Consider the following 60948-nt stretch of genomic DNA (forward strand, 5'->3'; position numbering starts at 1 on the left):
CACAGTAGAAAACCTCTAAAGATGTGAAATTATACAATGAGACTAATTTTGAGCGAATTATTATTATTTTTTTCTAGCAGGTATACTAGAGTATTTTTAGGGACTGCCCTTTCTTGAACTTCGAAAAAAAAATTCAGCTTCATTCAATACTAAAATTTTTTTTCAATGATGTAAGTTTAATTAAATCTGAATATCTATAACTTTAGCACACAACTAGATAGCTAATTTTTTATTTACAACAATTACATAGATAGATATGACAAACCAGTACACATGCCTGGAGGCATACATTCGCACTGAAATGTTACACTACAAAATAAAAACTAGCACTTACAATATTACAATGTTGCACTAAAAAAAAAAAAAAAAAAAAAAAAAAAAAAAAAAAAAAAAAAAAAAAAGTTCTGGGTAGCGAAGTCCTAGCTCAAAGTTCTCCTCTCTTTCCGGCCATGATCTTTCTCAAAGGCCTATTTTGACCTGCCTTGGGCCGTAACGAGTTAATTGAAATAGGAATATATAGGAATAAATATGATAAATAGCAATATGATTATTAAATGAAACAAAAATACCGATTAAAAATAGTGAAGTGCAAAACGAGCTAGATAAAAGGAAAAGTGAACAAATGAGCCACGTACAAGCTGCGCTTAGTTTTCTCTGTCAAGGGAAGATATTAGAAAAAATCTTAAGGAGAGGGGCTCAATATGACATGGGCATCAATAAGCAAAATCTTGGTAGAGGAAGGGGGTAATATAATAAAGGCGTTAATAATTGGCGCTTGTTCGATAATTGAACAAGAGCTTAGATGGCACTTGTGACAAGGTCGGAAGGGCCAAGAGCTCATATGATATGAGCTCTAGCAAAATTCTAAGAATCAATAGATTGCTTTAAAAGGAAAATCAGAGGCTTAATCCCGGTCGGGATTTAAAATAAGAGCTCTGAGTCACGAGGTCCTTCTAAATATCAAAATTAATGCAGATCCGATCACCCACTCGTAAGTTAAAAATACCTCAATTTTCTAACTTTTCTTCTCCCTTCAGCCCCCCAGATGGTTGAATAAGGGAAAACAACTCTTTCAAGTCAATTTGTACAGATCCCTTACACGCTTACCAACTTTCATCGTCCAAGCACGTCCAGAAGCACCAATGTCAATAGATCTGGTTTGGATTTGAAATAAGAGCTCTGAGAAATGAGTTCCTTCTAAATATCAAATTTCATTAAGATCCGGTCACCTGTTCTTAAGTTAAAAATACCTCAATTTTTCCAAATTAACAACCCACAGCTCCCCCAAAGAGAACGGATCCATACCAATTATGTCGTTCTCGTATCTATAACTTGTGCTTATTCTTCCCATCAAGTTTCGTCCACATCTCTCCACTCTAAACGTTTTCCAAGATTTCTGTTTTCCCCCTCCAACCCTCTATGTCCCCGGATCCGATTCGAATTGAAAATGGAGCATCTGACAGATAATATTCTTCTATATATTAAGTTTCACTAAGATCCGATCACCCATTCGTAAGATACCTCGATTTTCACGTTTTCCAAGAGTTCCGGCTTCCCCTCCAACTCCCTTCAATGTCACCAGATCTGGTCGGGATTTGAAACAAGAGTTCTAAAGCACAAAATCCTTTTAGATATCAAACTTCATTAAGATCTAATCACCCGTTCGAAAGTTACATATACCTCATTTTTTCTAATTTTTTCGTTTTACTCCTCCCCCCCCCCAACTCCACCAAAGAGAGCGGATTCGGTCGGGCTATGTCAGTCATCTATCTTGGACTTGTGCTTATTCTTTCCACCAAGTTTAATCCTGATCTCTCCACTTTTAGCGTTTTCCAACCCCCCCCCCCCCTAATGACACTGGATCCGATCGGGATCTAAAATAAGAGATCTGAGTTTCGAGATCCTTCTAAATATGAAATTTCATTAAAACACGATCCCTCTTTCGTAAGTTTAAAATACCTCATTTTTTCTAATTTTTTAGAATAAATCCTGTCCCCCCTCCAACTCCCCTAAAAAGAGCAGATCCGTTCCAGTTATGTGAATCCCGTATCTAAGACTTGTGCTTATTTTTCCCACCAAGTTTTATCCCGATCCCTCCACTCTAAGCATTTTCTGAGATTTTAGGTTCCGCCCCTCCCCCAAACTTATCCAAATCCATTTGGGATTTAATATAAGAGGTCTGAGGCACGATATCCTTCTGAACTTCAAATTTCATTAAGATCCCATAACCTGTTCGTTAAGTTAAAAATACTTCATTTTTTTCTATTTTCCCGAATTAGCCTGATCCCAACTCCCCCCCCCCCCCAGATGGTCAAATCGGTAGAACGACTATTTATAATTTAATTTGCTCCGGTCCCTGATACGCCCGCCAAATTTCATCGTCCTAGCTTACCTGGAAGTGCCTAAAGTAGCAAAACCGGGACATCGCTATATGTCACTTGGTTAATACCAAGTGCCATAAAAAAGGATGGCATATTTAGATACTCCAGCTTTCGATTATACTGTATTTCTGTGAGACCCCTCGTGAAGTCACAAAATCAATTTGTGATTATAATTCGTAACACGTTTATTAGTGCGGGCCCCCAGTGGGGTTTTTGGAGCAATGGCGTCAATGGGGTATTATGAGCAGGCCTAGTGGGGTTATACCACTTGCCACCCTTAAAGGCTGGCTCTGCTTAATACTTTCTTATGAAAACAAGATATTCTCAGCAATTACACATATGACTCAAATCTTAGAATTTATTTTATCAAGCGCCTAAAATTTCACCAATGGCCTTGCGATATAGATGTCTTCAAATCGTCATTGAGGCATGCGGACTTAAAAACAATTTTTCCTTTCAACTGAAATCAAGGAGTAAGATTACAACTTAAAACGAACAGAATTTGCTACGTTTACGAGGGGTTGCCCCACCTCACTCCCTCGCTATTTATGCTAAAGTTTTTGAATTTTTAAAAAGCTAATTGTTCTAATTAAACGGATCATGTGTTTCAGGAGTCATTCTCAAGTAATTGGGAGCAAAAAGTCAAACTTCGGCGTAAAGAGCAGGGTATTGAGGAGGGGTAGCCCCCTCTAAATCATTCTTTACAAAACTTTCCACCATAATAATTAGCTCCCTATAAAAAATCTTCAAGATAAATGGGAGGCATGATGCACCCTTTCCCCCCCAAAAAGCAATTCCGTAAATTCTCCAAACTTTTATAATTACTCATAAAATACTCTAAGTCTCTCCCATATTCCCAACAAAGGGCGCAAGCAGACCAGCCTCCCGGACCATTTTCATCACAAGAATCCAAGTCTGCCCTAGGCTATGGCATAAAATTTGCAAACACCTACAACCAACACCTTAGCACGCTCCACGGTAGGTTCAGTATTAACTAAAACTCCTCTCAAAACATTACTTTAATCTGGTTATAAAATCATAAGCTACTTTATTCTCCTGGTGGTAAAGAACCAAATCCAACCTGCCAAGGAAATCATTAGGTTTGCAATGGGGACCCTGGTCATTATTCCATGCCCATGAGAAGCCAGCTTCTTCCAGCGTGGCTTTAATCTGTTTTGGCCACCTCGCCTTTTTAGAAGATTTCAACAAGTTATTGTGAGCCGCCTTCACTAGACGATTATCAGGCAAATGTAATATCTGTAACAAAAATTTGATCATCTTGATAATGCTCTTAAGACACAATTTTGGTAAACCCAGGTTACCTTTGAGAGCCAAACTGCTTTCAAGCCGACTACTTTTTATTACGACAGACTCAAGCCGATTTCAAGCCGACAGACTCCCAAAAACCTAATAGGGTGAAGATAGACTGAAACAGAAAATTGTCAACAAATTGCTTTAAGCCTTAAATATTCTAAAGAAATTTGGCTCCTCGTTACAAGGAGCATCATTAAATTAAGCTTTTTAATACTTTCATTACAGCTATGGCCAGGCCTCCCTCGTTAACCAGGTATGGGTTGAATGTTTAGTTTTATCGTTGGACGACACTAAAGGTTCCAATTTGATCTGGTGTTGGTCTTTATCCCACAAGACCAAGATGTAAGCTGGTACGCGTACACATTCCAAAGGAGAAGGTTGGGCGGTGCTTTCGGTAGCAATGGCACACCCTATGTGATAGTAAGACTTTATTTGTAGTTTTTCTATTGAACGGCTCTAGTTTAGAAGAGAAGATTCCCACAATGCATTATATTTAATTTTATTCATGATAAAAAACAAAAAAGGTACTGATACTGAGTGCTTGTGAAGCGAACATTAAGCCGAATCTTCCTTTAGTAATGGAGCATTCTGAATAAACTGGAGCATTGCGAATAGAGCATCTGCCTGTGATTGTATATGAATCCAAAATAGTCTATACTGTTGTCCTGTGATTGTGTTTAAGCACCATCTATAACTCAAATCACTCGATAACAGTTAATAGACCTGAAAGAAAACAGAACAAAAAATGAAAATCTTGAAGCGAAGAGTTCAAAAAAAAGAATAACTAGCGTCTAATAAAGAATAGACAAATAAAAAGAATAAATGATGAAGAATAAAAGAATAACGAATATCTAAAATTAACCCGACTACCAAGGAGGCCGATGAAGCAAAAGTATTCAAAGGCAACAAATCTTGGGCCAAAATTGACCTTATTGAACCTACTTCCACTCTTGTGGTTTTGAACTGCTTTGCTTAATTACTTGCGTTTCGATCCTGTTTAACTTAGCTTAGTTTTACTTGCAAAAAAAAAAAATAACAAATTTGAGCACTTTATATATTTGGCATGCTTGCTGTAATAGAGCTGCATTTACATTTAAATGAAACTACTATAATTTTTTCATCTATGTCTTTACTTTTAATTAATGTAAAAATTTTTTCCACAAGACGTCTTTTCAAAAAAAGTATAGAGTTACATTAAGCCAAAAATAAGCAAAAATAAAGTTAATCCTCTCCCAAGAGTAAAACTACCACTAGTTTTACTTATATTCATAAATAAATGAAACTCAAAACAAACAGAAATTACGATCGAACAGTTCGCGGCAAGGAGCTGTAATAAGCAGCGACCCGCCTCAATGGTAACCGAAACTCTAAAAAATGGAATTTAAAATTTTTTTAAAAAATGGAACCTCAAAAGAATTATATTTTTATGCTGATTTAAAATATATAAGTTTCATCATGGGCGACGGAGTACAAAAGAACAATTTAAGGCTGGTATTTTTAACTTGGGGGGGTGGGGCTTCTGTCTGAATCCCTTTCTTCTGTGAAAAGGAACACCCTGCCTCAAAGTTAAAGTGACACCCTCCTGTGGTAAAGAAAGGCTGGGGAAAAGCCCAGAATTTGTGGGTGTACCTCAAACGAATCAAATTGTTCATTTTATTTTTTTGACTTAGGCGTTCGAAAAAAAAACAACAGGAAAATATCTAAGGGTAGAAGGAATAAAACAAAGTAGATTTTTAGGTCGCTTCCAATCATTTTCCAGGGAGAGGGCTTTTATTTTATTCCCCTCCCACAGCGCAAACGGTATAGCCACTTCCAAAATCAATCCCAACGCACAAGCTTGAGTCACACAGAGACTGGGAGGGAAAGCTGTATTTGGAAGTGTGCTGTAACTAGATCAAATTGTGCATAATTGTTTTCCTTCGATGTTTTAAAAAGCCATAAAAAAACAAGGGCAGCTATAGAAGACTTTTAAGACAACTCTAAAACATCAATTTTACCCTATATTTCCTGACAAGCACCATATTGTATCCAATATCAATCACCACGTTTGGCCCTTTGGGGCTTGTGATAGTATTTTTTTTTTAAATAAACATCTTATCTTGCCACATTTTTTTTACAGCAATTTTACAACACTTGCCATACCCAATTTTTTCTATCTTAACACTACCATAGCCTAGATAGTTGAAGACATCTGAATTAAAAAAAAGTTTGATTATTTGAAAAAGCCTTAGTTAAGTAATGACAGTCTGTAAACATACTAATTAATATGCAACATGGACTTTAATATGTTTACAATAAAAGCTAAAGGAAGAAGAAACGAGAGCTAAGAGCTCATATGGCACTTGTGACGAGGCGAGAAGAGCTAAGAGCCAAGAGATCATACGGTATGAGCTCTAAAAAAATTCTATGAATCAATAGATTGATTTAAATAGGAAAATAAGAGGCTTAATACAGATCAAGATTTAAAATAAGAGCTCTGAGTCACAAAGTCCTTCTAAATATCAAAATTCATTAAGATCCGATCACCCACTCGTAAGTTATAAATACCTAATTTTTTCTAATTTTTCCTCTCCCTTTTGCCCCGCAGATGGTCGAATCTGGGAAAACGACTTTATCAAGTCAAATTGTGCAGCTCCCTGACACGCCTACCAATTATCATCGCCCTAGCACGTCCAGAAGCACCGAACTCGCCAAATCACTGAGCCCCTCCCCCCAACTCCCGCAAAGAGAGCGAATCCAGCACGATTCTGTCAATCACGTATCAAGGACATTTGTTTATTCTATCCACCTAGCTTCATCCCGATTCCTCCACTCCAAGTGTTTTCCCAAGATTTCCCCTCCAACTCCCCCCAATGTCAAAAGATCTGGTCGGGATTTGAAATAAGAGCTCTGAGACATGAATTCCTTCTAAAAATCAAATTTCATTACGATCCCATCATCTATTCGTAAGATAAAAATACCCCAATTTTCATGTTTTCCAAGAATTCCGGTTTCCCCCTCCAACTCCCCCGAATGTCACAGGATCTGGTCGGAATTTGAAATTAGAACTTTAAAGCACAAGATCCTTCTAAATATCAAATTTTATTAAGATCTGGTCACCCTTTCGAAAGTCACAAATACCTCAATTTTCAAAATTACCCCCCTCCCAATTCCACCAAAGAGAGCAGATCCGGTCCAGTTATGTCAGTCACGTATCTTAGACAGGTTTCTATTCTTCCCATCCAGTTTCATCCTGATATCACCGCTTTAAGTATTTTCTAAGATTTCCGGTCCCCCCAACTGCCCCCCGCCCAAATTACGCTTGATCCGGTTGAGATTTAAAATAAGATATCTGAGTTACGAGGTCCTTCTAAATATGAAGTTTCATGAAGATCCGATCACTCCTTCGTAAGTTAAAATACGTCATTTTTTCTTATTTTTCAGAATTACCCCCCCCCCCCCCCAATTGAGCGGATCCGTTCCAATTATGTAAATCACGTATGCAAGACTTCTGCTTATTTTTCCAACCAAGTTTCATCCCAATCCCTCCAATCTAAGCGTTTTCCATCATTTTAGGTTTCCCCACCCCAAACTTCCCCCAATGTCACCAGATCAGGCCAAGATTTAAAATAAGAGCTTTGAGACACGATGTCCTTCTAAATATCCATTTTCATGGAGATCCAATCACCCGTTCGTAAGTTAAAAATACCTCATTTTTTCTAATTTTTCAGAATTAACCCCCCCCCCCCCAACTACCCCAAAGGGAGTGGATCTGTTCTGGCTATGTCAATCATGTATCTAGGACTCGTGTTTTTTTTTCCACCAAGTTTCATCCCGATCCCTCCACTCTAAGTGTTTTCCAAGTTTTAGGTTTCCCCCTCCCAACTCCCCGCCCCCGTCACCAGATCCGATCGGGATTTAAAATAAGAGCTCTAAGACACGATATCCTTCTAAATACCAAATTTCATTGAGATCCGATAACCCGTTCGTAAGTTAAAAATACCTCATTTTTTTAAGTTTTCAGAAATACCCCCCCCCCCAACTACCCCAAAGAGAGCGGATCCGTTCCGTTTGTCAATCTTCTATCTAGGACTTGTGTTTATTTTTCCCACCATGTTTCATCCTGATCCCTCCACTCTAAGTGTTTTCCAAGTTTTAGGTTTCCCCCCTCCAACTCCTCCCAATGTCATCAGATCCGGTCGGGATTTAAAATAAGAGCTCTGAGACACAATATCATTCCAAACTTCAAATTTCATTAAGATCCAATCACCCGCTCATAAGTTAAAAATACTTCATTTTTTCCGAATTAACCGGCCCCCCCACTCCCCCCCCCCCAGATGGTCAAATCGGGAAAACGACTATTTCTAATTTAATCTGGTCCGGTCCCTGATAAGCCTGCCAAATTTCATTGTCCTAGCTTACCTGGAAGTGCCTAAAGTAGCAAAACCGGGACCGACAGACAGACAGACCGACAGAATTGGCGATTGCTATATGTCACTTGGTTAATACCAAGTGCCATAACAAGTAAATTCGATAAGGATTATTGAAAATGCCCTAATGCCAATTTCCATCAAAACGAACCTGAGCTGAATTGGACTTTAGCAACAAAATATTTTGAATACAAAGCATGAGCTATATTTTGATTAATCCTATAGTTTCTAATAAGGTTCGAGTAGCATTTTGGGTTAGATCTTTAAAGTAACATACTAGAGTGTTTTCTTAAATAAGTTCGGAGACCAAGCAGGCAAAGCAAGACAATGCAAGGCAACAGGACAACAAAAAAAAAAAAAAAATTAGAATTCCAAGTACTGACCTTTCTTTATTATAGCTTTCTTAGGCAAAATTGGTTGAGTGGAAACAATTTTCAAATGCGCTTAGTTGTTAAAAAAAAAAAAAAAAAAAAAAAAAAAAAATCAGAAGCGCGAAGTCTTTTCCTGAAAAAACCTCATTGAAATCGTGGCTCAAATAAGATTTTTTTTGCAAAATTATTATTTTCTTTTTTGCTGTGGATAGCTTCGTTTTTTCCCGTATCTTTATTCTCCCGTAATGTCAAATACAGACGGTTCAAAAACTTACATATCTGTACGATATTTTTACATATTATTTCTCCTTATTTGAGTTCCAGCAATTTCAATTTAAGAAACTCATTTATCGACAGCATGAGAAAATATAAGAAAACGTGGTAGTTTGCAGCCAGTTGAAAAGCAGAATAAATTTCAAAAGCAAAGGCAATTTTCACATTCAGCCGTGTCTTCAATAAAGTTTTTCAGGCAAAGCTGGTGTACTTTTTTAATTTTTCAGGGCAACTACAATGAAAAGGCCTTAACTAATTATGGTGTTTGAAATTGAAAAATTATGAACTTGTATAAAGCTAATAGATTGGTATTATGTGAATTTTTTTTTAGGTAATTGGGGGACCACTGTTAGTTGATGGGTTGAAAATTGGATTGAATCAAATTTTGAATGAGGATATATTTGTTTCACATCTACTGGACTGCCCTTCTAAAGAGCCTTTTGTCAGGCACTTGACAAGATCAGAAGAGTATTATATTGTAATGTATACTGTAAATACTTAGTTCAGTAAAAAAAAAAAAAAAAAGCAAGCAAGTTCTATGGACCTATCAAGATAGAGCGGTAGTAGGCCTTAAAAATTTTTGTCAAAGATTGAGCAAAGCACTAGGTATCAGTCAAGGGTCCTGTTGCTATATCAAGCATTGTTAACATTAAAGAGCTACAAAAAGAAAGTGGAACAAAACTTGAATTGGCTCTCACTACGTTTGTTACTAAAGAGAACCCGTCCATCAGCAATATGGACACCCCGCCAGAGATATTGAAACAACATGCACGATTCGTAAGGTGTTGAACTTATCGCGTGCTGACACCTTCCCTCCCCACGGCAAAATAAAGTTTAACATTCTATTTTTCACTGATTTTATTTTCTTTGGCCAAATTGAATGAAAATTTGGCCAAAAATGGCCAAACTGAATGGAACTACAATTAGTGTTACAAGGATTGTAGACAGGCAGATACAGAAATGTCTCAGCCGAAAGCACAGAATAATTTTAAAGAATTAACTTATTCATCTTCTGGATCGAAAGTATAAAACTTTATAGAAGAACGTCTCTTAAAGCACAAGAATATTTTAAAAGGGTTTCACTGTTTGCTTCACACTTATCCACAGAATAGTGAAGAAAGTAAAGAGATGAAAGAGCCATTTTTGAAGTTGATCGAAATTTATGAAGAAGATTTGAAAAAAAAAAAAACCTTAAACGTTTGATGGCGGAAAGAAAAATTTGGCAAAAATTTCTCTAACGGAACAAGGCACACCATGTCAATGCAACTGATTTTCTAAATATTTGTGGCAAAGCAATCTCTCCGAACATCCATATCTTACTTAATATTTTAATCACTATACCTGTATCGACCAGCACAACAGAGCGCTCCTTTTACACTTCGGAGAATCAAGACATACCTAAGAAACGTGACGCCTGAAAGTAGGCTAAATGGCTTTGCCAATCTCAATGTCCACATGGAAATTCTAGTTGACACAGACAATGTATATATCCATACTGACGAAGACTCAATTTTGTTTTGTAAGACAGCTAATATAGGAAGATTGTGTCGGAATAAAACGTAAAATCGTATTTAATCCGCTGGGTTTTATCAATCATTCTTCGGTTTTTCTGAGGATTTTTTTGTTGATTAGGCCGCACTGGACATCACCACCCTTACTTACGGCAACTTACGTTCATTCTAAGCTTGCTTTCATTCACTCTTTTCATTTTTCTTCATTTTAAGTTTCCTTCTCTTGTGGATTTCTGCTTGATTTATCAAAATTATTTTGCTCCAACTAAGAGTTTATGCAAAATCTTTTGGATTTTACTTTTTGGTTCTCGTTTGGTTTGAACTTTTTGCTTTTTATGCAAAACTTCCTGTTTTCAATAATATTATCCAAAGGGGCCATTAACCATTTTTATTTAAAGGGCAGGTAATAATCTTGTCAACAGAAAAAAAAATCGGCTTATGTAATTTAAAATGCATTATGGTGCAAATATTAAATATTAGTGGAGAACACTTTCTTTTTGATTTTTTCAACTTTTATCATGACCACATTTATGGACAAGCAGGGCTTTACCGTATGCAAGGTGCAATACATTAAAACAGATTGGACTAATTGACAGTGTTTTCAGATCGACGCTGTTTTGAGGTAAAGAATTCTCTATACTTTTTTACTGATACTGACAAATGTCCTTAGAAATGGAGACACAACCTAGGTTTCCCGGTATCCACAGGTATATCTTGTGGAGACAGAAAAATTATCTATTGCCAAGAGGGTCAGTTTCCAAAAATCAAAGACAGAGAGAACACACAAAAGATCAGTTAGTCAGTCAAAGATCGTGCAACACCCTGGTTTCATCTTTGGAGGTAAAGCTATAAAGAATATTGATTAATCCCATCTCCTCAAAAATATATTTTCACCATCCATTCACGTGGTAGATATTCTCGAATGGGTTTGTTCCTTCTGGGCAAGAAAGCATGGTGAAATTATACCTTCTATGGACACAATGCCATCCATCTCAATTATACTTCTCTGCAAATTTTACACAAAGCTTGTTCCCAAAAATGAATGCCCGTGTTCTGCAGAGCTCATAGAAAGCTGTTTATACTCCTCCAAAGGATTAATAATACGGCTTCTAGAGATATAACAGGGTGTCAATGGATATTCTTCTGAGTACCCACAATTCTTACTAGCTATATACTAGTATCACCGTTACGGTAGGTAAAGAAACACCTCACAAGGGATAGTCAATTCCTATGTTTCCTATATTTAAAAAAATACTACTGTTGCCAACAATCTATGAAAAGGGGTTGAGCCTTATATCTCGAATCGGCAAAAAAATTGTTATAAAGGGTATTTTCAATTACAACAGCAGAAAGAACTTGTTTCCCAAAGAGCAAGCTTATGAAAAATGTTGTTGCACTTATGCTATAAATAATTAACGCTTAATGCTATAACCTCTTTTGTGCTAGTTACTTTCGATTTACAATCAACTCAAAATCTATTATAACCAAATTTTCATGAGTTTTAGAGACCGAAAGCGTTAAGTACAGGTCTCCCCCACAGTCAAAAGTATAACGTCTTTTCAACAATTGACGGTTGAAAAGGCGTTTGATATATTTTTTTGCTAATCTTCAACATTTTGTAAAATGTCATAAAATATATGCCATATTTCCACGACCTTACTGCAAAGTTCTTTTGAAGGACGATAAAAATTCTTCTTCAATAATTTTATTAGGTTCTTAAAAGTTTCCTCTAGGCTTCTCATACAAGCCTAGATACTCATGAAAACGCCCAAAGGTTGTTTGGGGTTAGGATGCTCATCCATAGACCGTCGTACTGTATACACTGTTAATTGATTTAAAAATTCAATACATGAAAACGATGCATTTTCGCGAAAGAAAAGACAATTTTAGAGATCAGAGCGGGCATAAGTCGAATCCTCTAAGTTAACAATCTTAAACCAAACAGACTAAATTGAATGAAGAAATCCAGCACAAAAAGAAACAGAAAAGGCCATTAATATGAGTTGGGCAACCCTCATTTAACTCCCCAAAACAATTAGTAGCATTGCCTCTTCAATGAATACGCAATATATTTTCAATTGAAATTATTCTTTACCCGATGGTCAATATATTCGAAAGAATGAATCATTTTAGTCATTTTATGATTATTATTACTTCGCCATTAGTAAGCATATAGATACAGTAAACCCTGGCATTGGGGTTTTTGGACAAACAAGATCCCCTTTCCTACTTTTATCAGGTTCACTCTATATATAAAAAAGTCCTAGCTACATTTTTTAAGTTTACCATTAATCCGCAAATATAAAATGGCGGGCCCAAAATAGGTCTGTCGAAACTGTTTTTGAAACATAGCCACGATATCACTTTTCCTTCATGGCATCCCCTTCTTAAAAGGGGATGCTTAAAGGTAAAAGTATACAATAGTTGTTCGTGTATAGTAAGTGCTCTTCATAAATTGTTTTGATAAACATAGTTATGTCTTTATTTTAATTTTTTCTATCTTGTACTCCGTCCCTATGAACTATCCCTAGCTCTAAGAACAACAAGAAGTTTGCAAGAATACAAAGAAACAATATTTTATTGATTAAATTTATGTTAAAATATAAAATAAAAAATGTTGTTGTATGTTGAGTCAGGAAGAGGTTCTTTGTCAGGAGCAGAGGCCACATAATTGCACAGCTTGAATGAGCAGTAAATTCGTTAGGTGAAGGATGAGCAAAAAATTGAAGCAAAATTGATTAAAATTTTTTTGAGGGTTCAATTTTTTTAGTAAAATATAAAAAGGGGAGCAAAAAAAAAATACGCGAATTTTACTGAGATTCTATTTAACTTGAGGTTTAGAACCCTTTTTTTTTATTTAACTTTAAAATTACAAGAAACCAGTTCTGCTGCACTGTCTTTTTATGTAAAAATAAGCGTCTATACACAAAAAGACGAATGCAACAGAGAACAGGCTTATACAGAGAGTACTTTCCGAAATTTACTGCCCAGCTACTTCATTATCTAGAAAAGAAAAGAAAAGTCAATCATTTGCAGACAATAGACAATATGTTTTTCCGAACTAAAAAATTTATAAAAGGATAAATTTTGAAGACTGGCTAAATACATTACAAGAGCGAAAACCTCAAGATGGTTGTGATGTCTGGTCAAGACCTTTTTTCTTCACATGTAATTATGCTTGCTATTAACAAATCCTTTTAGACTCTCCTGGAACATTTTGTGATATAGGAAAAGCACAGATACAATTGTGTTCCTTAAAACTGAATTAGTCAATACAAGATAAAATGAGCACTAAGGGGCGGGGGTAGCATGGATTAGTTTTTGGCGGAAAAGAAATTTTCTGGGCAAAAACTTTCATGGGTAGATAAGGTGTGATTTAAAAAATTTACATTTTCTAAGAGCCCCACGGAGATAAAACCATCGAAAAAGTGATGAAGAACTAATAAATTATACAATATATATATATATATATATATATATATATATATATATATATATATATATATATATATATATATATGTAGCTAAGCATATTTTACTTATTATCAATTCTGGTACCCCTTTTATTGAAATCCTTTGAAATCAAATTTAGTCAGGTCTTCGGGGATGGTGAGAAGGGAGCTGAACTGAGACCCGCTACCCGCTTTGTTATGCTACCCGCTTTGATTTAAAACCTTGCCGACACAGGGGGCATATTATTTACACTATAAGTACCTTGAATAGACAGCGCTTTACTTAATAATTAGTTGAATATTATATTTTTCTTTATTTTAAACTAGCCTCTCGTTAACTTTTCGAACTGTTGACATATTTAATAGCCCCTATTTATTTTTACCAAATTGGCTTCGGGAGCTCCTTGTGGTTAGTCAAGTTTGCTTCTGGGCCCTGTATCTTTGAGACGGCCAGCCGAAGTTGAGACTCGCAAAATGGATTTTAAAATGTCGAATGACCTTAATATGTCTTGTGCCATATGTTTTCAGCTCAATATATATATATATATATATATATATATATATATATATATATATATATATATATATATATATAGTTAAGGTAGGAATTGAAGTTAGTTAATTAGGGGCGTGCCTGGCTGTCCTATGATTGCGGAATAAATACTTTACACATTTCATTATGGTATTGTTGTTGTTTTCAAATAATTCGTTTTTATAAAAAATAAACTGATAAATAAAAATAAATTTAGAATTACAACATAATATTGAAAATCACCTCACGTCTCCACGCAATGCATCACGCCATTTTACAGGAAGGAATTCAAATCTGTTAACATCACCAGAAATGATTGAATGGCCAAAGTAATTAGACAGCAAATCTTCAGATATTTTACGAATATAGTTAACTAGAATGTAAATACAGAAATATATAATGATTCCATTCCGATTTCAGGTTTGTACCAATGTACAGGAAACCGGTGATACTGAATGTGATTATCAAAACCGGAGCGAAAAACAGGAGAAAAATAGATACAGAGAAACCAAGAACGGCTTACAAAAAAGAAATATATATAGTGTTATTAAAAAATATATTTTTTTCAACTCAATTTGAAATTATGCTATAGGCAATTCTAGAAATCTCTTCATCCTCATGATATTCATAAATAGAAAATTCAGAACTGCCTTGAGGAAGTGAGGTCCAACCCACGAGGCAATCCAGGTGTTACTGGTTTCCAATCAGTCTAAAACTGGTTCCGAATGAGACCCCAGTCATGGTCACAGTTGCGTTGCAGTGCTGTCCCATACATTTTCGGGAGCTACCGCGTTGATATTGTCCAATTATTTTGGCTCTCAACATATCAGACCAGGAATTAAACATGAAAGTAGACTAAAAGTAGACTAATATCATGATTGTCAAAATGGCTAGTATACAATAACTGAGCAGCTAGGGGTTTTAAGTTTAAACTTTAAGGAGAAGGTTGAGAAGAAAATCGAACTGAATCATAAGAATATATGTGCATCCAGGTAGTCAAAAGAGCACATCTCCAATATCTTAGTAATTTCTAAGGGTATTAAGTTGAAACCTTCAATCATCGGTGAGGAGGGTGTCGAACAAAATCAAAGTATACTATATACACCTAAGTAGTCGAAAAGGCGCGTCTGCAAAATATCAAGAGCGGCTAAGAGTATTTAGTAGACGCTTTCAGAGGATGCTGGAGGAGGATTCTAAACTAAATCGAAAGACACTATGTGCATCCATTTCGTAAAAATAATGAACCTATAATATAACAAGAATCGCTCAAAGTTGATATAATATAACAAGAATTCCTTAAATTATAAAGCTGAAACCTTCGGTGCATGTTGAGATAGATCCCGAACAAAATGTCAAAAGACAGTATCCGCAACATGTCACGAACAGCTTTTGATATCAAGTTTAACTTTCAAGGAATGATCAGAGAGCAAATTGAATTCAACGATAAGATACTTCCTGTATTCAGGTTGAAAAAGGGGCATATCAAAAGCATCTCAGCAACTTCTTAGGGTATTAAGGCGACTTTCAGATAATTGTACAGATGGTACTGATCAAAATCAAAACGCACTATGTGCATCAAGGTGGCCAAAAAGACATATTGAGAGTATCTCAGGAAGTTCCATGGACCACAGTAGAAACTTTCAGGGAATAAACAAACATTGTACAACAAAGTCAAAAGCAACTGTGAACATAAAGGTAAAAAAAGGGCGCATTTATAATATTTCAGGAACACCTAACAGTATTAAGTAAAAATTTCGAGTGAATATCGAGAGGTATATTGAACTAATTCAGGAGACATTAAGTGCATTATGATTGTCAATATGGCATATATGCAATAACTCGGGAACATTTAAGAGTATTAAGTGGGAACTTTCACCGAAAGTTGAGAGAAATGTTAAACTAAATCAAAAAACTTTGTCTTGAGGGAATGCCGATGGGGATATTGAACTAAATCGGTGAACTGTATGCATCCAGGGTGTCTAAATGGTTCATCTGCAATACGGCAGGAACGGCTAAGATATTTGAAATTTTCTGTAAATATTGAAGGTGATGTTGAGCTAAATCAAATAACACTATCTCCATCCAGGATATCAGAATGAGAGGTCTTCAATAGTTCATATACGGTTAATGGTATAGATTAACGCCTTAGCGACCTAGCTGAAACTGTGAGGGAATATTGGACGGAAAGGACAAGTAGATACTAAATTTTGATTTGTTGACCGAAGGAAGCTCATCAGCGACAAAGAATGTTTGAAAAAAAATGGTTGTATTGATTCTTAGTTTGAAAGTGTGTGTTATAGTGTGTGTTATATTCTTAGTGATCTCTTTTTTTGATCTCATTAAAATTTCAGGCCGTGAAGACACCTCAATAAAAGTTTCAGAACCAAGGGAATCGCAACTGGAAACAAATCTTGTCAGGGATTCTTCATCTCCTTTTTTTTTTTTTTTTTTTTTTACAAGTTGCAACTATATTAGCTAATATACTAGCTCAAAATGCATAAATGCAAACAAACAAGCTATTAAATCAAAATATAACACACACAAAAAAATTCCTACAACGAAGTGTTTGATCATTTATTCGTCTATATCAAAGGTTGTAACAGTAGATACGACGGAACAGCTTCACCCCCCAAAAATTCCCAAAAATTGTTCACATTTTTTAAAACACTAGTACCTGTACCCAGCCATTTGTAGTTCTATAATATAGCTATTTTTAGAATTCCTAGCAAAATTTTGTCCAGAATATGAAGAGCAACCCAAAATCTTTTTGCTTTTATGCATCAATAAAAAAAAATATCAACAAGACTTACAGAAATTAATTTTTTTAACTTAACAAACAGAAGATGTTTCAACAAAACAAGTTTTTTAAAATAAGTACAGAACTAATTTAAACCAAATGGGAGCAGAAGTACTGAAAAAAAGTCATGCTTAAAACGTAAATAAATCATTATAAATAAACTAATGAAACCCTCTGACAGACCGTATTTCAAACAGCAGGTGGTGCAAATATCGTAGGTAAATACCGCTTTGTAGGGCTGTAATGAGAGAAAGGTAGATATAGCTAGGGCACAATCTGCGGATAAAGGATGACAGATTACCAAAAATTGTCCTTTTCAGCCAACTGTCTAGGGCTAAACAAAAAGCAGGTTGTCCGCAGTTGAGGAGGGAGGATGTCATAAAGAAAGATTTAAAGGGAATAGAAACTTCCTGGGAGGGTATAAAGAGGAAGGCTCTGAATAAATTGGGATAGAGGAGCGTGCGTAGCTGTGTTGGACTGCAGTGGCTTGGTGCTGCGGTGAGTTCTTCATAGTACTAGTAGTAAAGAGAGTGGAGGGGTTTCCCCCCTCCAACTCCCCCCAATGTCATCAGATCCGGTCGGGATTTAAAATAAGAGCTCTGAGACACAATATCATTCCAAACATCAAATTTCATAAAGATCCAATCACCCGCTCATAAGTTAAAAATACTTCGTTTTTTCTATTTTTTCGAATTAACCGGCCCCCCACTCCCCCTCAGATGGTCAAATCGGGAAAACAAGAAGACTTTCAAGAAACTCTAAAACATCAGTTTTACCCTATATTTCCTGACAAGAACCATATTGTATCCAATATCAATCACCACATTTGGCCCTTTGGGGCTTGCGAGAGTATTTTTTTTAAAAATAAACATCTTATCTTGCCACATTTTTTTTTACGGCAATTTTACAACACTTGCCATACCCAATTTTTACTATCTTAACACTACCATAGCCTAGATAGTTGAAGACATCTGAATAAAAAAAAAGTTTGATTATTTGAAAAAGCCTTAGTTAAGTAATGACAGTCTGTAAACATACTAATTAATATGCAACATGGACTTTAATATGTTTACAATAAAAGCTGAAGGAAGAAGAAAAAAGGACAACCAATGTCATGTGGAACACATTCTTCAAATAATTTAGCTAAAATAAAAGCTCACCAAAGTCCGGATTGAAAAGTTGATCAATGACTAGTTGAAAGACTTCTTTTGAGATAACCCCCCCCCCCCCTACTCCTTGTTCTACTTCAAATTTTACGACAAGCTGTTTTTCAAATCATCTGGTCTTCAATACAGTGACAGGTATTTCCAGCAAAATACTGGACAAGGAAACTTTAATCATGCCCAAAACGCAAATATTGTATGTTCACGTGACTCAGGTTTTAAGGTCACACGACCACGTGAATCAGAACTAATTACCTAAGTAAGTTAACACATAATTAGAATCGTGTCACATAAGCAGTATAATGATATGGTGCTTTTTAATGGCTAACAAAAACTAAGCAACAGCGCAAAAATGCAAAAGATGAAGAAAACAACAGTACCTTAGATTGCATTTGATGGGAGTTTCTTTTGCTATTACTAAAATGTAACCCCAGTATTATACATTAGTTAGGTACTGTAAGAAATATCCAATTTGCAAGGTGGGTCCTCAATCCATATCGTTCAGGAAATTTGATTTTCTTACGATTCTCTTCTATGACTTATTTCATTTTTCGTTTAAACAGCCGTTTTTGGCATTTTTAAAATGCGTGCTCTCAATTGACACTATCCACCACAAAATAAAATTGCTGCATCCCTACCCATATGAAATATCACATTCCTAATCCTTAGATATATCACTGCTATGATGGTCATTAATTAAGCAACAAGGATAGAATATAATGGGTATTTCAACTTTTGTGATCTAAGCCGCATTTGTTATTTTGTTTTTTGACCTCTGTTGGGGACCAATATTTAGACTTTGTCTTTGTGAGATTCCTTACTCACATTTTTTGGCTGTGTGAAGACAGACAGTGATAGTTAATGAACCTATCAGAACAATTGGTTATGCTGCTTCATTTGAGATAGCACAAAATGTTATATCATCAAATTTTGTTTAACCGTAGAAGACTCGAACTACTTAATAAACGACTTAAATAGTATAGAAATAGAATAATATTAAAATTATTGGAGACCCCCATATATTTAGAAAAATCATTAAGGAACTGCTTTTTGTAGAATATGAGTTGTGATTGATTCATTTATTTACTGTGTTCCCGGGATATGATGTTCCCGGAGGCAAAGTAAATTAATGATTTTTTTATATTTATTGTTTAGTGTGATTGTATTAGTTATGTCGGTGGCCAAGTATTCTTTTTGATTTAAGGATTTTGTTTTCTCTACCTCCCCCGCGGAAAAACTTTCCTTTTTATAGGAGGTAGCAATATTTTTTTTTTTGCGTATTATGAGTTATATGAATAAATCCTTCTCTTTTCAATAGTATACGAGAGATTGCAAGATTAACCAAGTGAAATAACTGTCTGAAATAACATAACTCATTTTTAGGGTCATTGTCTTAAAATTTTCATATGGGAAAGGGCGAAATAAGGTAAAACCTATTTCTGAGCAATACCCCCATCCATTCACCCTATGTACAGGTAACTTCGTGAATTTAACTTTTAAATTCCATTTTCAAATTATTTCTACAGTAAGATAAGAGCCATCCTCTCCAAGGACATACTTTTGGGGATGGAGGTCTTGAGGTCCAGCTCTCTGGATCCCACGGTTTTCTTATTATTGAGCCCCCCTTCCCAAAAAAAACGCCCTTCAAAAAGGAAAAAAATCCAGCACAAATTCTCGACTCTCCCTTCAGGATAAAACTATGAAGCTAACATAAGGAACCAAATACGAATTTGAGAAAAGCTGTTTTAGAAAAAAAATAACTTATATTGTTCTTGAGCCTTAAATACTAGAAAAATGTCGGGCTTGTAGCCGTGCCGTCAGATAGAAGTCCTAAGCTTAATAGGAAGTTGTCATTGTTTTCGCAAGTAATGGTGGCGATCAAAGTAAATAGCAACGGTTATTTTCTTTCATGGGTATATCACAAGCTCTTTAAAATGGGCATGTTTGTGTTTCAGGGGAACTAGAATTTTCTTATTGTCACTTACTACTTGTCACAAATACAGAATGTAACTATAAGCTGTAACTTGGTACCTTCTGTGTACAGTAAATCGCTCTTCACTCGGCAGGTCTTGGTATCCCAAATGTTAAAACCCACAGCCTACGAAGAGATACCACGCTCTTACTGTACCGGGTACCTGAAGATACATTCCAAAAGCAAACATCCGAATAGAGTATTAGTAAATAGCAGACTCCTTACAAGCATCCTTATCGTACGTTCAATTCAACATATCCCAAAAAATTAACGAAGATTAAAGAGTAAGTCACTCCTCCTCCATATTAATCTGAAGCACCTTTCCCGAAAAGCTGCATATTCCGGTAATAAAAATATGCCTTTTTAGGTTTGAAGTTTTCCCTCCCCCAATAAAGATTCACTGAACTTCCCTGTAATATTTCCAACTCAACTAAATGATGATGTATAATCGTTAGTAATTTTGTATAAGTAGTAATAACCATTGATTTTGCAATGACTACATACATATTTAGCGATAAATATGCCACCCCATTTCCAATAGTACTAGACCGATTAACTATTTCAAGATTTTCAATTAGTAGCATATTGGATCTCGTGAGTTATTTTCCCATGTTACTTCATTTCTGTTACTTTGTTCTAATATTTTATGTGTCAAAACTTCAAAAAAAGTCTATTTAAGAATTTTGAATGAAGGTCTGACTTTAGTGTAAAGAGTGGGGTGTTGAGGAGGAGGCAGCCCACATATAAACTTCTCAGGTTTTAGCGCTTCTCCTCACTTTCAGCTGAGAAAATAGTTTTTCTTAAAATTTAACTTCTGATTTTTTCAGAAATCACCTCCTTTTTCATGGTAATTACCCTAAGGAAGTTCCCGCACGTAAAATTCCCCCTCCATGACTTTGCCCCGTAAAAGTGTGTCATCGCTACAAATGCCCCCCCCCCCCAAAAAAAAAACAACAACAACATATTGTGCACTATTCCGGATGAAAAAATTTTCTTAGCTTATTGTAGAGGATGGCCCTTGGACATAGGGTTGAAATATTCATTCTAATTTGTCTCCCACTGTCTTGAGAAATTTCCTATTGTTCTTCTTGTTTTAGGTGTTAGTGATGGAAAGACAGTGTGGTCTTTGTTGCCATTTACTTAGGTCTAGATCAGTGAGTCCCAAACTTATTTGAGCAACTGCCTCCTTTCTGGAAAAAATTTTACTTGGTGCCACCTGGATTTTATATTTATTTTAATAGCAATTAATGAAGGATATAAATATTATTGTATCTGTGAGAAGAGGAATTAACAAGTAAAAGAGTAATTGTTATAATGATTATAATTTTACAACATAAATCATCAAATGTTTTGGGAAAAAATCTTTCTATTAAATATAAGTCAATTTGTAAATTTGTTAAGTTAGAATAAGTTAAAATAAATTAAGTGAAGAAAAAATAACACCGAAACCATGTTAACAAATGATCAAATTTATAAATCTTAACTTAATTTTTTTTTTATCTGTAAACCTCTTATAAGTGTTACCAATTTCCTAATGAGGCCTATTTTCTTTTAAACTTCAACTGCTCTCTAAAGATAATTATTCCACCCCAAATGTACTTGTGCCCATTGCCACACTTCAGGTTTTCCTCCAGCAACCTCACTGGGCAGTAGTACCTAATTTGAGAATCATTGATATCAATAAATTTTGATATATTCTTTAATTTTTTTGTACCCCCCCCCCCCCATAAAAAAATCAATTTGCACCCCAATACCAAGTACTGCAAATACAGGTAAATTTATTTTAGAAGCCAGAACTTCCTTATTATAATAAAATTACAAAACCTCCCTTTTTTCAATGTGGGTGGTCAACTGGGTAGATAGCTTTATCATAAATAATTAAGCTAACGATAAAAAAGACAATAATTGTTAAGAAGAGAGAAATGAGGATAAAAGCAACCAGTGAAAAAACCTAAGAGAGAAGACTATGAAAATATTTTGCTAAAGATCAGTCAAGAAATCAAATTTGTAGACTTATAAATAAGAAGAGGATTAACAAGGAAGCATAACAATACCTTTCTCGAGTATGTTCTTGGCCCTGGATTGATAACTGAAAATTTCATTTTCTAAACCTAACCCCTTTCCAAGATAGCAAAAAGAATCTAAACTAGAATTTTACCGTTAAAAAAAGCATATAAAACAAAAATTGTAATGGTAAGCTTCCTACTCTTGCTCTAGTTTACAGTTGGGCCTACTCAGAGAAAAACACTAACATTCAGACAACTTATTAGCCTATTCATTTCTTAAACTACTGGACATCAAGGAGTGAATTAATAAATAGTTTCACAATAATAAAGGTGTTTTCAATCTATATATATAAAAATAAGTTGTCTGTGTGTGGATCTGTGGATGGATCAGGTGACGTCACCTGAAAAAACTGGATCAGGTGACAAAACTGAAAACTGAAAAAACTACAAAAAGGCAAAAACTACAAAAAAAACTAAAAACTAATAAAAAAAATAAAAAAGCTAAAAAACTAAAAAAACTAAAAAAAAGGCAAAAACTACAAAAAAAAACTAAAAACTAATAAAAAAGCTAAAAAACTAAAAAAACTAAAATAAGGCAAAAACTACAAAAAAAAACTAAAAACTAATAAAAAAAATAAAAAAGCTAAAAAACTAAAAAAAAGGAAAAAACTGAAAAATAAGCTAAAATAAAGGTAAAAACCAATAAAAAACTAAAAAAAAAACTGAAAAAACTAAAAAAAGGCAAAAACTACAAAAAAAAACTAAAAACTAATAAAAAAAAGTAAAAAAGCTAAAAAACTAAAAAAAAACTAAAAAAAGGTAAAAAACTAAAAAAAATAAAAAATAAAAAAAACTAAAAAAAAGGAAAAAACTGAAAAATAAGCTAAAATAAAGGTAAAAACCAATAAAAAACTAAAAAGAAAAAAAGAAAAAACTAAAAAAAATTTTCATCTAAAAAACTAAAAAAAACTAAAAAAGGTAAAAACTAAAAGAACTAAAAAAGAAAAAAATAAATGACGACACTCAAAGAGAAAGCGACCAGGACTAAAAAAACTGAAAAATAAGCTAAAATAAAGGTAAAAACCAATAAAAAACTAAAAAAAAAAACTGAAAAAACTAAAAAAAGGCAAAAACTACAAAAAAAAACTAAAAACTAATAAAAAAAGTAAAAAAGCTAAAAAACTAAAAAAACTAAAAAAAGGTAAAAAACTAAAAAAAATAAAAAATAAAAAAAACTAAAAAAAGGAAAAAACTGAAAAATAAGCTAAAATAAAGGTAAAAACCAATAAAAAACTAAAAAGAAAAAAAGGAAAAAACTAAAAAAAATTTTCATCTAAAAAACTAAAAAAAACTAAAAAAGGTAAAAACTAAAAGAACTAAAAAAGAAAAAAATAAATGACGAAACTCAAAGAGAAAGCGACCAGGACAAAAGGAATGTTCGATTAGCAATCAACAAAGCACCGGGACACAGGGAGTATAAATGACGACCAGGACATAAGTAAAAAAAAAACTATCTATATATATAAAAATAAGTTGTCTGTGGATCTGTGGATCGTGGATCAGGTGACGTCACCTGAAAAAACTGGATCAGGTGACGTCAAAACTGAAAAAACTAAAAAAAGGCAAAAACTACAAAAAAAACTAAAAACTAATAAAAAAATTTTGAGCAGGAGTTCTTATATACCAACATCCAACTAAGTTTTAACATCATTTTTAAATAACAATAGGCTATACTGACACCACAGTTGTCTATTTACAACCAATTAAATTATCCACCTAATGATTTACCCATTATTCCCTTAGAAGAAATACTAAACTCTAAATTACAAGAGGATACAAACGTTCAACTTACAAAATGAGATTAAAAAAGATCAGTCCTCCCCCCACCCACTATAGATTATTCTAAATTATATGTTGCTGTTTTTCATTGATTGAAATGAAACAGAACATTAAAGGATGGCCCAGACGGCATTCGTAAGATTTGTAAAGTTGTCCCCAGAGTTTGTAAAGCTGCTTCGTTAACCATCCGTAAACCTTTACGTGAGCAAGCATTAAAATTAAACTTTACTTAACCTTTTTCGTAAAGTTCTTAAAGTAGACCAATAGGGAAAGAGTTCCAGAGCAAAACTTTTAAACAGATTTGGAAATGTGGAATCAGGAAACTGAATATATGCTGATTTCTCTATTCCAAAACAATTCAAACCTTTTTTATTTGGCCACTCAAATATAAACCGTTTTTCTATCATTTCAATCGAGTGTGAGTTTGTTAATGTTTTTAACTAAAAATAGCAATTAATTTTTTGGTTTGAAATTTTGTTTTTTATAGTTCAAGATAGTCTACATTCCAGTCCAGAGTATGTATTTGCACATTAAGGGGAGGGGGGGATAAAGTTCATGGCAAATTTGCAGTGGGCCATATAATTTAGCTAGGATGAGGGTGAAAATGTCATCTGATGTTTTTTATGCTCTTGCATAATTCATATAAAATACCTTTGGAGCCCCTATGAAGACTGAAGATGCAAATAGTCCCTAAGGCAACCATTGAACTAACGTTCAACTTACGAAATGAGATTTAAAAAGATCATTCTTCTAAATTATATGTTGCTGTATTTATTGATTAAAATGAAACAGAACATTAAAGGATGGCTCAGACGGCGTTCGTAAAATTTGTAAAGTTGTCCGCAAAGTTTGTAAAGTTGCTTCGTTAACCTTCCGTAAATCTTTACGTGAGCAAGCATTAAAATTAAACTTTAGTTAACTTTTTTCGCAAAGTTCATAAAGTAGACCAATAGGGAAAGACTTCCAGAGCAAAGCTTTTAAACAGATTTGGAAATGTGGAATCAGGAAACTGAATATATGCTGATTTCTCTAGTCCAAAACAATTCAAACCTTTTTTTATTAGGCCACTCAAATATAAACTGTTTTCCTGCCATTTCAATTAAGTGTGAATTTGTTAATGTTGTTAACCAAAAATAGCAATTTTTTGTTTGTTTGAAATTTTGCTTTTTACAGTTCAAGATAGTCTACATTCCAGTCCAGAGTATATATTTGCACATTAAGGGGGGGGGGATAAAGTTCATGGCAAATTTGCAGTGGGCCAGATAATTTAGCTAGAATGAGAGTGAAAATGTCATTTGATGTTTTTTTATGCTCTTGCATAATTCATATACAATACCTTTGTGGCCCCTATGAAGACTGAAGATGCAAATAGTCCCTAAGGCAATTATTGAATTATGAAAGAGCACAAAAAGGCATCAAATGACATTTTTCACTTTCATCCTGCTTAAATGTTAAATATGAAATACTTCTGAAATTTGAATAGTTTGCTGCTCAAAACGCATATAAAGTACAAGGCTCATATAAGCAGTAAAAAGTTCACGGAGACACACCTTGCGAACGATTTTACGAACTTTACGAACGCCGTCCTTAAAAAAAAAATTATCCTGGTGTTAAGCAAGGCTAATATGTGTGTCTAGCTAGAATCCCAGGTTTCATTTTACTTTCTTTAGCTTGGCTAATATTATTATTCAGTTTTGCGACCGCATCTTTTATGCCGATTTAATTTCTCTCTTGGGTCTTAATCATACTTTAGAAATACTTTGATGTGCATAACCAACTTCATAGCCATGACAAAGCACACACGCTGAATTCTGTCAAAGAGTTGGCAGATATTTAAAAGGGGGAATTTTAAGAACTTACAAATTATACGAAAAAAAATGAGGCATTATAAGCAAGGGTTGCCTATTCCCTGGTGGCCGGGATTTACCTCCCCCCCCTGGAACACACCCCATTGTCAATATGTCCGCGTAAAATATCACCTCCCCCCAGAAAATACACCCCCCCTCTCAGGAAAACAGTTTTCAAATTTGAGAATTTTATTTCAGCTTGGTTTTTTATTTTGCGTAGGAGGAAAAGATATTGGTATTCGTGTATTATACGTCACTCACTCAAGTTTAAGCTACGTAAACCTCGAGAACTAACCGGTTTTTTCCATTAGTTTCTTTCAGCATAGCGTATGACAAGACAAAGACAAGTGACAGAACAGATGGGAAGTTTATAATTGAGGTTATATAATTTTTTATTTTATATAATAATAAAATTATGAATACATAACACGCAACAATTACCAGGAACAGCAAGCAACAAGTTCCATAAGTTGACTCAGTTTCAAGAGGAGAAAAAACCCAGCTACAAGATTCATGAAGAGGAAAATCAATATACAAGAAATTTCACGAACAAAAATCAGCTAACAAGTTTACCAACAAAAATCAGCACGCAACAAGCTCCACAAACAGTAAGCGGAAAGCTCCATGAATAAACTCAATTTCATGAGGAGAAAAAAAAAAACAAGTAAAAGTTTCAAAAAGAGAAAAATCAATATGAAATAAGTTTCATGAACAAAAATCGTCAAGCAACAAGTTCCATAAACAAAATAAGATTTGTGAGGAGAAAAATCAAAGTACAAGTTTCACAAAGAAAAACATCAACACGGTAAAAATTTCACGAAGAAAAATAAGCTCGCAACAAGTTTCAAAAACAAAAACCAACATGCAAGAACATGAATAAAATCAGTTTCATGATGAAAAAAAAATCCGTGTACAAGTTTCTCAAAGAGAAAAATCAACAGACAACACGTTTCAAGAACAAAGACAATTTCACGAGGAGAAAACAAATGTAGAAGTCTCATGAAGATAAATGAACATGCGACAATGAAGTATAAATGAAGTTTCACGAACAAAAATCAGCATGAAACAGGTCCCAAGAATAGTAAGCAACAATTTCCAGAAACAGCACGCAACAAGGTTCATGATTTAACTCAGTTTCACGAGGTGAAAAAACCAGTGTACAAGTTTCACGAAGAGAAAAATCAATATGCAACAAGTTTCACGAACAAAAATTAGCACGAGACAGAATCTACCAACACAAAATCAGCATGAGGAAGCAACAAGTTCCATGAGCAAAATCGGTTTCATGGGGAATTTAATTACTGTACAAGTTTCATGAAGAGAATAATCAACATACAACATGTTTCAACAACAAAAATCAGCGTGCAAAAGGTTCCACAAAAAAAAATCAACGTGCAACAAGTTCAATAAACAAAATCAGTTTCACAATGAAAGAAACATATCGTAGAAGTTTCACTAGGAGAAAAGTAAACATGCAAGAAATTTCACGAACAAAAATCAGCACAAGACAAATTGCAAGAACAAAATCAGAACACGACAAGCCACATAAATAAATTCTTTTTTATGAGGAGAAAATTTCATGTACATGTCTCATGAAAGGAAACATCAATATTCAACAAGTTTCCCGAAGAGAAATTAGCACGCATCAAGTTCCATGAACAAAATCAACAAACAACAAGTTCCATAAATAAAAATATTTTCATGAGGAGAAAAATCAATTTACAAGTTTCACGATGAGAAAAATTAATAGGCAACAAGTTTCAAGAACAAAAATCAGCACGTAACAAGTTACATGACAAAAAATCACCATGCAAAAGGTTCCATAAATAAACTTAATTTCATGAGGAGAGAAAAAAACAACATGCAAGTTTCACGAAGAGAAAAATCAGCATAAAGAAAGTTTCACAAACAAAATCAGCATGCAACAAGTTCCATGAGAAAAAAAGAACATGCAAAAAGTTTCATGAACGAAATCTGTTTTACGAGGAGAAAAATCACTGTACAAGCTTCACAAAGAGAAAACTCAACGTGCAACATGTGTCACGAACAAAAATCAGCACGTAAAAGGTTTCACGAACAACGATCAACACGCAGCAAGTTCCATAAAAAAATTCACGAGGACAAAAATCAATATACAAGTTTCACGGAGAGAAAAATCAATAGGTAACAAGTTCCGTGACGAAAAATCAGCATACAATAAGTTCCCGAATAACAAAATCCGAGCAGTTCCATGAACAAAATCAGTTTCATGAGAAAATCAATCCATAAGTTTCACGAAGAGCAAAATCAACAAGCAACAAGGTTCATCAACAAAATCAGCAGGCAATAAGTTCCGCAAACAAAATCAAAGCGCAACAATCTGGACACAAACAGTATTGTCTTGATTTATTTTCATACCTCCTCAAGCTAACCCAGAAAATAAACTTATATCGTCCCATAAACATTCTATCGATGATCTTTAACTACCTGGATACAATGTCGTTCAATTTTCTGAAAACTCACTAAGAATTTTACGACAAACAGTTCTTAAGAGACGTTTGATATTTTCTTGGACATGCCAATTCCACCAGTTATTAGAAGAAAAACGAAGATTCTACATCAAACATCGAAGACATTTTTATGGCCCAAAAAAAGAGTATAAAAGAGAAAAAATTCAAGATAATATTTTTCCTTACCAAGAAGAAAAGAGTTTAGACACTTCAGGACGCAATATTACTATGAATAACTAAATATTATTTTGAAACCTAATATATGATCTGTGCTAAAACTATTAGGCTGTCCCTTTGTGGTAAAACATTTTCAAAAGAAATTCAAATAGTCGAACCACTTCGTGGATCCCTTTCTCACAATTTGTGAAATTCTGGCTTTTTCTGTGTTGTATATTTTTCTACAGGAAGGCTGTCTCCAAATTTTAACAGAATGTGTTGGGATAACGAATGGACTTGGGGGGCGGGACTGCTTGGCCTCCAATCAGCTTTTACTTTTAAAAGGGACACTAGAACTTTTAATTTTGAATCAAATTAGCTCTTTTAATGTTTCAATGTTATTTAAAGCTATAACATAATTTCTATTAGTTTCCTATAATCTTTTATATTTTTAGTACATAATCAAAATTTTCATTAACAAGTCGATTTTTGTCATTTCGATAAAAATTTCGAGAGAGAGAGAGAGAGAGAGAGAGAGAGAGAGAGAGAGAGAGAGAGAGAGAGAGAGAGAGAGAGAGAGAGAGAGAGATTATTTATAAAATAAATAAAGGAGAATTTGAATGGGTCATTGGGTTAAGATCAAGATTCTGATCTGGGTTTAAGGAAGACTATAACCACCATTGGTCATCTTTAAGCAAGCTTTTCTATTAGCCTGTTATTGTGCTCTAAAAAAAACTTGAGTATCAAGATTCGAACCCTATTGCATTTGTTGCTTTTCTTCGACAGAATTTGGAAAGTCATAGACGTTGATTTCCTTAATAAATCACCTTAAATACCTTCCGACACAGGAATGTAAGGGCATGTTTAATATTACATTTGAACGTACTTGCAAGCAATACACTCATTCAGTGTTCTGGTTCAAGTTATTTCAGGTTTATATATTATTAATTAATAAATCATTGAAAGACGAAATTTTGAAGTTCCTTATAATTTGAAAAGCATATTTGGTCGGGATTTAAAATCAATGAGTCACGAGGTCCTTCTAAATATTAAAATTCATTAAGATCTGATCACCCACTCGTAAGTTAAAAATGCCTCAATTTTTCTAATTTTTACTCTCCCTTCAGCCCCCCAAATGGTCGAATCGGGGAAAACGACTTTATCAAGTCAATTTGTGCAGCTCCTGATACGCCTACCAATTTTCATCGTCCTGGCTCGTCCAGAAGCACCAAACTCGCCAAAGATCTTGTCGAGATTTGAAATAAGAGCTCTGTGACACGAGTTCCTTCTAAATATCAAATTTCATTACGATCTGGTCACCCGTTCTTAAGTTAAAAATGCCTCAATTTGTCTGATTTTTCCAAATTAACAACCATAGCTCCCTCAAAGAGAACGGATCCATGCATATTATGTCAATCTCGTATCTATAACTTGTGCTTAATCTTCCCATCAAGTTTCATCCCGATCTCTCCACTCTAAGGGTTTTCCAAGAATTCCGGTTTCCAAGATTTCTGCTTCCCCCCTCCAACCCTCTATGTCCCCGGATCCGATTCGAATTGAAAATTGAGCATCTGAGACATAAGATTCGTCTATATATCAAGTTTCATTAATATCCAACCACCCATTGGTAAGATACCTCGATTTTCACGTTTTCCAAGAATTCCAGTTTCCCCTTTCAACTCCCTTCAATGTCACCAGATCTGGTCGAGATTAGAATAAAAGTTCTAAAGCACAAGAGCCTTCTAAATAACAAAATTTATTAAGATCTGATCACCCGTTCGTAAATTACAAATACCTCATTTTTTTCTAATTATTCCAAATTACCCCCCCCACTCCACCAAAGAGAGCGGATCCGGTCCGGTTATGTCAGTCACCTATCTTGTGTCACCGACTTATGCTTATTCTTTCCATCCAGTTTCATCCTCATCTCTCCGCTTTAAGCGTTTTCCAAAATTTAAGATCTCCCCACCTCATGACACTGTATCCGGTCGGGATTTAAAATAAAAGATATGAGTTTCAAGGTCATTCTAAATATGAAATTTCATTAAGATACAATCATTCTTGCGTAAGTCAAAAATACCTCATTTTTTCTATTTTTTAGAATTATTCCTCCCCCCAACTCTCTCAAAACGAGCTGATCCATTCCGGTTATATTTTCCGAGATTACTGTTTTTCTCCTCCAACCCCCTATGCTTCGGATCCAATTCGAGTCGGAAATGGAGCATCTGAGACATAAGATCCTTCTATATATCAAGTTTCATTAAGATCCGATTACATATTCGTAAGATAAAGATATCCCAATTTTCACGCTTTCCAAGAATCCCGGTTTTCCCCTCTAACTCCCGACAATGTCACAAGATCTGGTCGAAATTTTAAATAACAACTCTAAAGCACAAGATCCTTCTAAATATCAAATTTCATTAAGATCTGATCACCCGTTCGTAGGTTACGAATACCTAATTTTTTCAAATTATTCCCCCCCAACTCCTCCAAAGAGAGGAAATCCGGCCCGGTTATGTCAGTCACGTATCTTGGACTTGTTTTTATTCTTACCAGTCAGTTTCATCCTGATCTCTCCGCTTTAAGTATTTTCTAAGATTTCCCCTCCCCCCCCCCAATGACGGTGCATCCGGTTGGGATTTAAAATAAGAGGTCTGAGTTACGAGTTCTTTCTAAATATGACGTTTCATAAAGATCCGACCACCCCTTCGTAAGTTAAAAATACGTCATTATTTCTAATTTTTTCACAATTAACCCTCCCCCCAACTCCCCAAAATAGAGAAGATCCGTTACGATTACGTCAGTCACGTATCTAGTACTTGTGCTTATTTTTACCACCAAGTGCCGTCCCGATCCCTCCATCCACTCAAAGCGTTTTCCAAGATTTTAGCCCCCCCCCCCCAACTCTCCCACAATGTCACCAGATCTGGTTGGGATTTAAAATAAGAGCACTGAGACACGATATCCTTTCAAACATCAAATTTCATTAAGATCTGATCACCCGCTTGTACGTTAAAAATACCTCATTTTCTCTAATTTTTCCGATTCAACCGTCCCCCCACCCCCCCACCCCAGATGGTGGAATCGGGGAAACAACAATTTCTAATTTAATCTGGTCTGGTTCCTAATACGCCTGCCTAATTTCATCGTCCTAGCTTACCTGGAAGCACCTAAAGTAGCAAAACCGGGACAGACAGACGGATAGACAGACCGACAGAATTTGCGATCGCAATATGTCACTTGGTAGATACCAAGTGCCATAAAATCTAGAATTTACAATATACATACTTTAGCACTTACAATATTACAATGCTATACTAAAAAAAAAAATGTTCTGGGTAGCAAACTCCTAGCTCAAAGTTCTCCTCTCTTTCCTGTCATGATCTTTCTCAAAGACCTACTTTGACCTGCCTTGGATCGTAACGAGTTAATTGAAATAGGAATATATAGGAATAAATGATAAATAGGAATATGATTATTAAATGAAAAAAAAAATACCGATTAAAAATAGTTTAGAAAAATAGTGAAGTGCAAAACGAGCTAGATAAAAGGAAAAGTGAACAAATGAGCCACGTCCAAGCTGCACTTAGTTTTCTCCGTCAAGGGAAGATATTAGAAAAAAATCTTACGGGGAGGGGCTCAATATGACGTTGGCACCAATAAGCAAAATCTTGGGAGAGGAGGGGGCAATACAACAAAGGCGCTAATAATTGACCAAATTGACAGATTTCTTATTTAAACAAGAGCTAAGAGCGCATATGGCACTTGTGACAAGGCAAGAAGAGCTAAGAGTCAAGAGCTCATATGGTATGAGATCTAACAAAATTCTAAGAATCAATAGATTAATTTAAAAGGAAAATCAGAGGCTTAATGCCGGTCAGGATTCAAAATAAGAGCTCTGAGTCACGATGTCCTTCTATATATCAAAATTCATCAAGATCCGATCACCCACTCGTAAGTTACAAATACCACATTTTTTCTAATTTTTCCGCTCCCCTTAGCGTCCCAGATGTTCGAATCTGAAAAAACGACTTTATCAAGTCAATTTGCGCAGCTCCCTGACACGCCTACCAATTTTCATCGTCCTAGCACGTCCAGAAGCACCAAAGTCGCCAAATCACTGAACCCCTCCCCCCAACTCCCCCAAAGAGAGCGAATCCAGTAAGGTGACGTAAATCACGTATCAAGGACATTTGCTTATTCTATCAACCAAGGTTCATCCCGATTCCTCCACTCTAAGTGTTTTCCAAGATTTCCCCACTCCAACTCCCCCCAATGTCAAAAGATCTGGTCGGGATTTGAAATAAGAGCTCTGAGACATGAATTCCTTCTAAATATCAAATTTCATTAAAATCCGATGACCTATTCGTAAGATAAAAATACCCAAATTTTCACTTTTTCCAAGAATTCCAGTTTCCCCCTCCAACTCCTCCCAATGTCACAGGATCTGGTCGGAATTTAAAATTAGAGCTATAAAGCACAATATTCTTCTAAATATCAAATTTCATTAAGATCTGGTCACCCTTTCGTAAGTTACAAATAACTCAATTTTCAAAATTACCACCCCCCCCCCAACTCCACCAAAGAGAGCAGATCTGGTCCAGTTAGGACAATCACGCATCTTAGACAGGTTTTTATTCTTCCCATCCAGTTTCATCCTGATCTCTCCGCTTTAAGTATTTTCTAAGATCCCCCCCCCCAAGACGCTGGATCCGGTTGAGATTTAAAATAAGAGATCTGAGTTACGAGTTCGTTCTAAATATGAAGTTTCATGAAGATCCGATCACTCCTTCGTAAGTTAAAAATACATCATTTTCTCATTTTTTTTCAGAATTACCCCCCCCCCCCGTAGAGCGGATCCGTTCCAATTATGTAAATCACGTATTGAAGACTTCTGATTATTTTTCCCACCAAATGTCATCCCAATCCCTCCAATCTAAGGGTTCTTCATGATTTTAGGTTCCCCCACCCCAAACTCCCCCCCAATATCAGCAGTTCCGGTCGGGATTTAAAATAAGAGCTTTGAGACACGATATCCTTTTAAATATCAAATTTCAACGAGATCCGATCACCCGTTCGTTAGTTAAAAATACCTAATTTTTTCGAATTTTCCAGAATTAAGCCCCCCCCCCCGCAAATTATAGAATTTGCGATTGCTATATGTCACTTGGTTAATATCAAGTGCCATAAAAAGGAAAAACAGAAAAAAAAAAAAAAACAGAATAAGGACGCGAGAAATTTTTTTAGGAGCCCAGGCTCCCCCGGTCCGGCGGATCCACCAATGGTCTCCATTATCTACTTTTTAGCAGAGGGATAGGCAAGTAGCATCTCGTTACTGATAGGGCCAATCAAATGGTGTATCTATCTTTCAGCTACTGAATTTTTCAACTCTTCTAAAAATTAACAGAAGTTTTTTAGGAGGACGTCAATGGAAAGACCTTAGCCTCGGTAGAATCGAGGAGTTGTCCTCAGTATGTTGGCCTATTACTGAGACACATTTGTAGCACTAGCAGGTTATACAAAAGATGATTATCCTTCTTACTATTACTGAATAGAATAACAAACCCAACTAGTTCTACCTGACAGAAAGGGACTTGCTGGAACTAGCGAAAAGCGGTCAGGAGATACCTACTGAGCTCTCGACGTGCTTGGTTGAGGATCTTCTAAGTCCTCAACCAACACGTGAGTGCGTACTGTCGAATAATGTGTTTTTTTCTTAAAATGTTTAAATTTTTGTTGTGATTTTGGTCTTGATTTGGCCTGTTTCTGTTGAGCATTAAAGAACATGTATTCACAGTTCGAGTTTTCGTCTAGAAGAGATTAGGAATTAAGGAAAACGCCCCGTTCTTTACGCTAAAGTTTTTACTGTTTTAAAAAGTAGAGTTAAGAGTGAGTCAAACTTTAGCGTCAGGAGTGGGGCGCTGAGGAAGAAAAGCCCCTTTCATATACGGAATTATTTCTGTTCGTTTTAAGTTTAAATGTCGCTCTTTACTTTCAGTTACATTGTTATATTACATATGTCATATTATGTTATAATATGTTATATGACATTGTTACAAATGTCAGTTATATTTACTTTCAGTATAAAAACAAGTCTAAATGTGCAGAAGGCAAGGAAACAGCAATGGCAATAAATACCACAGTTTTTTAGGTACAATAATCTAGTTACAAACAACATGGTACTTGATCATAAAATGAGCCAAATCTAATATCATACTCAGATGATGATATGACGGATAGCTTTATTGATTATGCTACTGCAAACCAAAAATTGTCAGGATCGATACAGAAGACTAGGGTATATAAGAATACTGTTACTGGTACTAGAAGTAAATATCACCATCGAGTAAAGTCTACAGTCAACTTAAAGCTGAAATTTATGACGGACATCTCTGGTAGACGAGTAGTCCCGGTAGTTGACAAGAATAGTTGATTATTTTCCAAGAGCTTCCCCAAGCTTTCCAAGAATAGATAGTTATTTAACTAAAGACATACGAATTTAACGATTTAGAAGAAGGATGGAATAATAATTTTAGGAAGCTAGTCTGCGAAGTCACAGAAGATTAGGAAGGAAAGTTAGAAAATGAGATAGGAATATCACGCTTTGGCTTGGTATAAGAGAGAAGTTTGTGCAAGAGGTTTCTGAGTCATAGGTCTCGCAAGAACAAGAGAACGTGGGAGAAGTAGAGACAGAATTAAGGTATGAATGAAGGGGATGTGAAGTAGAGGCTATGAATAAATAGCCAAAAACCTAAAAGGTGCACCCAGAATGCATACTAGTAAAATATTGTGTAAGCATGTTAAAATATTGAGAGGAAAAAGTCATGAGAGGAAAATTTGTTTCCTAGTTTATGAAACAAAATTGGAGTTAAAGTGTCAAGGGGGCTTATGCAGAAAATTTTAAGAATAGTATGAGCCTGAATAAAGCTGTATTCAATTATACAGAGAAAAAAAAATGAGAATTTGGAAGTGAAGAAAGATTTATTTTGCGAAGAGGAGCTAGAAGGATTGAGAAATTATAAGGTCTCGAATGCTGGAAGCTTGGTAAATGGGTTCTTAAAGCATAGTGGCCGCAAAGTTTAGTACGAAAAAATGCAACATCATCAACATCTCTTCCAGAGGCATTTGCTTAATCTCTGTAGGAGAATAACTAATTACCATAATTGTAATCATTAAACTAAAACAGTGGCAAATTCAAGGAGGGTCAGGGACTACAGAACCCCATCCCCCAAGAAAAATAGGAAAAGATAAGAAAAAAACCGCCAATAAAGGGAAACAGGTATTATACAAAAAATAATTTAACACATAAAAAACTGTGTTTACTAAGTTATAAATACGAACAAACATAAACCTTACTGTCAGTAGGCCAAATTGGGGACCGGGGGGGGGGGCATCAACATCAGTTTGTTTCTATTCCATGTTGATTTTCTGTTTCAAAGTTACAAATTCGGTCAAATTTGAAATTTACATTCTCTAGTCGATAATTCAATTTGTTGTAAGTTATATTTGCAATCTAGATTTCCACTTGATAGAAAATATTCTAGTGCAACAGCTTGCTAACAAGATTAAAATTTTAAAACTTACGACAACGTCAAAATATTCTTAACAGTGAGGAAGGTATTACAGAGATTGAAATTTCAAATTTATCGAAATTGCTCTTTAAAAAGGTAAAAATGTGCAATTTCGTGTGATTTACCATACTTTAGCCACCTATTTATAATTTTTTTCTTTTTTTCGACAAGGATTTACAAGGCATTTCACTATCTTTAACCTATCCAGGTTGAATTCTATATAAGTAATTAAATAAGGTTTAAGACTCCCAAGAAAACACCCAAAATATTTCTACATAAGGGAAGAATCACACTTTTGGTGTAGAGTTGATATTACCAAAAAAATGGAGGGCACCTAGGCCCTCCAATTTTTTTGGTCACTTAAAAAGGGCACTAGAACTTTTACTATCCGTTAGAATAAGCCTTCTCTCGACCTTCTAGGACCACTGGGTCAATACAATCACCCTGAAAAAGCAAAACAAAAAAAAAAACAATTAAACACGCATCCGTGATCGGTCTTTTGGCAAAAAAACAAGTTCCACATTTTTGTAGATAGGAGCTTGAAACTTCTACAGTAGGGTTACCTGGATATGCTGAATGCGACGGTGTCATTTTCGTTAAGATTCTATGACTTTTAGGAGTGTTTCCTCCTATTTTCGAAAATAGGACAAATTTTCTCAGGCTCGTAACTTTTGATGAGTAAGACTTTCATTTACTATTGAGCTGGGTCGCTCCTAACTACAGTTCGTTACTACGAACTGTTTGAAAAGAAAGAAATTTAAACTGAAGTATTAAGGGTCTATTTTTAAAATTCTGAAATGAATAGTATTTTGTTTCCGAAATTCTAACGAGCGTATAAACTTGCCATAAAAAAGATTTAGATGCTTAACTTTGAGAAAAAAAAACAACTTAGATTGGAGTATTGTATGTAAATTTACAGACTTGTATGTGATTAAATAAAAAAAAAACAAGTTTTTTTAACTGCAAGTAAGGAGCGACCTTAAACAATAAAACAAAAAGAAATTATTCCGTATATGAAAGGGGTTGTCCCCTCTTCAATGTCTCGCTCTTTACTCTAAAGTTTTTTATTATTTTGAAAAGTCGAACTGTGATAAAGAGAGTCAAACTTTAGCGTAAAGAGCGAGACGTTGAGGAGGGGACAACCCCTACTCAAAGTGGATGGGGAGAATTTAGAACAGATTTCTTAACAACAGAGTGTTTGATCAACAGTTAAACATCTTTCAAGGTAATAACGTAATAATTAAACAATAACAGTAATAACGTAATGACGGTAATAACGTAATAAACAAGGTAATAATTCTTCGCAGTTGTGGGTTATGGAATAAAAGGATGGAACTGGGTTTCTGAGTTAATATAATTGCCTGTTAAGTTTCATTTATTTGTTTGTTTTTTGTTGTTGTTTTTAACATGGAAAGTGAAAGCAATTTCAGTTTATTTGCATACTTGATTTACGGACACTGAAAACACCATTTTAAATTAACTTTGAATTCAAAATTCTATGTGCCCTAACTGAATCAAATTTAGCCAACTGAATTTTCATGAACTACACACTAGCATAGCGTAGCAGTATGAACAATATGTCTTAAATGTCTTTTTCTTTACGATATGTCTAACATATGTTTGTTTTTCAACACTTAATACAGAAGTTATAGCCCGTGAAACCGTGGGGAAGGCTCATTTGATCTGAGGGCAATCAGCACCCTATATTGTACCTCTTTTTGTCCCTGCAAATCCCATGGCATTTGGATCAAATAAAGATTGGCATCACGAGGCTCCTTTAAATAGGCAGCAACAAGGTTTTTCAATATAAGTATAATAAATACAATATAAGATAAAAGTATAAGTGAAAAAATTAGCCACGCCCAAGCTGCACCTAGTTTTCTCCACCAGGACAGATATTAGAGCAAAACTTTCAGAGGGGGGCTCAATATGACATGGACAAAAAGTAAAATCTTGGGGGAGGAGATGGCAAAATAACAAGGGGGCAAAACAACTATGGGGTCGGGGGTCGACCTACACAATATTCCTGGAGCTATACGAGACTGTTCAGAAATGCAGAACAAAATGACTATATTAAAATTTGGATTGGAAATGTTTGGAAAATTAATAGCTATAGAGGAGGTCTGATTGCCCACTAATCACTTTTGAACCTTAAAAAGGGTACTAGAACCTTGAATTTCCAATCAAATTAGCTCCTTTAAATATCAATGATATTACTAGGATTGACAGAGCAGCACTGCGTGTGATATTGCTTATACGCCTTTTTAATATTTGCATGCTTAGTCTTTTTGTCTAATCGAAACTCCCCCAAAATATTTCAACTTAATATCCTTAGTGTTATTAGTTACAGTAACTGTAGAGGTGACATTAAAAGAATATACACAGTGTCTTCTGGCTAATTCAAAATCCGTCAAAACTTACCCTGAAAGGTCTAACTTAATAACGTAAGTCGTTATTGTGATATAACTCTGTCACCCCTTTGACTAGCTAAATGATCATAGTTTGTTTTGATTTAGTTCAACTGCCTAAGTATTCATAGAAAACCTTAAAACCCTTAGCTTGTGAAGTAGCAGTAGTATCATTGGCATACACAAAGCACCTTCGTTGTTTTTTTTCAACATCCCTTTCAACATACAATGAAATTTTCCACTTAATACCATCCACTGGTCCTGAAAAATTGCTGATCTCGACAACATATGTGGCCATAGTGTGTTTTGGTTTTATTTCAATATAGTTTCAAGATTGCCCAGAAGTTTCACCTCAATATCTTAAGGTTGATAGTAGCACTAGTAGTTTTAGTAGTAGAAGTAGGAGTAGAGTTATTAGTAAAAGTCTTAGCTTTAGTAGCAGTAATAATAATAGCAGTAGTAACAGTAGAAGCAGCAGTATTGTAATGCATATATTGTCTTTGGGTTTAATTTACCATCTCCTACAACACGCCAAATTTTTAGAAAATGTTCTCCTTTCTACCCTCAGGCAATAGTAATAGTAGCAGTATCACTAGGAAATGTTACAGCAGTAGTAGAACTAGCAGTAGTGTGTGCATCTTGCCTTATTGTCAATTGATCTTCCCTTTCAACATTTTCTGATAATTCTAACTTAATACACAAATCAATTCTTAAAATACGTTTTTTTTTTCAATCTAAATGCACATAGTGTCTTTTGATAGCTCGAATTTGCCATCAATATTCCCTCAAATTTTACCTTCCTAAACTCACCTTTAATAGTAATATTATCACAATATTTTCAGTGGTAGTACAAGTGGTGTAAGTGTTGTATTAGTAGCTGTAAAATCAGCATTATTAAATTGATAGCATTAGTAGTATGTACTCGAATACAACTCGTCAGTAGGGTATCCATTGAATAAAAAGACAGAGCAAGGGTTGAAAAAATACAGCAAAGAGCAACTAAGCTTGTACCATATTTAAAAATTTGCCATTTGAAAATAGACTGCGCAGGCTAGGATTACTAAGTCTTCAATTCCGAAGGGACAGGGCAGACTTTATTAACACATCCTGCATAATGAAAGACATTGATAATACAAGTTCATCACAGTTCTTCAAATGTAGTGACAATAACAGGACCCATTATCACCCACATAAATTGTACCCTTCACTTTCAAAAAGGAAAATAGGTCAACATTCATTTTGCAGTAGGGTGTGGAAGCCATGGAATGACCTTCCACCTGAAACATTTCTAACAGATAATATAAACACATTCAATGCAGAACTAACAGAAACACATTTTCACAGTAAATAATTTTTAAATCATCTTTAGTATTATTTGTCATTATTCTTTGTAGTTGTTATTTTTAATAGATTTGTATGTGTGTATTATATTGTCAGCACTGTCATAACTTGGCGTTTTACCAATTGATACTCCCCTATTAAATATTTTCTGACTAATTTGATACCCAAATCCATTCTTGAGATACACCCTTTTGACAATGTGCATACACATAGTGTTTTGATTTAGTTCAAATTTCCCCTTGAAATTCTGTCAAATTTTCACCTTCATAAGTGTAGCCTTAATTGTACTGATATCAAAGTAGTAATGGTGTTAGTAGGAACAGTAATAACAGAAATACTGTATTATTATTAGTAAGAACAGTAGTAGCAGTAATACTATATTAGTAGTAGTAGTAACAGTATTAATAGCATTAGTAGCAGGTAAATGTTGTCTTATGGTCAACCAAACATCCCACTCATGATACCCCTGAAGTTTCCTCTTGATGTGATAAGCCCTTCCAAAAATATTGCTAATACACCCGTATCATCAATTTGTATACACAGTATGTTTTGATTTAGTTCAACTTTCCTCTCAATGTTTCCTCAGATATTTTCTCCATATTCTCAGCCTTAGTAGTAGTAGTCACAACAGATGTAGTAGTTTTAGTAATATTAGTGGTAGCAGTAATAGTAGTTGCAGTAGCAGTAGAAGCAGCAGGAGTTGTAGCAGTAGTAGAATGCAAAAATAGCCTTTTTAGTCAATTGACAATCTCCCTGATTATTTCCTGAAAGTTACAAATCATTATACTCAGTCATTCCTGAGTTACACCTTTTTGACAACTCATATACAAATAAAATGTTTTGACTCAGTTCAGCAATTCCCTTAACAGTTCCTGAAAGACTCATCTTAAGATACTTCCTATTTTGGGAAGGAGTCAAAAATGTATGCCTTTCCTCAATAGCACATACTAATGTAAAAAATGAGCAAAGAGCGAAGCTTATACCCCTTGCCCTAATACTTCAAGGGGTGGGGGGACATCCCAAGTACATAATTACTGGACCTTTCAACAATGCTGAAAGAATTCATGTCTTTGGAAGCATCCAAAATCTATGTAACAAACCATTCCATAGCAAGGGCCAAGAGCTCATGATGCACTTGTGACAAGGTCAGAAGAGCCAAGAGCTTCTTCCCACTAAGTTTCATTTAAGATTTGAAATAAGAGCTCTGAGACACAAAATCCTTCTAAATATCAAATTTCATTAAAATCCAATAGACTGATCAGTTAAAAATATATAAATATAACCATTTATAAAGAACATAATGATCAGTATAAAAATATAACCAAGCTAAAAATATCTCATTTTTTCTAATTTTTCCGAATTAACCGTCATTCCACTCCCTCCAGATGGTCAAATTAGAGAAGCAACTATTTCTAATTTAATCTGGTGGTTTCCCTGATATGCCTGCCAACTTTTAGTGATCGCTATATTGATCCCGTATCTAGTTGTAAAAACTGGGGTGGTCTGAAATTCAAATCTGAGACCTCTTGAACCCTAAGCTAAATCATACCCCAAGACCACAGTCCATACTTGAGAAGAACAATCATTTGTTTTATTGACAAAGAAAATTCTTCTCAACTATCTTGTTCGCCCCCCCCCCTAATGGTCAAATCGAGGAAGAGAATATTCCTGATCTAATCTAGTCTGGTCCCTGACAAGCCTGTCAACTTTCATTGTCCTAGGCTATCTGGAAGTTCCCAAACTAGTAAATCCCCCCAACTCCCCCAAAGCAAGCAGATCTAGCCCAGTTATGTCAAGAACGTATCTAGGATATGTGCTTATTTTCCCCACCAAGTTTCATCCCGATCTCTACACTCTTAAAGCCCTTTTTCCAAGATTTTCGGTTTTCCCCTCCAACTCCCCTCTATGTCACCAAATCCAGTCGGGATTCAAAATAAGAGCTCTGAGACACGAGTTCTTCTAAATGTCAAACATCATGAAGATCCAATCACTCATTTGTAATTTAAAATACCTAATTGATTCAATTTTTTCCAAATTACTGATTTAGGCACCCTCTCCCAAAGAGAGTGGATCTGGTCTGGTTATGTCAATAATGTGTCTAGGATATGTGCTTATTTTTCCCAGAAAGTTTCATCCCAATCTCTCCACTCTAAGTGTTTTCCCAGATTTCCAGTCCCCCTTCCCCCAAATCCTCCAATTGACAAGACCCAGTAGAGATTTAAAATAAAAGGTCTGAGTTAAGAGGTACTTCTAAATATCAAATTTAATCAAGATTTGATCACTTGTTTGCAAATTAAAAACACCTTGTTTTGCTTATTTTTCCAAATTACCCCCCCCCCCTCCCCAATTCTTCCAAAGAGAGCGGATCCGTTACAGTTATATCAATCACCTACTAAGGATTTGTGCTTATTTTTTTCCACCTGGTTTAATCCCAATCCCCCAACTCTAAGTGTTTTCCGAGATTTCAGGTTTCCCCCTCCAACTCCTCCCCATGCCACCCCATCCAGTTGGAAGTTAAAATATAAGCTCTGAGACAGGATATCCTTCTAAATATCAAATTTCATTAACATCCAATCACCTATTCATATGTTAAAAATTTCTCATTTTTTCTAATTTTCTCAAATTAAACGCCCCCCCCCCGAGAAGGTCGAATCAGGGAAAACACTTTCTAATTTAATCTGGTTTGGTCCCTGATATGCCTGCCAAATTCCATCATCCTAGCTTTCCTGAAAGTACCCAAACTAGCAAAACCGGGACAGACCAATGGAATTTGCAATTGCTATGTCACTTGGTAAATACCAAGTGCCATAAAAACCTTATATGCCCCAGGGCATAGCACAAAGTCTTTGCCCAAGATCTCTGGGGTGTTGTGTTGAACCTGGCGCAATTGTTATCTGTTCTTTGAACTATTTAAAATAAAATAATCAATGCAAAATTTCTATCAGACATGTTTGGTAAAAAGAGGAGTAGATCGGGGGAGGGGGCTAGTTGACTTCCAATACTTATGACTCTTAAGAGGGAACTAGAATTTCCCATTTCAACCAGATGAGCCACTTATAAAGTTTATACAGCCATTCCTTCCATAAAAGTCTTAAATGCGCTAGGAACATAACTTACAACCCTTGCCCCAGGCTCTGGAAGTTTGTATCAACCCCCAAAGTTTTGTTATATGATTTTTGAACTATTTTGAATAGAAGGACCATCTCAAATTTCTACTGGATGCATCTTGGGAAAACATGAAATGTGTGTGTTCGGGGATGGGGGGTAGCTGCAATCTGATCACTTTAACCCTTAAAAGGGGCAATAGAACTTCTGACTACAGACCAAAAGAGTCCCCTCCAAAGCATACACAACTAACTTTTCTACAAAATTGTATATGCCCCAAGGGCATAACTTAAAACCCTTGCTCTGAGACCAGTAGGGGGAGGGGGAGGGTCTTTCTCACAGCCTTAATTTTCAAACCCATCAACTAAAATGAAAATATTCTGTATCAAATTTTGATTGATGATGTTTGGGGAAATGATGAGCTTGGAGGGGGGGGGGGCTGGTTGCTTTCAAAATACTTCCAACTCTTAAAATGGACACTATAACTTCCAACTTCAAATCTAATAAGCCTCATCTGAAGTTTATACCATGCATTAACCTAACATGCCCCCAAGACACAACTTACAGCCCTATCCCCAATGAAACAGGGGGTAGTTTCAGCCCTAGAGGCATTACAATTAACATCTCTATATCACAATATGTGTTCAGTGAAAAGAGGAATTGTCAAGGGAGAGGGACTAGTTGCTCTCCATCACTTTGACTTGTAAGAAGGAGCTAGAGCTTCTATTTTTAAACCAAAAAGTCCTGTCCAAAGTTAAACAACCACCCCTTTTGTAAAAACTTTAAATGCCCTGGGGCATGACATACAACCCTCTCTCCCAGACTCTGGTTTTTTGTGCCAACCCCAAAAGCCTTGTTATTTGATATTTGGACTATTTTGAATAAAATGACTTTAAACCTTCTACTGGATGACCTTTGAGAAAACACACTGTGTATGTGGGGGGGTGGTGGCTATCCTTTGATCACTTTGAAACTTAAAAAGGGCACTACAAATTCTGATTACCAAAGGAATTCTGTAGGCAAAATGTAACAAAGCCTAACCAACTAAATATTTATTAAAATCTAACTACAATATAATTTTTGTTTAAGCTGGAGCTAATTGCCTCTGTATACAAACAGCAAACAACTGGTTATTGCCTGGTCTTATAGATCCAAAATATCAAGTGCTGGATAACAGATCAAGTATCAGTAAATCCTTACCCTCCTCTCAATGTTTCCATGGATTGGCACTCCTGCATTATGATATGGCAAGGAATTTGACTCCAAAATGATAGATCCCAAAGATTAATGTAAATCTAAATGGAACAGTTTACCCACTGTAGGTATATTTAGATTCAATTTTTATTTACAATATTCTGTAAATTTACCTGCAGCATGTCTGCCCATAGAAAACACAATAAAGTAATACACCATTATGCTATTTACATCTTGCTAATGGGGAGAAGTTGACCAATGATAGATTTTATTTTACTAGTTTAGACAAAAAACATTATGCTGTTGCAAGTTTTTTCTTCTTATATATTTTTGTATTGCTGAGGACAGCCCTTGGACATAGGGCTGAAATATTCATTTTAATTTGTTTCCCACTGTCTTGAGAAATTCCCTATTGTTCTTCTTGTTTTACGTGTTTGTGATGGAAAGGCAGTGTGGTCTTTGTTGCTATTTACTTTGGTCTAGATCAGTGAGTCCCAAACTTATTTGAACAACTGCCTCCTTTCCAGAAAAAAATATTACTTGGTGCCACCTGGATTTTATATTTATTTTAATAGCAATTAATGAGGGATATAAACATTGTTGTATCTGTGAGAAGAGGAATTAACAAGTAAAAAACTATTTTTTATAATTTTACAATATATATCATGAAACGTTTTGAGAAAAAATCTTTCTATTAAATATAAGTCAATTTGCAAATTTGTAAAGTTAGAATAAGAGAAGAAAAAATAGCACCAAAACCATTTTACCTAAGGATCAAAATTTACAAATCTTGACCTAGATTTTTCATTTTATCTGTAAACATGTTATAAGTGATACCAATTTCATAGTTAGGCCTATTTTTTTCTTTTGAACTTTCACTACCCTCTAAAGATAATCATTGCACCCCAAATGCACCTGTGCCCATTACCACACTTATGGTTTTCCTCCAAAACCCCCACTGGGCAGTAGTACCCACTTTGAGAATCACTGATATTAATAAATTTTTGATGTATTCTTTAATTTATTTGGTAAAATTCCAGTTAATTGACTTCTTGCTATCTTGGAAAGGGTTTAGGTTAGGAAAATGAAACTTTCAGGGATAGGTCTACAGGCTAAAGTATGTCCTGGAAAGGTGTTTTAAAGTGCCTGCCTCCACTCTTTCTCCCTCTAGAGGGCCCTGAAATTTGCCTACATGACAGGTCTATACCTATTGAAATTTTGACAAAACAACATTTTACCTTAATTTTCAGTTAATAGTTGCTTTTTCTCTGCCTTAAGTTCTGAAAATGTGATTCCTGTTATTTGAGTAGAATTTTGAGCCATACTAATGTGTTTTTTTTCTTCAGAATATAGGAAATGTATTTGCATATCTTTGAAACCTTATAAAATGGAATTGAGCAAAGTTATGAAGCTGAAAACAATTTTGCTGTACTTCAATTAAACAGAAGATCTATTTTGCAAGGTTTCACTTTTATAACACACATATTTTTTGGTAAAATTGTAGCAAACAGTATTACTGGCTTTCATATAAAGTGAATATACCACTCAGTGCCTTTTTTATGCTCTTTATAAATATAATAATCGCTTCTACTGGAAACAAAAAAACAAACAAGTTTTTTTAAATGAAAGCAAGAAGCAACATTAAAACTTAAACGAACAGAAATTACTCTGTATATGAAAGGGGCTTTTCTTCCTCAACGCCCCCCTCTGCACGCTAAAGTTTGACTCTCTCTTAGCTCTACTTTAGCTAAGCTAATAAACTTTAGCGTAAAGAGCGGGGTGTTGAGGAAGAAAAGCCCCTTTCATATACAGAGTAATTTCTGTTTGTTTTAAGTTTTAATGTCGCTCCTTACTTTCATTTAAAAAAAACATGTTTTTTTTATTTAATTTCTGGACGTTTTTTAATTCATGCATGTTTTGATCTTGGCTCTCCGCACATAAAACGAAATTTGCATATTAATTTTCTTTTTGGCTAAATGGCTTTCTCATAGTTTTAATTGGAAGATTTTGAGAAAAAAGGAGAGGGAGGAAGCCTAGCTGCCCTCAAATTTTTTTATTATTTAAAAAGGCAACTAGAACTTTTAATTGTTTTACAAACATTTTCATTAGTAAAAAAATATGTAATTTACAAATTAACTTAGGTAACAAACTTCTATATTTGTATATTTTTTATTGCATATATGAGGGAGTTCACCCCTCGTCAATACCTTGCTTTTTACACTAAAGCTTAAATTCTGTCCCAATTCCTTAAGAATGATGACCATTGAATCACAAAGGCCGTAGAATAAATAGCTAAAATTACTAAAAATACTTTCACGTAAAGAGCAAGGTATTACAAGGAGGTAAACCCCTCATATGCACAATAATTTCTCCTTGTTTTAAATTTTATTGCTGGTCCTCACTTTCAGTAGGAAAAACTTCTCATATTTATTTTTTTCTTGTTTTTTTAAATAATGCAAAAAAAATCCTGCACCCCCTTCATTGAAAGTCTCTTCCCCCATGAGAAGTTTTTCCATGGAAAGATCCTCCCGCGTAACCCCCACCCCCCACCTCAGCTCTCCCTCCCAAACCAAAAAATCCCCCTGAAAACGTCTGTACACTTCCCAGTAACCATTACCATATGTTAACACAGGTTAAAGTTTGTAACTTGCAACCCCTCCTGGGGAGACTGCAGGGTAGTAAGTTGTCCCCAAAGAAATAGTTATAAGGTTTTTTTGACTATGGTGAATAAAATGGCTATCTCAGAATTTTGATCCAATGACTTTTGGGAAAAAATGAGCATGGGAGGGGGCCTAGGTCCTCTCCAATTTTTTCAGTCACTTAAAAAGGGCACTAGAACTTTTAATTTCATTTAGAATAAGCCATCCCGCAACATTCTAGGACAACTGGGTTGATACAATCACCCCTGGGAAAAAAAAACAAATAAACACCCATCCATGATTTGTCTTCTGGCAAAAACTGCAAAATTCCACAATTTTGTAGATAGGAGCTTGAAACTCCTACAATAAGGTTCTCTGATTCGTTGAATCTGATGGTGTGATTTTCGTTAAGATTGTATGACTTTTAAGGGGTGTTTTCCCCTATTTTCTAAAATGAGGCAAATCTTCTCAGGCTTGTAACTTTTGACAGGTCAGACTAATCTTGATGAAAGTTATATATTTGAAATCAGCATTAAAATGCAATTTTTTTGATGTAGCTATTGGTATCAAAATTCCATTTTTTAGAGCTTTGGTTACTATTGAGCCAGGTATGTCCTTACTACAGTTTGTTACCACAAACTGTTTGATTCAGACTTAAGCACTTTTTCACCTCTTAAAAATGACCTAAATATGGGGTATAAAAATGACCTAAATATGGGATATAAAAAAGGCTTAAACATTGGTCTCAAACTTTATATCATTGGATTCAAACTTACTGTTTCATTATAAATCCATTTTTTTAATGTTATATTATCCACAAGCACTGATTTTCCATGATTAAATTGGATAAATAAATTTTATCAATCTTGTTGCATTATCTTCTTCCTTATCACCTAAATTTCAATTAAAGCATGCATTTTGGTAATTTTTTTCAAATAATAGGATATTTGAAATTGCAAATCTGAAATAGTTTAGAAACAAATTTGGGCTATATATTTGCATATCAGGGGGGTGGGGGTAAAGCATAGCATATATTAAATACATAATCTAACCATTGCTGTATTTAATATAGGCTAGTTAAATTTATAGCAAACAGTATAACTGGCATTCATAATAGCCAGCTTTCATATTTTCAACCAAATATGCATGCTTTTATTTAGAATTTGATGTCAAGGAAGAAGAAAACATCATAACATTGGAAAAATTAATTTATCCAAGCTAATATTGGAAAATCAGTGCTTGTGGATTATCCTCTGAAAGTTTCATTTTCCTGACCTAAACCCTTTCTGAGATAGCAAGAAGTCAATTAACTAGATTTTACCATTTCTTTTTGTATCCCCCCATAAAAATCATTTGTTATTTTAACAACTTCCTTGTTAAAATAAACTACAATACCTTCTCTTTTCAAAGTGGGTGGTCAACTGGGCATAGCTTTATCATAAATAATTCCTAAGAACATGTTGGCAAATCATGATGAAAAAGAAAATAATTGGTAAGAAGAGAGAAATGAGAATAAAAACAGCCAGAAAAAAAAAACAAACAGAGAAGACTATGAAAATAATTTGCTGAAGATCAGTCAAGACAAATACATAAGAAGAGGATTAACATGGTAGCCTTCCTGGAGTAGGTTCTTGGCCCTGGATTGACAACTGAAAACTTCGTCCTGCTCTTGCTTCTAGTTTACAGTTGGACCTACTCAGAAAAAAAACACTAACATTCTGACAACTTATTAGCCTATTCATTACTTTAATTAATGGACATCAACGTATGAATGAAGAAATCATTTTACGATAATAAAGGTGTTTACAATATAGTGTAATGTTCATTTGAGCAGGAGAACTTATCAACTAACATCTAACTAAGTTTTAATATCATTTTCTAAATAACAGGCTATACTGATACCACAGTTGTCTATTTACAACCATTTAAATTAGCCACCTAATGATTTCCCCATCTTTCCCTTACAAGACATACTAATATCTAAATTACAAGAGGATACAAACTTTAAACTTACAAAGTATGATTAAAACAGATAAGTCCTGCCCCCCAACCCACGATAATTTCTTCTAAATTAAATTTTTCTGTTTTTAATTGATTAAAATGAAACAGGATAATAAAAAGCTTTAAGGATGCTCTAGATGGCGTTTGTAAGGTTTGTAAAGTTGTCCGCAAGGGTCGTAAACTTGCTTCGTTAACCTTCCGTAAACCTTTACGTGAGAAAGCATTAAAGTTAAACTTTAGTTAACTTTTTTCGAAAACTTCATAAAGATGACCAATAGGGAAAGAGTTCCAGTGCAAAACTTTGAAAAAGTGGAATCAGGAAACTGAAGATATGCTGATTTCTTTAGTCCAAGAACAATTCAAATCATTTTTACTAGGCCACTCAAATATAAACTGTTTTCTTACCATTTCAATTAAGTGTGAATTTTCTTATGCTGTTAAATAAAAATAGTAATGATTTTTTGGGTTTGAAACTTTGCTTTTGACAGTTCAAGATAGTCTGCAAGGCCCATGGCTAGGAAATCACGAGCCAAAAATTTAGGAAATCCACATATGCCTTTGCAACATGGTTATATTACTTTAGTGGTTACAGCAACAGCTACAACCAAGTAAAGAGTGAACGAAACTCTTCAGTAACTGAGAATAAAAGAAAAATCTTTGAACAGGATTGTCAAATCCAAAAAGAGATTACTATTTCCAACTGGTTAGAAATGGCAGCCATTATCACATTTAAACACAATTGTAAAAATAATTACAAAAACAAATTTATGGAATTTCAATAAGAATCCAAACAACAATAGATCGAAATGAAAACTAACCCTTATAATGACAATGGTTCAAAGTCCTTAAACGGTGAGTTTCACCCTCATCAGCCTCCTCTTCCCCTTTTTGAAAACACGGTATAACAAATATACTCTAACCGACATGGCGTTGATGAATCTGCCTTATCTGCTTTATTTAAAAATGAAAGTCCACAAGCCGTTTAATTATACTAATAGACTCTTTTAACAAATAGACAAAAGTCAATGAAGAAACAAATAAACAAGACTACTGCCAATAGCGAAAAGATAAAAAAAAACTAAAATGACTCGGATATTTCGCTTGTATAAAACAAGGTGTCTGCAGCGCAGAAGAAACAAAGATAAAAAACGAAAAACACAACCAACCAATATTTATGAGCTACAATTGTCTTAGCATATCCACATAGGTATTCTAAAAGCTCTTAGGATAAACTTTAGCGTAAAGAGTGAGGTCTTGAGGAGGGGCCGACTTAATTGCCTTATATACCTAATAATTTCTGTTCGTTTTAACTTTTAATGTTGCTCCTCGCTTTCGGTTGAAAAAAATAATTTGTTTTAATCTCTTATCTTTTTTAAATATTGCAGGAAATTGGGCTCCTTCTACATTGAAAATTCCTTTCCCTTACGAAAAATTCCTCCATTAGAAGATCCAGTAATATGGATTTTTTTTTCAAAAAAAGCTTTTTGTTGGCAAGGCTTTTTTTCTTTTTAATCAGATAAATTCACAATAGGCAAGTTAAGTGTCGGCAAAGAAAATAAAATTGTAACATATCACTTTCCCAAAAGCAATTCTCTACTCTCTATCTTCTGCAGTTTGATTCTTGGAGTCAATCCAGATTAAAAGTCAGCTCATCTTCCAAAAAAACAATTTATCCTTTCAAATTGTGTTGGACTATCTCAACCCCTAGTAGCTTGGTGGTAGTAATTTTGTCTCTGAAATTTTGTTCTCTTGCGTCTCTGACTTTTGAATAAATATTCTAACCGTCGAGAGTTCCAAGCGTACACTAAAAATAATGGAAGTATAACAAAGCAATGCAATAAAACATTTTTATGAAATAATGGAATGTAGAATATCATCATCAAAATAAATTTTTTGAATTTGTCTCATAATATACTTCAGTACATTTTCTTTTGAGATGTCACAGATTCCATTTTGGGGTCGTACACAACTTTTAACAACCTCACCATACTTGTCATTATTGCTATTATTGTGTTAAATGAGGGTATGTTTTAGTTAACTATTGATGGTACTAGTAACGTTCGCCGGTGCTTTTTTTCATTAATTCATTTTCATATTTCTTGGTGATATTGTATATCAATGGCCTTTTATTTTACTTGCAATTTCACTATCTATTACGACATTATTTTTGAATAGATTGCAGTTTCGGCATCTGAATAAGGTATGCATTTTGATGTTAGTGCTGCTGTAGGTTTGTCTTCTTCCTGTCTTCTTTTGAATGCCAATGCCAGAGAGAGGGCAATAGGATCTATTAATAGGTAATGTGTTACCAGCAGCAGTAGTAAGAGGCTGACCTTGTTCATCAGCTAAAAGTTTTAGGTTTTACATTCTCTTTAAGCACTATCATCTCTGGAAATGCTACTCTCCCATATTCACCATCAGTAGTGTTGAAATTTTGGTATCTCAAAAGAATTTAATACCTTACTGCCATGGCAACGCACGCAATCATTTCTGATAAGATCCCCATTAATGCTTGTTTTGCAAATACTTCTTTTTGTGAACATTCAAGGCTATGATAATTTTATCGTGAACACACACTTTCTTGAAATATCTCATCTTCACCTTTTAAAATATGATCTGAGTGTTTATCCTTCCAATTTACAAATGATACTGCTCAAAAACGTACAATAAACTAGATATTGTGAGGCTAAAATTTTGAGAAATATCGTCAGCATAGTTCTATGAGGATACTTCTGTCTATAACTCTCACATCATGCGGTTCTCAATAATGCAAAACGAAGCGAAAACAAGCGGGTCTATTACTATTACTTGAGTAGTTCCGAAGCTAATTTGAACAAAATTCTTAAGCCACTAATCGAATAATCTTTGAATCATTTCTTATTTTTTTAGGAAGGGGAAAAGTTAAGTTCAAACTTTTTTTTTTTTAGTTTAGCTTTAATAAACTACCAAATGCGGAAGTATAGCTGCATTATCTTTCTCTATCTCAGACCCTATCTGAAATTTGTACGTTTTTAGGCTTTTTTTGCTAAGAAAAATGCATTTAAAGCACTCGTTTTCCTAGCTAACTCGTTATATTTCTGGTTCATATACCAAGAATATTTTTTTATTGTTTCAAAACTTTTAAGTTCATCCCTATAAGTAAGGTAATTTTTCAAAGTTTCTGGAATATTCAAGATATTCATATGTCTATAGAGTGCTTTTTTATTTATTATGTTCCGGCAAATTGATTTCAACGTGTACGGATGAAAAAGTGTGTTATTTTCTAAAAGATATTTACCCACGCATACCTCTGCGGTGCCAGAGAAAAACGCTAGCATTAAAGGTGTCTCATTATTTGAGTTTAAAGAGTTCATGCCTGCACCCTTTGACACTAGTAACTTACACAAATCCAAGTGACCAATATGTAAAGGTGTTTGTTTCTCTGAATTTATGGCATCTATTGTGCCGCCTTTAGAAATCAATAGCTGACAAATATCTCGATTATGTCTCAAAACAGCTTTATGTAAGGGTGTTTCTTTCCTAGAATTTATGGCATCTATTACAGCGCCCTTTGAAATCAATAGCTGACAGACTTGAAGTTTTCCAGAAAAAGCAGCATAATGTAGAGATGTTTCCTTCTTAAAATCTATGGCATCTATTGTAGCACCCTTTGAAATCAATAGCTGACAAATATTTAGATTTCCAGTTGCAACAGCTAGATGTAAAGGTGTTTCCCAAGAATTTTTGGCATCTATTGCAGCACCCTTTGAAATCAACAGCTGACACATATCTAGATTTTTAGTCAGAACAGCTATATGTAAAGGCGTTTTTTTCTTAGAATCTATGGCATCTATTGCAGCACCCTTTGAAATCAATAGCTGACAAATATCTACATTTCCAATCGCAACAGCTATATGTAAGGGTGTTTTTTTCTTGGAATTTATGGGATCTATTACAGCACCCTTTGAAATCAATAGCTGACAAATATCTAGATTTCCAGTCACAACAGCTATATGTAAAGGCGTTTTTTTCTTAGAATTTATGGCATCTACTGCAGCACCCTCTGAAATCAATAGCTGAAAAACAAAAGCATCTAGATTTTCAGTCGCAACAGCTATATGTAAGGGTGCTGACTGATTGAAATTTATGGCATCTTTTACAGCGCCCTTTGGAATCAATAGCTGACAGGTTTGAAGTTGTCTAGAAAAAGTAGCATAATGTAGAGATGTTTCCTTTATAAAATCTATGGCATCTATTAAAAAATCTATACCCTTTATTTTTAAGCTAATTCTTAAATTTAAATATAGCTGCCAGATATCTAGCTTTCCTGTCGCAACAGGTATATGTAAAGGTGTTTGTTTCCAAGAATTTATGGCATCTATTGCAGCACCCTTTGAAATCAATAGCTGACAAATATCTAGATTTCCAGTCAAAACAGCTATATGTAAAGGCGTTTCTTTCCAATAATTTATGACATCTATTACAGCGCCCTTTGAAATCAATAGCTGACAAATATTTAGATTTCCAGTCACAACAGCTATATGTAAAGGCGTTTCTTTCCAATAATTTATGGCATCTATTGCAGCGCCCATTGAAATCAATAGCTGACAAATATCTAGCTCTCCTGTCGCAACAGCTATATGTAAAGGTGTTTGTTTCCAAAAATTTATGGTATCTATTGCAGCGCCCTTTGAAATCAAAAGCTGACAAATATTTAGATTTCCAGTCTCAACAGCTACGTGTAAAGGCATTTGTTTCTCTGAATTTATGGCATTTATTGCACCACCCTTGAAAATCAATAGGTGATTTCTATACATACACTTCTTATAAGGTGATTGACCACATATTAAACATTTAAGGCTTATAAAAAATTTTCTATTTTTGGTACCTAAAACATTTTTACCTTGGTCTTCATCATTTGGCGAACGTTTATTTTGCATTGATATCTTCGACATGGTTCTCTGTAATAAAGTGAGGGGATCTTGCTTGAGCGTCTGTTTATATTGATATTTTACGTCATGACGAATGACGTAATTTCGGAAATCAAGAATGATATACAACGTTATAAATTTTTATGGGGAATACCAAACAACAACAAAAGTGCCTGTTGCCTCCATAAAAGACTTCAAGATCTACAATGAGTGTGTCTCAATATAACATTTGATGAAATGGACAGTTTACACATTGAAATGAAAGTTGACAGACTGTATCAAGTTCCGACGTTTCATTATTAGAACCAAGCCAAAACGAGCTGAATCCCACCAAAATTGGACATCATTCATTCTCCTGACTAAATAATAGTTTTTCTTCACTCAAAAGCATTCAATTTTTAAAACCATTAATTGTATCAATGGATCCCTCTTTTGGAGGCTCTTTTTGGGATATTTGCCTTAATTTGTTAAGCAGTTGTGAAGAATCAACACTTTTTCTTAGAGTAGATGAAAGTCTTCTTTCGTGATTTTGATGCTCTGACGTTTAGATTTAGCACATTTCTTATGATTTTATGATTTTATGAATTTTTATGATTTTTAACATATAATAAGTCATTTAAAATTACTTCATCTTGTAGATGAAGATTCATCTTCTGTCAAAAATATATCACACATAGAACAAGCTTTTGGCTTTTAGGTGGATATGGTAAAGGACGAACCCGGGTTGAAACTGAAGTCGTCACTTAGTTTTAATAGAACACCATATATAGTTGTATCCTACGATTATGACATCATTCATGATACCGTATATCACAAAAAATCATGATTCTGTATTTGGCGAAAAATAATTTTATTTTAAATATTATGTTTGAGGACTTACAAAAGACATGGCTATCTCTTTTAAAATATACTCTGAAACAGCTTTCTATGATGTTACAGTGTCTTATTAATAGCAGAGAAGGAAAACAAAAAGAAATAAGAGGACACGCCTTTGTTACCCAAGCAATAAATGATTTTTCATGTTGTTCTAGCCAGAGGACTTTAAGTTTTCCGGATAGAATTTTTAGCTATGACGGATTCAATCGTGTGCTTTTCATTTTGATTCAGTATTTTTTTTTTTTGGGGGGGGGGGGGTTCAAGCTAAGTTTTGTAATTCTTTTAAATCTGTTTTCAAAACAACAATTACTAATAAGACTAATTTAAATAACAGTTATTCATGGCATTCGGCTTGAACTCAGCTAGAATTGGCTATTTTTTCCACTTAATATTTTTTATTTAAACTCGCTTTCGGATGTCGAATACTATGGGCCTTGTTTCACCATTTACTGGGTTGCAGCTTTTGCTGCAACCCCGTTAAAAGGACACTACAACTTTCAATGTTAAATCAAATGAGCTCCTTACGAATTTTCAGTGACAAATCCTTCAATACAATGTGTCCTGGTGAAAAATAAAATAACATACTGCGTCCACACTACCCCTTACTTAGGTTGACAAAATTTGATTAAGTGTTAATTCATATAACACCTAAGATTTGAATTGGAATGGACTTATAAATTTTGAAATTTTTTTTGTCTTATTGACCAACTATGAGGGGTTGAATCATTCAAAATGGCAAAAAAATACAACAACTCTTTTTTGTTGAGTTGGTATGGGAGACACTTACTTTGATTCTTAATATTCTTATTAGAATAAAAAATATGGCCACATAATATGGGTTTCGGCCAAGAAATACTGCAACAGATTTAAAAAGGGGGGAAATTGAAAAATCTACAAGGTAAAGGCAAAGATTTGAGGGAAATATTTGTATTCCGGTAAAAAACACTTTTTTTTCTAAGTATAGACAAATCTTGCAGATATATTATTTTATTTTTTTGTAGGGTTTGGGCTAATTCAGGAGCTGTTGACTTATCTTCTGAATAAAAATTAAATTTAATCAGGTTTAACTGCAAGGGTTTTAAAACTTTGTTTACATTGTATGAATCCAATTCTATCCTATGGAATATTTATACTATATTTTTTTAGAACACTACATTATCATCACTATATTTTAGTTTTAATTTACTGTAGTTTTATTTATTTTCAATACGTTTTGTTTCTCATTGGTCAGTGAGGAAGGCCCAAAAAGGTGTGATCGATACGCTTCGCTTTCACCATTAATTTGTACTTCATCGAAATCGTTAAATCTTCGTTGTCATTACCAGTTGTATTCATTTATTCTCCACTAAAAGATTTGTTTCTTGATTCCTTATTTTCTTTCCTTATTGTTTTTTAATTATTTTCTTGATCCCTTATGGATTCAAGACAGAAGAACACTCGTAACTCAAGTTCTTTATACGATCGATTATTCCTCTCTTTAGTTTCATTTATTATGAGCAATTGCAACCATGGGGGTTATTAAGGGGCAAGACTGGGTATCAATCAATCAATATTTATTAATTCAAATTAAAAATATACACAAACAATATTATACCCCAACAGAGAGCAGAGCTCGTAAGGCTGGGGCAGTACAAATTCATAGAAAAATAAACACAACGTCTCGTCATACTAATAATTCCGAAACGAAAAAACTAAAAAAAAAAAGGGTAGGAGATAACAGAGGAGGCCACCCCAGCGTGAGAACCACAGCAAAATGCATACTAAAATCTATTATTAATCAATCCCGACATCCAGGCAAAGAACTATTTTTAAAATACAGTTTTTCAAAGAAAATCGACTCATGAAACTTCGGGACATTTCAACAAGTTAAGTTTATTTGCAATATAAGAAATCTGGTATTTGACTGAGAATCTACTTCTTTCTGATTTGATTGGTGGAAGCTGATACTTCTTGGAGCGGATGCAGTGGGCAGGAGAATTGGGAGTCCCAATTATACCCAAATCATGGAAATAATTTTTTGAGGATTGGATATCATAATATAACATTGCTATATGCAAGTCCTTCAATTGTTTGAGATTAAGTATATTGAGAAAAATATATAAAGTTTGAGTTTTTGACAGATTTTTGAGTCTCACAGGGTGATGAACAAAAGTACCCAGAATTCTAATTGCCTTGTTTTGAATTATCTGAAGAGGTTGCAGATGGACCATCAATGTGTTGAGATGGGGTAATAATTAAGATATGATTCAATTAGATAATGGTGTAAAATTTTAAGGATGGAAAAGGGAAACACTTGTTTCAATCTATGAAGACAACCTAAGTGATGGGCAAGTTTCAATCTCAAATAATGACAATGCTTACGGAAAGATAAAAGCTCATCGAGAATAATCCCAAGGTAACGAAATGAATGTCTTTTTTATCCTACTTTGATTTACAATTAACTCATCTATGGTAATTTTATTTATTGCCCGCTGTGACCACCCGAAAATCATCAATTCAGTTTTAGAAAAGTTCGGAGCTAGGCAGCTACACTCAAACCATGTCACCATTTTCTCAACCAGCAAAGATGGGGTTTTAGCTTTTACTGTCAGAACCGTATCATCAGCAAAAATTACTGCTAAGCTATTATCTTGGGATAAACACCTTGGGATGTCATTTATATATATCAAAAATAGTAATGGCCCCATTACTGATCCCTGGGGGACTTCAATATCATCAATAACGATATGGCTTGACAGATGTCCATCTATTTCTACCTGAATTTTTCGATCATGCAGGTAAGATTTTATTAGGTCTAGGCCTTTACCTCTAATACCTATGTTATTGATTTTCCTCATCAAGATTTCATGGTTTAGCGTATCAAATGCCTTTTGTATATCATAAAAGAGAGCAGACACATGATTCTCATCATTCAGTGAATCATTAATCTCTAAGTTTAGCGCAGCAATAGCTTGTTCATTGGACGTAGATAACTTTGAAGACCACACTGCCTTTCCATGACGAAAGTAAAACGGTTCAAAATAGGGATGATACCTTTTTATTGACAGTGAATAGATATAAAATTATTTAACTGGATATTTCGAACACATATACAGTATTCATCAACAGCAGTTTTACTGCTGATGATGAACACTGTATATGTGTTCGAAATATCCAGTTAAATAATTTTATATCTATTCACTGTCAATAAAAAGGTATCATCCCTATTTTGAACTGTCTTACTTTGTTCATTGGGATGACCTGACCTGAATCCAAACTGATTTTTAGTAAATAAATCAACAGCAGTTTTACTGCTGATGATGAACACTGTATATGTGTTCGAAATATCCAGTTAAATAATTTTATATCTATTCACTGTCAATAAAAAGGTATCATCCCTATTTTGAACTGTTTTACTTTGTTCATTGGGATGACCTGACCTGAATCCAAACTGATTTTTAGTAAATAAATTCCTTATATTAAAATACAATACAATTCTTTTTTGAATATTTTTTCTTGAACCTTAGATATTAGAGAAATAATAGCTATTGGGCGATAGTTGCCCACATCCGTCTTATCACCTTTTTTATGAATTGGAATAACTCGTGCATGTTTCCATACTTCTTGAAAGATCCCTGATGATATGGATGCATTTAAAATATGAAGCACTGGGATATGGATTACACAAGCAAGTTCTTTCAGAATATTTGTGGACAGCCCATCTAGACCTAGGGAATTACCACACTTTAAATTCATAGCTACTTTCTGGAATTCACCGAAAGTAACAGGGGCCATGAACATAGTAGAATTTTCGGATGACGGTAGATAATCTTTATATGAACCAGACAAAGATTCAAGGGATTCCAGATCAGCAGTAGTACTAAAATTGGAAAAGTAATTACACAAATAATCTGCAACAGCATCCCTCCCCTTCAATTCAACATCATTTTCATTTGTGATCACTTCTGGGTGTGATGTCTAAGTATTGTTTCCAATTTTTTCCTTGATTAATTTCCATGTAGTCCGAGGTGAATCCGATTTTTTAAATGAATTTTCATAATAAATTTGTTCACTAGTTCAAAGAATTTTAACCAGCAAATTCTTATAATTTTTGAATCGCTGTACATTATGAGCTGAGGGGTATTTCATTTTTATCTTGTAGAGTCAATTTTTTTCCTTGATAGATTTTAAAAGCTATAAACTTATCCAAGCTTTTTTGGGCGAGTTTCTTTTCCAGTATGTAGCTCTAAATGGGCAATGAAGATACAGTTTTTCGTTCAGAATTCGGTAAAATACTTCCAAGGACGTATTTGGATCATCCTTGTTAGTAACTTCACTCCAATCTATATCGCTAAGATTAAATTTCTGTTCATTCATATTTACTTTTGAGAAATTTCTCCTTTTCTATGGGTTTTCTTTATTGGCTATCTTTTGCGCTCTGAAGTCAGACATTTAAATACAATGATCAGACGTGTCTTCCATATCCACGAATGTAGCCTCACATGGATAAGGTGCAAAAATGTTATCAATCAGAGAAAAAGATGAATTTGTAATTCGTGTCGGAATAAAACATATTGGTCTCATACCATGTGAAAGGTTACATTCTAAAAACTGAAGGACATGTCGGTCAATCCTTTGCTGGCTTGATGGGAGGCATCCCATTAATTCAATATTGAAGTCCCCAAGGATCAAAAATGGAATTCGAAGATCTGATATTCCTCTTAACATATTTTCAAATTTGTCAATAAAGTCTGCCATGCAAGATGAGGGAGGACGACAGAGGCACTGTTTGGGGGGGGGCAGGGGTGGGCAAATGCCCACCCCAGATTTTTCAGGGGGGGCAAGCTTCCACCAAAAAGTGTCCTTTGCCGGCCATAATAATAAGAATATTTGCTATTAACCATTGTAAAGTTTGAAAGTAGGTTAGATACACAATCTATTTCTCAAGTTCTGTCAAATGCCCGTTTCCTAGAGGATTATATTAATATTATAAATTCTGAATATTTGCAGTGATTCCTCTAAGTTGATAGACTAAAATAGGTCAGTTCCTGGCCTATCATTTCTTGATGGAATCGTTCCTTGTTATCTTCCAATTACACTACATAGAAGCAATTATGCAAGCGACGAAATCGCTGTCTCAGCAACTCCATGGCGTCACCGTCAACTTGGTTATTTTTCAATCGCGCACCCCGATTCAGGCCACAAGAATCTAACTCACCAACCTGCGTTCAGATGCTTCATTTGTATGTCTTTTCAAGAAGGCTAAAGAGTTTGCAACAGAACTCGAAATTGAAGTACCTGCTATGAATGGACCCACGACTAGACCCTCCTCTGTTGGTCAGAAAGGACGACCTTGAAGAATTCAAAGGATCACCAAGCATCGGAAATAATTTGTTACAACTTTGACACTAGGAAAGAATTTCATCGAATCTGGTAATTGGACTACTACTTTGGTGGATGAAATGAAGCAAGAATACTCCAAAACTTTTGACCGTCTACTAGCCGAATTTGACAGAAATTTCACAGATAACTTGTCAGTGCTGAGTACGCTCGAAGCCTTGGATCCATGCTCAACCAAATTTATGGACACAGAGCTACTCAAGCTTTTCTCTTCTCTTTGTGGCGAGCTGGATATCGACAGCCTTCTTCTCGAATCTCAAGCTGGTATTGCCATGCGTTTCTTGCTCAATGAGGAAAAAAAGCCGGAAAACTTCCTAGACATTGTCGACCATCTTCAGGCATTACCAGTGGCTTACTCAGAAGTAATTAAAGTATTTCGTATTACTGCCACACCTCCTGAGACAACAGCGAGTAATAAGCGTTTGTTTTCTAGCCTAGAAATAGCAAAAAACTACCTGCGGTCTACAACAGGAGATGATCGTCTCAGTCACCTCCTTTTGATATTTGTAGAAAAGGATTTAGTAAAAAATTTGGACTACAACCAGCTTGTTGACGATTTTGCAAAGATGAAAGCTCGGCGGTTCCCCTTGTTACCTTGAATGTTGTTATATTTTTTTCTTGTTATATTTTTCCTTTTTGTAAATTTATTTGACCTGGAAGATTTCTGCTGAAGGGACACTGAGATATTGGTTACAACCCTCAGCATAAAAATGAAGGTTACTTTCACCGACGTATTGTTTACTTTCACCGACGTATTGTTTACTTAAATAAGAAAGTTTCTCGCTGAGGAATTCCAGCCTGTAGTCTGGTTGAATTTTCCACTTTCAGTTTAATCACTTAACCTCGTTGATTGTATTCTTCGTTGTTATAATTAATCTTAGAGGTCAGTGTGGCTGAGTTCCACATTTGGTTACAGTACATTTCCAAGCAACACACGGGTGCCGAAAATGCATTTTTACTTAAAATATTCGATCAATGTGCTGCCAAAACCCAGATTTTTCTTACGTGACAC

At 34.7% G+C, this 60948-nt stretch overlaps 2 protein-coding genes and 1 long non-coding RNA gene across 3 annotated transcripts in view; all 3 read right to left on the reverse strand.

Annotated features, from left to right (window-relative positions):
- LOC136033689 (glutathione peroxidase 7-like) overlaps window positions 1-4246 on the reverse strand; it is a 53243-nt gene extending 48997 nt beyond the window's left edge. Inside the window, exon 1 of the mRNA XM_065714536.1 lies at window positions 4230-4246. The gene's annotated coding sequence lies outside the window, so the exon portion shown is untranslated. The remainder of the gene's footprint in view (window positions 1-4229) is intronic.
- An 8573-nt stretch (window positions 4247-12819) lies between these two features.
- On the reverse strand, window positions 12820-48872 carry LOC136033691 (uncharacterized). Its single transcript, XR_010618995.1, has 3 exons — window positions 48785-48872; window positions 14487-14616; window positions 12820-13262 (listed from the first exon to the last, which is right to left on the reverse strand). It is a non-coding gene; the product is annotated as an uncharacterized LOC136033691 (long non-coding RNA).
- Window positions 48873-50548: 1676 nt separating this feature from the next.
- Window positions 50549-58913, reverse strand: LOC136033437 (serine/threonine-protein phosphatase 6 regulatory ankyrin repeat subunit B-like). The gene is made up of 4 exons (XM_065714185.1): window positions 58804-58913; window positions 58221-58416; window positions 52059-53537; window positions 50549-50575 (listed from the first exon to the last, which is right to left on the reverse strand). Exons 1-4 carry the CDS (start codon window positions 58911-58913, stop codon window positions 50549-50551), a joined length of 1812 nt encoding a protein of 603 aa, XP_065570257.1.
- Between the last annotated feature and the right edge of the window lie 2035 nt (window positions 58914-60948).

Source organism: Artemia franciscana, chromosome 12, assembly GCF_032884065.1.
Source record: "Artemia franciscana chromosome 12, ASM3288406v1, whole genome shotgun sequence".
NCBI classification, from domain to species: Eukaryota; Metazoa; Arthropoda; class Branchiopoda; order Anostraca; family Artemiidae; genus Artemia; species Artemia franciscana.

Bases quoted from the DNA above. Each gene is read 5' to 3' on its own strand.
- LOC136033437 (XM_065714185.1), bottom strand. From the start codon at position 58,913: ATGAATGAACAGAAATTTAATCTTAGCGATATAGATTGGAGTGAAGTT. The intron at 58,417-58,803 runs GTATCTTCATTG...TTCCAATTTTAG, and splicing joins CGAATTCTGAACGAAAAACT to TACTACTGCTGATCTGGAAT. The intron at 50,576-52,058 runs GTATGCGTGGGT...CATTATTTTTAG, and splicing joins TTTTCTCTGGCACCGCAGAG to TGTACGCTTGGAACTCTCGA.